Source organism: Hibiscus syriacus, unplaced genomic scaffold (assembly GCF_006381635.1).
Source record: "Hibiscus syriacus cultivar Baekdansim isolate YM2019G1 unplaced genomic scaffold, ASM638163v2 tig00116971_pilon, whole genome shotgun sequence".
Taxonomy (NCBI): Eukaryota; Viridiplantae; Streptophyta; class Magnoliopsida; order Malvales; family Malvaceae; genus Hibiscus; species Hibiscus syriacus.
Window position 1 is genome coordinate 5824722 of NW_024063495.1, and position 63552 is coordinate 5888273.

The 63552-nt window shown below is 36.1% G+C and overlaps 1 protein-coding gene and 1 pseudogene across 1 annotated transcript; one reads left to right on the forward strand and one right to left on the reverse strand.

Moving 5' to 3' along the window:
• Positions 1-47654: 47654 nt before the first annotated feature.
• LOC120191808 lies at positions 47655-49580 on the reverse strand. Its single transcript, XM_039194719.1, has 4 exons — positions 49298-49580; positions 48894-49211; positions 47949-48007; positions 47655-47862 (listed from the first exon to the last, which is right to left on the reverse strand). Exons 1-3 carry the CDS (start codon positions 49467-49469, stop codon positions 47979-47981), a joined length of 519 nt encoding a protein of 172 aa, XP_039050650.1. The 5' UTR covers positions 49470-49580; the 3' UTR covers positions 47655-47862; positions 47949-47978.
• A 1074-nt stretch (positions 49581-50654) lies between these two features.
• On the forward strand, positions 50655-59680 carry LOC120191861 (annotated as a pseudogene).
• The last annotated feature ends 3872 nt before the right edge of the window (positions 59681-63552 follow it).

The window sequence follows — 63552 nt, forward strand, 5'->3', positions numbered from 1 at the left end:
ATCAACAGAACGTGGCCAAAGAAGTAGTCACAAACATGATAGATCAAAGTCGAGAAGTAAAAAGAATTTAAAGTGCTACAACTGTGGAAAGAATGGTCACTTGAAGAATGATTGTTGGAGTCTAAATAAAAACTCCAATCCACAAGGCAATACCGTAAACACTTCAGATGATGGAGATGCTCTATGTTGTGAAGCGTCATCTACCGTGGAAGGCAGAAAGAGATTTGTAGATATATGGCTCATTGATTCAGGAGCAACATATCACATGACCTCAAGAAGAGAATGATTACATTATGAACCTGTCTCCAAGAGGATCTGTGTATAGTTGAAATGATGCCTGCCTTAGAGATCATTGGCGTGGGAACCATCAAATTGAAGATGTATGATGGAACAATTAAAGTTGTTCTAGAGTGCGGCACGTGAAAGACCTGAAGAAAAATTTATTATCCTATGATTGTTGGATAATATGTAAGCAAGATTGAAACATGGAAAGAAATCATGAAGGGTTCCGTGGAGCGCTTGTGGTGCTGAAAGGCAAAAAGATAGCTGCAAACTTGTACATACTGAAGGGAGAGGCTTTGCTAGAAGCAGAAGCCTCTGTTGCCTCTGTAGTTCAGATTCTGCAATGCTATGACATCAAAAACTTGGACACATGTTAGAACAAGGAATGAAAGTTCTTGTGGAGCAAAGCTACTTCCAGGCTTAACAAATGTATTACTTACTTTGTGAGCATGCATAACAAGTAAGCAACACCGGTTGAAATTCAACACGTCAAATTCTAGAGGAAAAAGTGTTCTAAAATTGATTCATTCTGACCTATAGCAAGCACTAGTTACTTCCCTAGCGAAGCAAAAAATTTTCTCATTTATTGATGACTACTCCAGGAGATATTGGGTGTACCCTATTAAGAAAAGTCAGTGTGTTTTCCACTTTCAAAATCTTCAAGCACGAGTGAAACTTGATTCTAGAAATAAAATCAAGTGTTTCAGATGGAATGGAGGAATACACAAGAAGGTTGATAACTTTTACAGGAAAGAAGGCATCAAAAGACAGTTCACAGTGACGAACACTCCTCAACAAAATGAGTGGCAGAGCGGATGAACAGAACCTTATAGAAAAAACAAGAGCAATATTGATGGATACAGGCCTAGAAAAATCATTCTAGGCAGAAGCAGTCAATACCGACTGTTATTTAGTGAATCGAGTTCCATCAATTGCAATAGAGCTGAAGACACCAATGAAGATGTGGGCTGGTAAACCAGCTGATTATTCAAACCTCCATGTATTTGGAAGTATTGTATACGTGATGTACAACTCCCAAGAAATTTCAAAGCTGGATCCAAAATCCAGGAAATGTAAATTCTTGGGGTATGCTGATGGTGTAAAGGGGTATCGCTTGTGGGATCCCACTGCCCGCAAAGTGATCATCAGCAGAGATGTTATCTTTGTAGAAGATAAGCTACAAAGAAAAGAAGAAGATGATAGCACTAAAAAGTCAGAGACTACACATATGCATGTTGAAAAGGAGGTTGAACAAGGAGATTCTTCTGAAGTAGAACCAACACATGATGAACAAGAACCAGAGAGTTCTGAAGCTCCAACAACTCGTCAATCATATCATGTGAGAAGACGTCCCAATTGGCACTTATTATGTTATAGAAGGAATATTACATACTGTCTTTTAACAGAGGACGGTGAGCCATTAACATACCAGGAGGCATAAACAGCTTAAATGCTTCACTGTGGATGATGGCGATGCAGAAGAAATTGAAGCCCCTCATAAAATAATACATGAGACCTTGTGCCACTACCACAAGGAAGGCACCAATTGCTAACAAATGGGTGTTAACTTCATAAAAAGGTTACTTTTAAGGCCTTTTCACTAAAGTTATTGTTTGTTTAAAGTCATTTTAGGCATTTAAGATGTAGTGCATATAATTGCATTTGTGGTGGTAGTGCTATTTATTTCTTAATGATGTTGCTTAGGGAAAGGTGCAGTTTGTCTATGATGTGCAAGAATATCAAGCAAAAAGGATTTGTTGGGAAGTAATGTCGCGGCATCACACGTTGCTGAAGCAGATTGAAATGCCTTGGCATTTCAGGTACAAAAAATAATAAAAAGATATAGTTGTATAGGACAGCTGGCACTGCATGTGGAATGATTGTTGTAGCCACCTTCTAGAGGACTAAGGCCACCTGGAGAATTAAGTTCTGCTTATGGTGTGATTCTAGGGTTATGAGGGTATTTCGCACCACAATCTAATCATTACCCTAGATTCTTTTATAATGACACCTAAGGGAAAAGGAGGGGACGTGAAGAGGCACACACATAGAGCATAAAAATCAGATTTATTTCCTTTTCCTTTTCTTTTTCCTTGGGTTTTCCTCCATTGATTAAGCTCCAAGGAGTGGCGAGCTAGGTGCCGAGAGGAGCTAGTGAGCTAAGGTGATTCGTGGTGGTCGAGGAGACCTCCGGTGACGCGTCGAAGGCTTCTTCTCACTTCCCTTTTTGCTACTATTTTTCGATTTATTTATGGGTTTGTTGGAACGAATATTTGCATGACTTTGTGTTTGGATATTTCGAATCCCACCATGAACTAACTTATTTGGTGGTGGTTGGTTTAATGATGTTTAGACTTTATCTTGATGATATATTTGAGTTTATTTGGTTTTTTATTTGCTTTGCTTATGAATGCTTCACCATCTATGCTTGTAAGAGACATGTAAATGTCCATTTCTTAGATGAAGTTTAGGTATTCGGGAGAAACCTAAGCTAGAAATACTTGTAAGTATTCGAGAGAACCGTAAAATAAGATCCTCATAAGCAATGGGTTATAGTATTTCTAAGGGGCTTTGAATCGGCCAAGGGATATTACAACCTAATCCCTTAGATCTCGGGATAGACTAGGATAGGATTTCAGCGACTAAAAATGGTGTTTTTATCAATAGGGTAGGCTGGCCAGAGTGAGAGATGCCTTGGCATCCTATTCTGTTAGGTTCCTTTGAGAACATTTTAGGAAAGACCTGTCGAGCAAGTAAAGACTAGATAACTTAGATATACCTGATAAATAAGTTTAGCATCCTTAGATCAATCCCTACCATTCATTCCATTGGAAGCTTGTCACGTGAGGATTATCTTCTTTTCATTTTATTTACTGTTATTTACCATCTTTCATTGCCTCGATATTATATCATTTTCAACACTAAACATCTTATCTTGCCATTACATTTCCATCTGCTACACCATCAGACCATTCATCTACATCCACCTTCATACACTTTTTCATTTTGCCGTGACATTTGTATATATAAAGACTAGCTATACATATATAGATTAGTGCTTAGCTTTGGTTAGACTTTCGTAATTTCACCCAATCCCTGTGGAGACGATACTCACTCATCACTATATTACTTGAGCGATTGTGTATACTTGCACATTATTTACGTATATTTATAGTACTCACAACACGCAAAAGTTTTTGGCGCCGTTGCCGGGGATTGGCAGCCTAAAGTTATTTAGTTTGCCAAAGCATTTTATTTTGTTTTGCTTTTATTTATGTATAGTTTACTTGATATTTTGTTTAATTTTTTAGGTTTCTAGTGTATGCCTAGAAGAAATTCTGAAGAGCCTTTAGAACCGATAGAACCTGAGATTGAAAGACTCTTTAGACAAAGGAGACGAGCACAACGCTAGAGGAAATATGTATCAGATTGGAACCAAGGCATTGGTCAGGATGACGGAAATCAGAATGTCGCGGCATTAGGCAATGTTGAACCTGCTGGTAGGCTGTGTTATTCATGATCACTTAAATATGATGCTGGATGATCTGAATCCGGGATTGTGGCACCCGACATTCAAGCTGCACATTCAAGCTGAAATCAGTCATGTTCAACATGTTGAATTCTATTGGGCAGTTTGGGGGTATGCCAAATAAAGATGCCAGACAACATATTTGTAATTTTCTAGAAGTTTGTGATTCTTTTCGCTAAGAGGGAGTACATGAGATTTTCTGAAGTTAAAGTTGTTCCCGTATTCATTGCGTGACCGAGCAAGGGCTTGGTTGAGTGGTGTACCAGCCGTTCGATGGAATTGTGGGATGATCTTTGCAAGAGTTTCTTATTGAGTTACAACTCACCGAACATGAATACGTAGCTAAGGAATGACATATCATCTTTCGCCAGGGCGACGACGAATCCATGTACGAGTGTTGGGATCGTTACAGAGTTTGCTTCGAAAGTGTTCAAATCATAGTTTTCACGATTGGACTCAAGTAGTCATGTTCTATAATGGAGTCATGCCCCATAAGGATATTATTAGATGCCTCGAAAATGGGACATTGCTGGATAAATCACCTACTGAGGCATTTGCTATCTTGGACAGAATTGCTAATAACGATTATCAGTTTCCTTCCTCAAGACTTGGGAGTGGGAGGAGAGCACCTGGAGCATTTGAGTTAGATACCAAGGATTCGGTGTCCGCTCAACTCTCAACTATCACCAATATGCTGAAAAACTTACAACGTTCTGCTGTGAACGAAGTGAAAGCAACTAGATTGGCTGTTTGTTATGCCAAGGCATCATCATGAGAGCGAATTCCCAAGAAATTATGAGTTCATCAACTTGTAGGCAATTACAATCGAGGCAACAACAATCCTTACTCTAACACTTATAATGCTGGATGGCATCAACACCCAATTTCTCATGGGGAAATCAAGGAGCCCACAATGCTAGTCAACCTACTCGGCAGCAGACCCACAATGAGCCTCAAGGTTACCAAAATGATATGCCATGGTATAATGTTAACAGAAGAGCTTCAACTTCAACAAACATGAGTTCCTTAAAGCTACAATTCAAGAGTTTATCTACTACACAAGACAATGTTTTAAGATCATTCTACTTCAATTAAAAATCAAGGAGCTTTACTTCATAGTCAAGGCGCCTTACTTCAAAGCCATAGCTCATCTTTGAGAGCTTTGGAAGGTCAAGTTGGTCAGATTGCTACGGCATTACAAGAGTGTCAGCAAGGGCGATTGCCAAGTGATACTGAAGTCACTAAAGGGCCTGGAAAAGAGCATTGCAATGTGTTAACTTAGGAGTGAAACAAATCAATCAACAAGTCAAGGCTAGTGCCACAACATGATGACTCTACTCCCACTACTAAAAGTGGTGAAGTTGAACTGCATGCCGATACCATTACTGAGAAGGTAAGGAGGAGGGTTCTACTGATGATTCAACTAAGGCACCAGATTCTGATGCCAAGGCAAAAGCAATTCCTACTACTGCAGTTAAGGAAGCGAGACCTCCACCACCCTTCCCGCAAAGATTGAAGAAGCATAGTGATGAAGTTCAGTTCAAGAAGTTCGTGGACATTATTGATCAACTCCATATCAATGTACCTCTCTTGGAAGCTATTGAACAGATGCCGATATGCCAAATTTCTAAAGGAAATCTGTACCAAGAAGAGGAAAATAGAGACTGTTGCCACGACAACAAAATTTTGTTCTTCATTGAGTAAGTTGTCGCCAAAACGAAATGATCTGGGCAGCTTCATAATTCCTTATTCTATTGGAGCTAATTTTGTTGGAAAGGCACTATGTGATCGTGGCTCAAGTGTCAAATTAATGCCAAAATCGATATTCTTGAAGCTTGGCATAGGAGATGCAATACCCACCTCGGTTATTTTTCAACTTGCCGACAGATCCCATGTTAAACCTGAAGGGAAAGTCGAAGATGTTATAATACGGGTGGATAAGTTTGTGTTTCCAGTCGACTTCTTAATTTTGGACTGCGAAGTTGATGCCAAGGCACCTATTATTCTGGGAAGACCTTTCCTAGCCACTAGACGTATATTGATAGACTGTGAAAGAGGTGAACTCACCATGAGGTGGTCGATCAGTGTGTGACTGTCAATGTGTTTCAAACGCTCAAATATGTCGATGACACTGAAGAATGCCAAGGTATTTCTGAATCGAACTCAGTGATTGAAGAAGAGACTGAATATCTTTGCCAGAACAATTTCATTCAGCTAGCAGAAAATGATTATTTAGTGGATGATGAAAGCTTAGTGGAGTCCGACAACTTTTCAATTTTGGAGGAGCAATCTAGTACTACAAGCTAGATCAGGTATGAATTTTGAACCTCTGAATTTTGATGAATTCATTCCTCCTAAGCCTTCATTATTGCATGCACCTACTCTAGAGCTTAAGACTTTGCCAGGGCATCTTAAATATGTTTATTTAGGTAGCGATGAGACTTTACCGGTGATCATTTTCGCTAACCTTACTACTAATCAAGAGCAACGTTTGTTAAGTGTGTTGATGCAGCAAAAGAAAGCAATTGGTTGGACTATGGCCGACTTGAAGGTCATTAGTCCCACAATTGCATGCACAAGATTCTGCTGGAAGATTGCCACGGTAATTCAAAACGAATACTTAACCCTGTTATGAAGCAAGTGATGAAAGAAATTCTGAAATGGCTTGATGCTGGAGTGATTTACCTTATCTCCAACAGCTCATGGGTGAGCCCTATCCAATATGTTCCAAAGAAATGAGGCACGACGGTGGTTACTAATAAGGAGAATGAGCTATTACCCACTCGCACTGTTACTTGATTGAGGATATGCATGGACTATAGAAAACCTAACAAAGCTACAAAGAAGGACCATTTTCCTCTACCTTTCATCAGCCAAATATTGGATCGATTGGCCGGCAAAGCATTCTATTGCTTTTTGGATGGATACTCGGGGTACAATCAAATCGCCATCGCACCAAAGGACCAAGAGAAGACTACATTCACTTGTCCCTATGGCACTTTTACCTTTAGGAGGATGCCTTTTGGACTCTGCATTGCCCCAATAACGTTTCAGCGATGTATGCAAGCTATATTTTCAGACATGGTTGAGTATTTTCTGGAGATCTTCATGGACGACTTTTCTGTTTGTGGGGGCGATTTTGAACGATGCCTCGGCAATTTAGCAAAAGTTCTTAAAAGATGCGAAGAGGCTGAGTTGGTCTTAATTGGGAAAAATGTCACTTCATGGTGACTGAAGGCATTGTATTAGGCCACAAAATTTCACACAATGATATTGAGGTGGATAAGACGAAGATTGAAGTGATTGAAAAGTTGCCACCACCAACTTCGGTCAATGGGATAAGAAGTTTTCTTGGACATGTTGGATTGTATAGAAGGTTTATCAAAGACTTCTCCAAGATTTCTAAGCCCTTGTGCACATTGCTTCAACAAAACCAACCCTTGTGTGTTTGACGAGTTATGCCTCCGCGCATTTACTGAGTTGAAACGACAACTGATCTCGGCACCCATTATAATTCCTCCCGATTGGACATCACCATTTGAGCTGATGTGTGATGCAAGCAATTATACCGTAGGAGCTTTTTTGGGGTAACGTCGAGGTAAAATCTTTCATGTTATTTATTATTCTAGCCGCACTTTAAATGAAGAACAATTGAACTACACTACCACTGAGAAAGAATTACTTGTCGTGGTATTTTCTTTTGATAAATTTAGACCTTACCTAATAGGCACTAAAGTTATTGTTCACACTGATCATTCGGCTATAAAATATTTAGTGAACAAAAAGGATGTCAAGCCTAGACTTATTAGGTGGATCTTACTTTTGCAAGAATTCGACTTAAAGGTGGTAGATAGAAAAGGAACTGAGAATCAAGTTGTTGATCACTTATCTAGGCTAGAGAACAATTCTGAATGCCATGACACTGTAGATATTAAAGAGGAATTTCCTGATGAGAAACTTTTATATGTCGCGGCAATTCCGTGGTACGCTGACCTTGTTAATTTTCTTGTTAGTGGAATTCTGCCTTTTGATTTAGATAGTCAGGCTAAAAAGAAATTCAAGCACGATGTAAGACTCTATTTTTGGGATAAGCCATATTTGTTCAAGCATTGTGCCGATCAGCTCATTAGACGATGTGTACTCGAAGAGGAACAACGTGATATTTTGTACCATTGTCATTCGACCCCATATGGAGGCCATTTTGGTGGAGCAAGGACTGCTGCTAAGGCCCTGCAATCTGGCTTTTACTGGCCAACTTTTTTCAGAGATGCCCAAGCATTTTACAAAGCTTGTGATTGATGCCAGCGGACTAGGAACATCTCCAGACGACATGAAATGCCGCTGCAAAATATTCTGGAGATAGAGCTATTTGATGTGTGGGGCATTGATTTCATAGGAGCATTCCCATCTTCTGAAGGAAAATTATATATATTGCTTGCTGTGTATTATGTGTCAAAATGGGTGGAAGTAATAACGACAACAAGGAATGACTCCAAGACCGTGCTCAAGTTTCTGCACAAGTATATTTTCACTCGGTTTGGAGTACCCCGAGCTATTATAAGTGATGAGGGAACCCATTTTGATAACAAATTGATTGCCAAGGCACTGAAGAAATATGGAGTTCGACACAAGATTGCCACGGCATATCATCCACAGACAAATGGCCAAGCAGAAATTTCCAATCGCGAGATCAAGTAGATTTTGGAGAAAGTGGTGAACCCAAGGCGTAATGATTGGTCGCCAAAGTTGGATGAAGCACTTTGGGCGTACAGAACAATATTCAAGACTCCTTTGGGGATGTCACCCTTCAAGCTAGTATATGGGAAAGCTTGTCATCTCCCGGTTGAACTTGAACATAAGGCGTATTGGGCCATCAAGCGATTGAATTTTGATGCTCAACTAGCTGGGGAGCAGAGATTACTAGAACTTAATGAAATGGAAAAGTTTAGAGCACAAGCATATGAGAATGCTCGGATATACAAAGAGAAAACCAAGAAGTGGCATGACCAGAAACTGATGCCGCAATATTTTCATGAGGGGCAACAAGTCTTGCTTTACAACTCCAAACTTAAACTCTTTCCTGGGAAGCTCAAATCTCGATGGTCAGGACCATTTGAGGTGAATTATGTCTACCCCCATGGAGCTGTTGACATCAAGAGAATAGACAATGGGACGATCTTCAAGGCCAATGGCCAGCGTCTGAAAGCCTACAATGGAGTTCCACCACTGCACAACAAGGATGTGTTATGTCTGCACGATGCTGAAGCGTGCTAAGAGGAAAACCAAAATTCGATGCCATGGCATGGAATTTATGTCTGTGCATAAATAAAATTTAAAATTTAAGCTTTTGTTTCATTTTATTTTGTAATTAATTTTTGATATGATTTGTAGGGACCACAGTGCTGTAAAACCATACAGGAGCAGTTATCTAATTGGGTGAAAACCAAACTTTTCTCTCTCCATAGTTTTATGCCATCATCATCATTTCTTTTGACAGTTTTTTCCTTCCCCATACACACATAACCCCCACCCACTAATTTATCTCTTAACCGTCCTATCAACCCTTTTCCCTCCTAAATATTTAACTTTTTCTTTTCTCTTTCATCCTTAATATTTTATTTTTAACTTTTACTTTTTATCTCTCATATTCTTCATCTTTTTTCCTCTTTTCTCCATAGCCGAAACTCTACAAAGCTTTTGAAAGCTATTTTCTTTTCCATTTTTTTCTTACTTCACAACTGTTGAATATGGTGCACACAAGACCGGCTGCACCCGAAGGTTCCAAGTTCCAACAGTTTGAGAATGAGGAGGCTAAGGCTCGGTTTCAAAACTTCAAGAACCGCAAACTCTTCTTCGAGTTAGGTTTCATTTTTACCGAGGAGACTGATGGTAGTTTTGGACCCGATGTAATGGATATATTTACACCGCTCAAGTGGAAGAAATTCGTACTCCATCCGGGTTCAGTGAATGCCTCGTTGGTTAAGGAATTTTACGCAAATATTTCAAAGCTAAACCAATATGCCATTTTCGTGCGAGGTAAGCAGATTCCTTTTACGTCCACTGCGATTAATTGTTATTTCCACTTGCAGGATATAGTGGATGGGCATGCCGCATTCAAAAATGAAGCTGATAACCACACTTATGATGATATTCTTGAGGATTTATGCTTTGCAAACACTTAGTGGAATGGGCGTCAAACAAGTAGATACTCGGTCAACAGAGAGCGTCTTCAGCCGCGTGCTAAATTATGGAATCACTTCCTTAAGTACAAACTCATGCCCACTTCTCACAATACAACGGTATCACTTTCACGCTTTCTGCTTTTACATTCGATAATGGTGTCCCGTCCTATTGATGTTGGGCGTATTATTATTCAGTAAGTTCATGATTACTTAAGTAAAAAGGCAAGTGCTTTAGTGTTTCCTAACTTAATTACTTTCTTGTATCGTAAGAAAAAGGTTGAGGAAAATGCTTTTGATGAAATTTTACCTGGATTATCGGGCATTAATAGGGTTAGACTTCCACTGCTATTGGGAATTGAAAGTCCCAAGTCTAGAGACTCTATTCATGAGAAACCTGCAGGTACTACACAATCCGATGCCGAGGCAAGATTGCTTGCTCTCGAGGAAGAAGTGATGCAGATTCAGACTCACCTGCATGCTTTGCACGGTGACATCCGTAACTTCTTTGGATATGTGAAGCATAGAGATACTATGGTGGAATCAATGTTTCAAGAAATTATTCCCCAAGGTCAACAGAATTTCCCTGGCTTCCCAGACGAAATTCTGCCGCCATTCAATGCCGAGGCATCTCCAGAGCCCGAACAAGGTGAAGACGATCCTCCAGTTGATGACCCAACATCTGATTCGCACCGATCTGACACCCCTGAATATCCGCCCACTGTCTCTGTAGAAGAAACACCTAGTCCTGTCCCTGCACCCGATCCTTCGCCTGTACCCCGTAGTGGTCGACGCACCAAGACCACGGCTGGATGTAAGAAGCTGCTAGCACCCCTTCGAAAGCGCACTAGGCGAGGAGCTGCTAGCACCTCCAAGGACACGCTACCACACAATCATTGAGGTACCTCTTTTGCATTCATTTTTCATTTAGTTGCATTTCATTGCATGGCATTTAGTTTATATTTAGTTTAGTTCTCTTTAAGCATTGAGGACAATGCTTCCCTTAAGTTTGGGGGAGGTAGTGTGCTTAGTTGGACATATGCATGATAGTATTAGCATAGTATTATGTCATGACATCAGTAAATGGTAGGACAGTTAGATAGAATGTTCTGAGGATACCCGATGATGATGATTTTGTTAGGCTAGAATCTAAATGTAAATGACTGTTGAGAATGATAGAACTCACTCTAGGGCTTGATGCTTTGTGAAATTTTTTTACACGATTTGTATGTTCTCTATACTTAGAAAATTTGGAAAATTTTTATGAAGAAATTCTAGTTAGTTTTGGCATTGAAATATGGTATTGTGCTTAAAAAAACAACTCTCTTATAAATGAAACTGTGAATAAATGCTTAGGCATAGATGTAGAGGGATACTCCTCTTTGCCGTGGCATTGCCTGGAATTCTCTTCAATAAATGGCAGCCTTGTGCATATGAGTGAATGAAAGAAGTCACTGGATGACTCTACTTAACTAGCTCAGGGGTGGAAGGTATGCTTCCTTTCACCTAGAGTGTGGGAGAGTAGGTGTGATGAGCTGACTCCCTTCGTAACAGCAAGTTAAAAAAATCAGAAAAGAAAAAGGGAGTAAAGAAAATGTGCTTAATGAATAAGTAAATGCCTTGACAAAAACTAGGGAACTTGATTAGAAATTGTCTAAGTTTGCTAAGTATAGATTGGATACAATCATGCACACACACGACCACAAAGAATCTTGACCTAGGGAAAAGTACTTGATTTCTTGATATGTCTAGCATGTTGAAGCCTATTGTTCTGAGGGTTGAAATTCGATTTTGTCCTACTGACTTATTGTTGAAAATTGCCATGAAATTCTGCTTGTGTAACTGTTATCCATTGCTTGAGGACAATCAATAACTTAAATTTGGGGGTGTGTTAACTTCATAAAAAGGCTATTTTTAAGGCCTTTTTCACTTAAGTTATTGTTTGTTTAAAAGTTCATTTTAGTCATTTTAAGATCATGTAGTTGCATTTGTGGTGGTAGTGCTATTTTATTTCTTAATGATGCTACTTGAGGGAAATGTGAAGTTTGTCTATGATGTGCAGAAATAGCAAGCAAAAAGGATTCGTTAGGAAGTAATGATGTGGCATCACACATTGCTGAAGCAGATTGAAATGCCTTGGCATTTCTGGCGCAGAAAATGACAAAAAGATACAGTTATATGAGGACAACTGGCACTGCACGTGGAATGATTGTTGTAGCCACCTTCTAGAGGACTAAGGCCACCTGGAGAATTAATTTCATGCTTATGGTGTGATTCTAGGGGTATGAGGGGTATTTCGCACCTAACAACCTAATCATTACCCCTAGATTCTTTTATTATAATGACACATAAAGGGAGAGAAATGAGGGGACGTGAAGAGGCACACGCATAGAGCAGAAAAAAATCAGATTTTTATTTCCTTTTCCTTTTCTTTTTCCTTGGGTTTTCCTCCATTTATTAAGCTCCAAGGAGTGACGAGCTAGGTGCCGAGAGAAGCTAGCAAGCTAGGGTGATTCGTGGTGGCCGAGGAGACATCCGGTGGCGCGTCGAAGGCTTCTTCTCACTTCCCTTTTTGTTACTATTTTTGATTTATTGTGGGTTGTTGGAATGATATTGCATGACTTTGTGTTTGGATATTTCGAACCCCACCATAAACTAACTTATTTTGTGGTGGTTGGTTTAATGGATGTTTATACTTTATCTTGATGATATATTTGAGTTTATTTTGGTTCTTTATTTTCTTTTCTTATGAATGCTTCACCATCTAGGCTTGTAAAAGACATGGAAATGTCCATTTCTTAGATGAAGTTTAGGTATTCGGGAGAAACCTAAGCTAGAAATACTTGTAAGTATTCGAGAGAACTCAAGATAAGATCCTCATAAGCAATGGGTTATAGTATTTCTAAGGGGCTTTGAACCGGCCTAGGGATATTACAACCTATTCCCTTAGATCTCAGGAGAGACTAGGATAGGATTTTAACGACTAAAAAGGGTATTTTTATCAATAGGGTAGGTTGGCCAACATCGTTGAGTGAGAGAAGATGCCTTAGCATCCTATTCTGTTAGGTTCATTTGAGAACATTTTAGGAAAGCCCTGTCGAGCAAGTAAAGACTAGATAACTTAGATATACCTGATAAATAAGTTTAGCATCCTTAGATCAATCCCTACCATTCATTCCATTGGAAGCTTGTCACGTGAGGATTATCTTCTTTTCATTTTATTTACTGTTATTTACCATCTTTCTTTGACTCGATATTACATCATTTTCAACACTAAACATCTTATCTTGCCATTACATTTCCATTTTCTCCACCATCAGACCATTCATCTACATCCACCTTCATACACATTTTTATTTTGCCAATACATTTGTATATATAAAGACTAACTATACATAGATAGATTAGTGCTTATCTTTGGTTAGACTTTCGTAATTTCACCCAATCCATGTGGAGATGATACTCACTCATCATTGTATTACTTGAGCGATTGTGTATACTTGCACATTATTGCGTATATTTATAGTACTCACAACACACAACAATGGGTCTTCAAAATCAAGAGAAATGGTGACGATCAAGTTGAGGTATCGTGCAAGACTTGTGATCAAAGGATATGCTCAAAAAGAATGTACAGATTTCAATGAAATTTTTTCTCCTGTGGTTCGGCTAACAACAGTTCGAGTAGTTTTTGAAATGTGTGCTACATTGAACTTACATCTAGAGCAGCTAGATGTGAAAACAACTTTTCTTCATGGAAATCTTGAAGAAGAGATTTACATGCTCCAACCTGAAGGTTTTGAAGAATACGAAAAGAAGAACTCGGTTTGCAGGTTGAACAAATCTATGTACTGTCTAAAATAGGCGTCGAGGTGTTGGTATAAGAGATTTGATTCCTTCATTATATGCCTTAGATACAACAGACTTAATGCATACCCTTGTGTTTATTTTAAGAGGTTTGGTGATAATGATTTTATTATATTCCTGTTGTATGTAGATGACATGTTGGTTGCAGGACCCAACAAATATCATATTGAAGAATTGAAGGCACAACTGACTAGGGAATTTGAAATGAATGACTTGGGATCAACAAACAAGATTCTAGGGATGCAAATTCACCGAGACAGAAGTAATAGGAAGATTTGGCTTTCACAAAAGAATTACTTGAAGAAGATCTTGTCATGATTCATCATGAAAGATTGTAAGCCAATTTCTACCCTTCTTCCTATTAACTTCAAATTATCCTCCAGATGAGTCCTAGCAGTGAAGAAGAGAGGATGAAGATATCTCGAGTGTCGTATGCATCGGCAGTGGGAAGTTTAATGTTCGGTATGATATGCACAAGACCAGACATTGCACAAGCAGTGGGAGTGGTTAGTCGGTACATGGCGAATCCAGGCAATGAGTATTAGAATACAATAAAGAGGATCGTGAGATACATCAAAGGGACCTCAAATGTTGCATTATGTTACGGAAGATCAAACTTACTTATCAATGAGTACGTTGATTCTGATTATGTAGGGGATTTGGATAAAAACAAATCTACTACAGGATATGTGTTCAAAGTTGTTGGTGGAGCTGTAAGCTGGGTTTTAAAATTGCAGTCAGTTGTGGCTACATCCACAATAGAGGCAGAATATGTAGCAGCTACACAAGCCAGTAAAGAAGCAATTTGGTTGAAGATGCTATTAGAGGAGCTTGGGCACAATCAAGAGTATGTCTCTCTGTTTTGTGATAGTCAAAACGCCTTACATCTATCAAGGAATCCAACATTTCATTTAAGGACAAAGTACATACGAGTTCAGTACCATTTCATTCGTGAAAAGGTGGAAGAAAGAACGATAGATATGCAGAAAATACATACCAAAGATAACATAGTAGATTTCATGACGAAGACGATCAATGCTGATAAATTTACTTGGTGTCGATCCTCTTGTGGCTTGCTAGAAACATAAGCAACATTATGGTACAAGGTAGAAAGAATGGTGTGAAGATATGATTGTTCCAATCAAATCTTCAAGTGGAAGATTGTTGAAAAGCACCAAAAGTGCATTAATTTTGTAAAAAAAAATGGTAGGCACCGAATATACAATGTCAAAATTAGGTGCAACAATGGTTGAAAATTAAATGGGCAAATTACAAACTTTAGTCATTAAACTTTAGGATATTTACAAGATTAGTCCTTAAGCTTCAACTATAAATACCCCAACCCATTTAGCTTCAAAACCATCCCAAATCATTCTAGCTTTCTCCTAATACTAGAGAATTTAGAGAGTTTCTTGAGAGTTGTTTTCTCCTTGTTAGATAGAGAGAAGTTGTAATTCCTATTTTCTCATAGTGAAATTCTTCTACCGTTGCATGTGGTTTTTACCCTATATTATTTAGGGGTTTCCACGTTAAATTTGTGTATATTTTATCTTTATTTTTATTTTCTCAAATTATCAATTGCGATTTTGCTCTATTGGATAGCCGTATTCCGCAACAGGTTGAACAGCGTACCTGCCACCGGATAGGGGATCAGCGGATCCCAGACGTAGTCGTGCATGAGCTAGAGCAAGGAGGCTGCCATATTGGAAGCCCGAGAATGGTGTAAAGGGAAGAATGCTTTGTTTATTATGGTGGGAAGAGAAGTGAGGAAATGGGTGAGAGATTGGAGGGTGGAATTTGGGAGGTTGAATGAGAGGGAAATGGAAGGAAATGGGAGTTTAGAATAGAAAATGAGAGGGGAAAGAGAGGAAATAAATGGTTTGAAAGAGAAGAGAGAAGATGAGAGATGAGGGAAAGAGAAAAGTGTTGTGGAAGAAGAAATGAGGGTTTTGAGGTAAGGATTTAGGTCTTGGAGATGGAGAAGTGGGTTTAAGTCTATTAGGAAGATAATGTGTTGGGTTCTGATGTAGTTTGGGGATGGGTATATGGCTTCTGCCTTCATCGATGAAGAATAAACTATGAAACAATCAAAGCAACAATTTGATTACACACATAGGAAAATGGTAAGAATCTGTAAAAAGAAAAAAGAGTTTCAAGTTGGAACAAGATGATAACCTGCAGGATCAAAAGAAAAATACGACTTCGTTCAACCTTTACCTTTCGTGTTTGTTGGCGAGAGCTGGCGGCAAAAAAAAAGATAAAAAAAATACTTTAGTAATCCTTTGGCTTTTGACCCGATTCTATTTGGTCGGGACAATTTTTTATTTTAAAATTTAGGTGTAACTTAGATTAGATAGGATCCTTTTAGAGTATAATTGGATCAAACCGAATTTGAGTTTAAAATAAAAAAAAATTGACTCGATTTCATCTAACATAATATTATAATTATCCTCGTATATTTTGAGATAATTATAATAATTATTTTATTTATTTTATTTTTTCAATTAGATTATTACTTTACCTAATAAAAGTAAATTATAAATATATTTATGCCAGGTAAGGTGAAGGAATTCAATTTTCAATTCGAATTCGAGTAGGTCAAAAATCCAATCCGTCTCGACTCGTTTCCATCCCTAGTTTCGAATGACAATATATGTGAAGAAAATTAAATTTGAATGGTTATCCCCATAAATAAATTTATGTAATATCTTAATCTGATTAATAAGTTAATAGATTGAATATTAATAATTAAAACAAAAAGAATTAAGGATAAAATAATTATTTTAGCATGTTTACTATTTATTGTTTGGTGTAAAGTCAAAAATCATTCCAACGTTTATTAAAATGAGCATTTTAGACTCTATTTTTTAGAGTATTTTAGTTCTCATATTTGACTGAATAATCACTTTGACATTTATTCTTTTTTTTCAAGAGCATTTTAGCTTCCAATATTTTATTTTAAGGTCAAAAGGCTCCTATTCTGAAGTATTAACAATTTGTTAACTAACGATTTTCATATACTAATAGGTCTTTTTACTCCAAAATAAAACTTTAGGAGTCAAAATGCTAAAAAAATAAAAAATAAGAACAAAATGATCATTTTAATAAATCTAATGACTATTTTTTGCATTAATAATTTACCATTCAAGTAGTGACTACCATTTCTTGGTCGGATAACCCAGGTGTAATTGCTCGTAGTAACTATAGAACCAAAACTTATTCTCCAACCAATACCCTACTCAAGCAAACCGTTGGCACGCCAAACGCTTTTCCAGGTATACGAAGGGTAAGACTACTCTTAAATCCAAAAAAATGCTATTCAATAATAGTTTTTAAGAATAAGGAAAAGCAAGAAATTGTTAAGATATTACAACCGGCTTCATTGAGTCTAGTGGATTTCTTTCTTTGAACTAATGTTACGCCACCAAAACTTTGCAAATTATATGTACCTAGCTCACGATATAAAAAGAATACGGAAATAAAAGGCATTCTTGCAATCCTCTTCCAAAACCCAATTCATGTTGAACCTAAATAAAGAGGGTCGATGATAACTCCTTAATAAGAGTTATATTTACATCTTTAGGTCGAAGGTTTTGTACGAACTAGGATAATTTATTGCATCTTAGTTGTTAAATTGTATTGTATTTCATCATATTTAGTTTATGCACTAAATAAAGGGAGTTTAAGTCTGTTTTCTGCACTTCTGTCTCCACATTTTCGATACTTGCATTTCAACTATATTGCTCGTACATTTGATCGTGTTTCGAGTTTTAGATACATCACAATGAGTTGGATGCTTGCATTGGACTGAAAAATAAAGTGCACTAGAAAGTACAAATCTTTTAAAAAGACTCATTCAGTTGTTATGGAGGGGCCTAACAGTTAGATGGATAACTGAATTTGCTATTGTTGGATGGTAAATCCATATGACGCATGAGCTGATATGGAGTACTATAAAATACGACCTGAATATCTTCTCGACAGCTTCTTCTTCCCACATTCTATCTCCCCGTGTTTTCTCTGTAAATTTCAGTTTCTTTTCTGTAATTTTCTTTTGGCAATAGAACTCTAAAAGCTTAAGACTTTTTATGCCCACGGTTTATAACTTGACCTGAGAGGCCACCGTAAACTTCTACTAGCTTCACCAATATTGTTATGCCACGACGTATCTGAGAGGAACTCTTGCGCAATGACTTACGGATTGTTTATGTTTTAATTTGAATAAAAAATAATGTTATTTCTTTATTTCTTTATTTCTTTTCCTTTGAAGTTCTGCAGATATTTTTATTGTTGAGTTGAGGGCTTGCACCTTATGTTGATGAAGTATTCGCTAAGAGATTATGTTTGCTTTAAACTTTATTATATTGAGAGATCATAGGGTACTTTATAACACTACACGACAAAACAGGTTTTTAACGGCGTTTTTTAATCATATAGTGGAGTTTTTAAGCACCGCTAAAAACCCTTCTGTTGCAAAATCAAAAACCGCAAAAACCGCCACTAAAACAAACGGTGCTAAAGGTTATGATCTTTAGCAGCGTTTTCTTAAACTCCACTATTTATCTTTTCTTTAGTGGCGTTTGTTCCCAAAAATGTCGTTAATTGTTATGACATATAGTGGCGTTTGTGAATGTAAAACGCTGCTATTGACTACATATATAGTGACGTTTTCTATATAAACGCCGCAAAAGATCTTGAACTTTAGTGGCGTTTTATTTTACAAACGCCGATATTGACTCTATATTTAGTGGCACTTTATTATACAAACATCGCTAATTAACACTGATTTTTATCTTAAACGCCGCTAAACCAACCTGATTTATTACCCAAATTTAATATCATGTAGCAATATCCAATAACAACCACCTTAAAATTTAATTACGACTCGAATTAAGTAAAAATAGTTGACATAAATAAATTAAAGTTTACAAACATTCAAGTGAAATGTAATGTACTTCAACATCATTTACTAGAAAGTAGTTTGAGAAAATTTAAAAAAATCACATTTACAAGATTAATTGCAGTGCTTTCTCTTTTCAACTCCTCCTCGATAGAGCTATATCATAGATAATCGTACCCAAGAGATCAAAAGTTCCAGGCTGCATCAAAATTTTAGATGTGTAAATTTCAATGCAAGACTGCTTCTCATTGAAAAATAATTTATATACAATTTAAGGGCATAAAACTCCAAGAGTATTCATTTACCTGTAAGTACTTGCTAACAACAAATATGCAAGGGAAAGTAGTTTGCACTGAAGGGGTACAATTGTATTGTTGAAGGCCTACATTAAAACACAGACATATTCAGTTACAAAAACTAGAAATGTCACAAGGCAGCTTATGTGCAACAACATATGCTGGAACATTCCAAAATAATAGGGTGCATGATCAACTTTGTGAGTCTGCAACCAATATCATGAATTTAATTTGAAGCCTATAAAAAGCACAGCTTGAACTTAGTGATCAATTCATTACAAAATTCTAGCAATCGACAAAATTGCAAAACGTATGAACTCAAAAAACAATTCAACAAAACTAACAGCACCACTAAAACGAACAGTGGTGTATCAAATCAGTAGTAAGCAATTAGCAACACCTTAAAACTACAAAGAGAATGCATTCATTACAAAGAGAATGCAAACCTGGGTTCGCATTTCCTTTTTCCTGAATGAAGTTTGGTTTTAAATTAATTCATTATAAATATAAGATCCAGGTGAGTAAATTATCAAGAAAATTAGCAGCTACAACTGCAAACATACATATTCGGACATGTTTATCAAAATCTACGTGATCTGCCAATAAAATAAATTTTCAACTTTCCAGAGGTTAACCAATATCTTGCTTATTACTATTTAAAATTATAAATATATTCTTTAGTATTCGAAAACCATGGAAGAAGTTAGACTTTTAAGATTTCATGACAATTAATAAAAGGTCAAAAGAGATAGACAAATCCTTACCAATCGAAAATGAAGGCAGAAAGGAAAACTGTACAGGCAACGATAAACGATGGTAGCATTCGAACCCAACAGTGATGCCTCAAGTGACGACGGACGATCATACAAATCAGCAGCAGGGAGATGGTAGCATATAACCCAGGCAACGATGCTAGCTTCTAAAACTTAAGGTTTGTTTTTCTCTTTTGCAAACTCTCGCAACAACTAAAGAATATTTCCCCTTTTTCTGATTACAGACGCGCATGAAAACTGCATATGAAGACTGTTCAACTATGTATTTATTTATTTATTTCTTTATTTATACATGCATTGTATTTTATCTTTATTTTTAAATTTTTCTGACTACCGGAGGTCTCCCACGGAAGCTGCTCTTAACCTGGCGTTGGGGACAACCTACTACCCTACCTCTCCTAACCCCATTACATATGGGAGTAGGGTTTTGTTGTTGTTGTTGTGTTGTAATTGACTGCGAGCTTCAGGCTTAACCTCCAAATACCCTTAGGGTTTATTTTTATTAGCATTAAATTATTCCCTTAATTCACCATGTTAAACGCCATTTATACAAAAGACTGACAGGAGTAGAAAAGTGAGCAATGATACTTAAGAAATTCTGAACATTAAAGAACATGCCTTTAAGACACATTAGTGAGCATAGTGAACATTAAAGAACATTAAAGAACCTGCTCTTTATGATTTTCTCCACATACTTGTCAAGCCTCCAATCACCAAAAAAGCCACCCTCAAGATGTCACTGAGGCTCCTGGATAATTGCACCGACTTTGGACTGAAGAATCTCCATACGAAACAAAATCTGCAATTCATATCTTAGTCTTATTAAGGAAATGTGTGGAGCCTAGAGCAAGGAGTTCACTTTCTATGAGCAAACGAAGAATCATTGCCAAGCACTGAACAGAGAACTTATTGTCATAAGTGATATAAAGAAATAGTGATTCTTAAGGATATGAAGGGGAATAAAAAAGGATACTCTCTAACTACACTAACTGAAGCAGATTTAGTAGACCTTGAATCCGACGCCTGCGATGGTGGATCCTTCCTTTTATGCATTGCAGTCAAGTCCTTCGGTTCCCTCAATAGAAGTTCGATTACTTCAACAGCAGCTTTGCTGGCACAAGCATCACTACTTTTCACCGGAGAGGTTTGACTGTCCGTAACTGCTTCCATCTCATTCTTTTGACATAACCAATAAATAGATGAACGAAACTTCTCCAGATTCTAGCCCTTGTTTAATTTTATTAGGAAGACTACTGAAGAAATTTTCCAGAAGTTCCCGAACAAAAATCGTTACCAGCTTCATCTAAAACTCTTGAGAAACCTTCCCCAGCTGATGCAGAATAAGATGCCAGTTGTTTTCTATCTTCAGGCAACTCAGTTGGTCTATGATTGATTTCTTTTGTAGCATCCTGACCCAGCTTGGCACTCTCTGGTATCTTAATGGTCGAAGGACTGCATTTTTTAACCTGCTTCATCTAGCATTTCAGAAATTTGAACTTCTTTGAGTTACGGTCCCTAGAAAAGAACTTGCTTCTAAATCCATTTCCAAATGTTCAGCTGCTGCTTCGCAGAAGGCACTCCACGTGAGGTCGTGAGGCAAGGGCGACTTTTTTTTTTGTCCTTCCTTTTTGCAGGAAACTCATGGGAAGGTGAGGACTGAGATTGAGAATCTGAAAACCCACGAGCATTCTTTGAATGGAGCTTGCAAGTTCCATCATCTCTTTCGTAACATATGCATCCGAATCCACCTTACCATAATCTAGAAACTCGTTGTTAGGGCAGAATCCATCGGCAATTATAGAAAGCATAGCTGAGAAAACAGTGAATGGCTTCAGGATTCCTGTATGCAAACCGTAATTGCAATCTGAAAGAGATACCAATGCCCAGTAGCCTTCCCTATAAAGAAACTCAAGAAGATTTGCCAAATCCCAACAGGTTTTCTCACCAACGAATCACCCATATCCCTTGCAAGTATTTGAAGAACTCTATCAGCAAAAAACTCTGCCGAATTACCTTTTCGATCTTTCCTGGACTTTCCAGAGGATTCACAAACGATGATTGGATTCGTGAAGCGCCCCTCAAACTGCTCATCATACCTCCTCACCGCCCTAACATGTACTTTCATTACTCCATCCAAATATTGATCCAACAAGGAGCTATTCTTCTGGTTATCATCTCTCATTTGTCGATTACTCGAACACATTTTGGAATTAACAAACTCGAGCTCACAGCACTAACATTCTAACGGATTGTCTTTGACATCTAATATCTCAAGACATAATTGCATGTTTCTCCTTCTACCAGAATCATCAGTGAAATCAAAACCATGAAAAATGTTTGGTGAAACAGCAATGTTAGGATAAATCAAACCGAAAGGAAAAACCGCAGAACCTAGAACAATAGAATCAGAAGAAAGAAATCCCCAACCTAAACTCCGAATTCCAATCCCCAATAGTTTGGACCCCAGATTTTCTAAATCTCCATTTCACATGGCTGAAACTTTAAATCAACCCAGCAAAAATGAATATCCCTACTAACAAATGCATCATTGACACTCTCAAAAACCCCACAAAACTCTTTGACAAAAGCACCCAGATCATTCAAACATTCATTATTCATTTCCACATCAAGGAATTCACGTATCCAATTCGAGTCCCTATAAACCAGAGATAACAGAATCACCAAATTTGACCTAATTAAAACGGAGTCATCAGGGTCGAACAGCGTACCGGCCACCGGATAGGGGATCAGCGGATCCCAGGCGTAGTCGTGCACGAGTTGGAGCAAGGAGGCGGCGAGATTGGAAGCCCGAAAGGGTGTAAAAGGAAGGATGCTTTGTTTATTGTGGTGGGGAGAGAAGTGAGAAAATGGGTGAGGGATTGGAGGGTGGAATCTGGGTGGTTGAATGAGAGGAAAAGGGAAGGAAAGGGGAGTTAGGAAGAGAAAAGGAGAGGGGAAAGAGAGGAAAGAAAGGGTTTGAAAGAGAAGAGAGAAGAGGAGAGAGGAGGGAAAGAGAGGAGTGTTGTGGAAGAAGAAAGGAGGGTTTTGAGGTAAGGATTTGGGTCTTGGAGATGGAGAAGTGGGTTTAAGTCTATTAGGAAGACAATGCTTTGGGTTCTGCTGTAGTTTGGGCATGGGTCTATGGCTTCTGCCGCCATCGATGAAGAATGAACTATGAAACAATCAAAGCAACAGTTTGATTACACAGACACAGGAAAAAGGTAAGAATCTGTAAAAGGAAAAAAGAGTTTCAAGTTGGAACAAGATGATAACCTGCAGGATCAAAAGAAAAATACGACTTCGTTCAACCTATACCTTTCGTGTTTGTTGGCGGGAACTGGCGGCAAAACAAAAAAGATAAAGAAAAAAATACTTTAGTAATCCTTTGGCTTTTGACCCGATTCTATTTGGTCGGGACAGTTTTTTATTTTAAAATTTAGGTGTAACATAGATTAGATAGGATCCTTTTAGAGTATGATTGGATCAAACCGAATTTGAGTTTAAAATAAAAAAATTTGACTCGATTTCATCTAACATAATATTATAATCATCCTAGTATATTTAGAAATAATTATAATAATACTTCTATTTATTTTATATTTTCAATTAGATTATTACTTTACCTTATAAAAGTAAATTATAAATATATTTATGTCAGGTAAAGTGAAGGAATTCAATTTTCAATTCGAATTCGAGTAGGTCAAAAATCCAATCCGTCCCGATTCGTTTCCATCCTTAGTTTTGAATGACAATAAATGTGAAGAAAATTAAATTTGAATGGTTATCCACATAAATAAATTTATGTAATGTCTTAATCATATTAATAGGTTAATAGATTGAATATTAATAATTAAAACAAAAAGAATTAAGGATAAAATAATTATTTTAGTATGTTTACTATTTATTGTTTGATGTAAAGTTAAAGTCAATCCAACGTTTATTAAAATTGTCAGACTCTATTTTTTTAGAGTATTTTAGTCTTTATATTTGACTGAATAATCACTTTGATATTTATTCTTTTTTTCTAGAGCAGTTTAGCTCCCAATATTTTATTTTAAGATCAACCTATTTTGAAGGGTTAACAGCTTGTTAACTAATAATTTTCATCTATTAATAGGTATTTTTACTCCAAAATGAAATTTTAGGAGTCAAAAAGCTAAAAAAAATAATAAGAACAAAATGATCATTTTAATAAATGTAATGACTATTTTTTGCATTAATAATTTACCATATAAGTAGTGACTCTACCTAGGGCTGTAAATGAGACGAGCTACTCGATATTCGACTCGAAAAGCTTGTGAGCAGTTCGAAAATATAACATATTAAGATTTTATTTAAAAAAATAAATTAATAATAATATTAATATTTATGTTTGATTTTTTTTTAAATACAGTAAGATTTCATGTATTTAAGGTTCATGTTCGAGTTTGAGGCTTCAATCGAGTTAAGTTTAATTTTTTTTTCATTTCGAGCTGCTCACGAGCTTCAGTTCAGGATTTCGAGTTCGAGTCGAGCTTAAAAATTTTAAACTCGTGAGTTTTCGAGTCGAGTCGAGCTCCATTTCAGAGTTTCCGAGTCGAGCTCAACAATACTCGAACTCGACTCGACTCGTTTACACCCCTAACTCTACCATTTCTTGGTCGGATAACCCAGGTGTAATTGCGCGTAGTAACTATAGAACCAAAACTTATTCTCCAACCAATACCAAACTCAAGCAAACCGTTTGCACGCCAAACGCTTTTCCAGGTATACTAAGGGTAAGACTACTCTTAAATCCAAAAAAATGCTATTCAATAATAGCTTTTAAGGATAAGGAAAAGCATGAAATTGTTAACATATTACAACCGGCTTCATTGAGTCTAGTGGATTTCTTTCTTTGAACTAATGTTACGCCACCAAAACTTTGCAAATTATATGTTCTAGCTCACGATATATAAAGAATATGGAAATAAAAGAGATTATTATCTTTAAACTTCGCTAAGAGATTATGTTTGCTTTAAACTTTATTATATTGAGAGATCATAGGGTACTTTATAACATTATACGACAAAACATGTTTTTAGCGGCATTTTTTAGTCATATAATGGAGTTTTTAAGCGCCGCTAAAAATCCGTCTGTTGCAAAATCAATACCGCAAATAGCGCCACTAAAACAAACGGCGCTAAAGGTTATTATCTTTAGCGGCGTTTTTTTAAACACCGCTATTTATCTTTTCTTTAGTGGCGTTTGTTCCCAAAAATGCCGCTAAATGTTATGACATATAGTGGTGTTTGTGAATGTAAAATGCTGCTATTGACTACGTATATAGTGACGTTTTCTATATAAACGCCGCAAAAGATATTGAACTTTAGTGGCGTTTTGTTTTACAAACAGTATTTACTCTTATTTAGTGGCATTTTATTATACAAACGTCGCTAATTAAAACTGATTTTTATCTTAAACGCCGCTAAACCAACCTATTTATTACCCAAATTTAATATCATGTAACAATATCCAATAACAACCACCTTAAAATTTAATTACGACTCGGATTAAGTATAAATAGTAGACATAAATAAATCAAAGTTTACAAACATTCAAGTGAAATGTAATGTACTTCAACATCATTAACTAGAAAGTAGTTTGAGAAAATTTAAAAAAATCACATTTACAAGATTAATGGTGGTGCTTTCTCTTTTCAACTCCTCCTCGATAGAGCTATATCATAGATAATCGTAGGCAAGAGATCAAAAGTTCCAGGCTACATCAAAATTTTAGATGTGTAAGTTTCACTGCAAGATTGCTTCTCATTGAAATAATTTATATACAATTTAAGGGCATAAAACTCCAAGAGTATTCATTTACCTGTAAGTACTTGCTAACAACAAATATTCAAGGGAAAGTAGTTTGCACTGAAGGGGGTACAAATGTATTGTTGAAGGCCTACATTAAAACACAGACATATTCAGTTACAAAAACTAGAAATGTCACAAGGCAGCTTATGTGCAACAACATATGCTGGAACATTCCAAAATAATAGGGTGCATGATCAACTTTGTAAGTCTGCAACCAATATCATGAATTTAATTTGAAGCCTATAAAAAGCACAGCTTGAACTTAGTGATCAATTCACTACAAAATTCTAGCAATCGACAAAATTGCAAAACGTATGAACTCAAAAAACAATTCAACAAAACTAACAGCACCACTAAAACGAACAGTGGTGTATCAAATCAGTAGTAAGCAATTAGCAACACCTTAAAACTACAAAAAGAATGCATTCATTACAAAGAGAATGCAAACCTGGGTTCGCATTTCCTTTTTCCTGAATGTAGTTTGGTTTTAAATCAATTCTGTTATGTATGGCTCATAAAAAGTCTCGTTGTGGGGTTACGAATTATGTGGGTTGGGGGTGTGGGGGCGCAGCCCCCGCGGTACGGTACAGGGTTGATTTTGTAATTATGTACCAGGTTTTCTATTATAAATAGAGATGTAACCTAGACCTAAAATATCATTGAATAAAACTTCTAGCGCCGCCTAGGCACCGAGGACGTAAGCACATTGCCGAACCTCGTAAAATTCTCGTGTTCTTTCATTTTCTTTACCCGTTTTCGTCAACAATTGGTATCAGATGTCAGGAGCAAAATTCGAAGTCGCGAAATTCGATGGTCAGGGTAACTTCGGATTATGGCAAACGAGGGTGAAGGATCTATTGGCGCAGCAAGGGATCTTGAAGGCTTTGCGACCTACAAAGCCGGCGTCGATGGATGAGGAAGATTGGGAAGAATTGCAGCAGCGAGCGGCAGGAACCATACGATTATGCTTGGCGGACGAGGTCATGTATCACGTCATGCATCTATCGTCTCCAGACGAAATTTGGAGGAAGTTGGAAAGTCAGTTTATGTCCAAATCCTTAACGACAAAACTGTATCTGAAGCAGCGGCTGTATGGGCTGAAGATGCAGGACGATCACGATTTGGCGCAACACGTGAATGTCTTCAATCAAATCGTTTCTGATCTGGCTCGGCTTGATGTGAAAATTGAGGATGAAGACAGAGCGATGATTCTGTTGTGTTCGTTGCTTCCTCTTACGAACACATGGTGACTACTCTTACATATGGAAAAGAGACTATCAACGTTGAGGAGATTACTGCAGCCTTGTTGGCTCACAACCAGCGGAAGCAGAATGCAGGGGAAAGCTCTCAAGCCGATAGCTTATATGTCAAGGGTAATCGAGATCGTGGACGGAAGCCAGAGAAGGCAGGGTCCGGGAAGCGGAATTCCAGATCCAAATCCAGGGATAAGAAGACGATTCACTGTTACAAGTGCAAGGAGGCGGGACATATGAAGCGAGACTGTCCGAAGTTGAAAAGCAGACCGATGAGAAGCGTGATGGCTTATCCAAGTCTGTGAACGTGGTCAAGGATGATACTTCTGATTGCAGTGAGGGTGATATGCTTTCTATTTCAACGACAATTGACGGATGCTTGGATTCTTGATTCTGGATGTTCTTATCACATCACGCCAAATAGGGAATGGTTTTTGACATACAGGCCGGTTAATTCTGGTTCGGTTTATTTGGGTGATGATCGATGTTGCAATATTGTTGGTATTGGTGATGTCAGAATTAAGATGCACGATGGCTCCGTTCGGACGTTGAGTGGTGTTCGACATATCCCAGACTTGAAGAAGAATTTGATTTCCTTGGGCACTTTGCACAAGAATGGTTTATCCCTAAGGCTGACGAGGATAGGGAAACCATTCGGATTGTTAAAGGAGCATTGACTGTGATGAAAGGCAAGATGACTGCAGGGAATATCTACAGATTGTTAGGGAGTACCGTTGCAGGTGGAGTTCACTCTGTTGAGTCCTGTGATGATACGACAAAATTGTGGCATATGCGCCTTGCTCATCTTAGTGAACGTGGTATGGCAGAATTACACAAGAGAAACTTGTTGCATGGTGTCAAAAGCTGTAAGCTCGATTTTTGCAAGTATTGTGTTCTTGGTAAACAGACTAAAGTCCGTTTCAAGACTGCGAAGCACAAAACTCAAGGGATTCTTGATTATGTGCATTCTGATGTATGGGGGCCTTCAACGACATCGTCTTTGGGTGGATCTAGGTACTATGTTACTTTATTGATGATTTTTCACGGAAAGTTTGGGTGTATTTTTTGAAACAGAAATCTGAAGTTTTGAGAAGTTCAAGCTGTGGAAAGCTGAGGTAGAAAACCAAACAGGACGAAAAATCAAGTGTTTGCGGTCTGATAATGGTACGGAGTACACAGATTCACAGTTCCTACAATTCTGTAAGGAGCATGGGATTCAGAGGCATTTACAGTGCGCAAGACACCACAACAGAATGGTGTTGCGGAACGAATGAACAGGTCGTTGAATGAAAGAGCCAGATGTTTGCGGTTGAATGCGGGGCTTCCCAAACACTTCTGGGCTGAGGCTGTTAACATGGCGTGTTACCTTATCAACAGATCGCCAAGGGCATCGCTGGCTGGGAAAGTTGCAGAAGAGGTATGGACTGGTCATGATGTTAGTTTTGATAACTTACGGATTTTTGGTTGTCCTGCTTATGTGCATGTACCTGCTGATGAGAGATCCAAACTTGATGCAAAATCGAAGGAGTGCATTTTTCTGGGTTACAAGAAAGGTGTCAAAGGATTCAAGTTCTGGGATCCAGTTGCGAAGAAAGTTGTGATTAGTAGAGATGTCGTTTTTGATGAACAGTCTATGTTGCAGCAGAAGCAAGACACGACAGTGGTAGATTTCGAGCAGTTTCCAGTTGAGAAACCAGAAACTTCTCAACCGACTTCTGGTGGTTCCACTACGGATGATTTGCAGGATTATAGTCTCGCCAGAGACAGGGTGAGACGGACGAATATAAAGCCTCCGAACAGATTGGGTTTTGAAGACTTGGTATCTTTTGCACTTATTGTTAGCAGTGATGATCCGATTACTTTTCATGATGCCGTTACTAGTCAGGAAAACGACAAGTGGATGGCAGCCATGGTTGAGGAGATGGAGTCTTTGAATCACAATCGCACATGGGAGTTAGTTCCCCTTCCTGAGGGTAAGAAGCCGATTGGTTGCAAATGGGTGTATAAGAAAAAACCAGTAGTAACAGAAAAAGAGGGGAGAAGTTCAAGGCTCGTTTGGTAGCGAAGGGTTTTTCACAGCAGAAAGGGGTGATTATGATGAAATCTTTTCTCCTGTGGTCAGGCACACTTCAATCCGAGCAGTACTTGCATTGGTGGCTAGTTGGGATTTGCATTTAGAGCAGATGGATGTTAAAACTGCTTTTTTGCATGGTGATTTAGAGGAGCAGATCTACATGCGGCAACCTGAAGGTTTCACTCAACCTGGAAACGAGCATTTAGTTTGCAGATTGAAGAAATCTTTGTACGGGTTAAAACAGTCTCCGAGACAGTGGTATAAACGGTTTGACTCCTATATGATCAAGATTGGCTACAACCGATGTGAGTATGATTGTTGTGTCTATGTTAAGAGCCTTGATGATGGTTCTTTTATTTTTCTATTACTGTATGTTGATGATATGTGATTGCTGCGAAGAACATGGATGATGTTATCGGTTTGAAAACTTTATTGAGTCAGGAATTTGATATGAAAGATTTAGGTGCTGCAAAGAAAATTCTTGGAATGGAAATTTGCAGGGACAGAGACTCAAGGAAACTGCGGCTATCTCAACGGGGTTATGTTGAGAAAATGCTAGAAAGGTTTGCGATGAGCAGCGCGAAACCAGTTAGCACTCCATTGGCGAATCACTTTAAGCTCTCATCAGAACAGTGCCCTAAGACAGATAAGGAAGCTGAAAATATGGCAAAGGTTCCGTATTCTAATGCTGTTGGCTGCTTGATGTATGCGATGGTATGTACTCGTCCTGATTTAGCTCATGCTGTTAGTCAAGTTTGTAAGTACATGTCTAAACCTGGTAAGCAACATTGGGATGCAGTCAAGTGGATCTTTCGGTACTTAAAGGGTACTGTGGGACATGGAATTGTTTTTGGGAGTCAGCGGGATAATCCTTTGGTTGTAGGATATGTGGATTCAGATTATGCAGGTGACTTGGATAATAGAAGATCTACGACAGGGTATGTGTTTACTCTTGGTGGAGGGCCTATTTGCTGGAAGTCTACTGTTCAATCTGTCGTGGCACTATCTACAACTGAAGCTGAATACATGGCAGCGGCTGAAGCTGCAAAAGAAGCTTATGGCTTACTGGTTTAGTGAAGGAGTTGGGTGTTCAACAAGGTGGAGTTCAGTTGCTTTGTGATAATCAAAGTGCTATTCACTTGGCTAAGAATCAGGTGTATCGTGCTAGAACTAAACATATTGATGTAAGGTTCCACAAGATCAGAGAGTTGGTTGCATCTGGAGAGGTTTTGTTTCAGAAGGTACATACTGATGAGAATGCCGCTGATATGTTCACCAAGCCAGTTACGACAGACAAGTTCAAGCATTGCTTGGACTTGTTGAATGTTTCGAGTTGTTAAAGAAGCAAGGTAACCCAACCCACATTGAAGTTTCCAAGGGGCAGGATATTCGCCAAGGTGGAGATTTGTTATGTATGGCTCATAAAAAGTCTCGTTGTGGGGTTACGAATTATGTGGGTTGGGGGTGTGGGGGCGCAGCCCCCGCGGTACGGTACAGGGTTGATTTTGTAATTATGTACCAGGTTTTCTATTATAAATAGAGATGTAACCTAGACCTAAAATATCATTGAATAAAACTTCTAGCGCCGCCTAGGCACCGAGGACGTAAGCACATTGCCGAACCTCGTAAAATTCTCGTGTTCTTTCGTTTTCTTTACCCGTTTTCGTCAACAAATTCATTATAAATATAAGATCCATGTGAGTAAATTATCAAGAAAATTAGCAGCTGCAACTGCAAACATACATATTCAGACATGTTTATCAAAATCTACGTGATCTGCCGATGCTTTCCCAGCATGGACTGATTATACTAGTCTTGAGCCATAAGCTCTTCCTTTAAAGATTGGCAGATAGGATGGTCTTTCCCCCTTTCGTTACCACACTACATTTTATCAAAAGATTTGATCAACCAAATCAACATGACCTAAATAAATTATTAGTACAAAAAGAACAATATACTGATGATTGGGACTCGGGTGAGATGAGATCAAAAGAATAAACCTACAACACTCCATCTTATACAAATATATTATTATTATTAAAAACTACAAAAGTAATTACTATATTTTTAAAGAAATCATACGAAATTCAAGACCCCAATAAAATAAATTTTCAACTTTCCAGAGGTTAACCAATATCTTGCTTATTACTATTTAAAATAATAATATATTTTCCTTTAGTATTTGAAAACCATGGAAGAAGTTAGACTTTTAAGATTTCATAACTTCAACAATCAGTCGACAATTAATAAAGGGTCGAAAGAGATAGACAAATCCTTACCAATCGAAAATGAAGGCACAAAGGAAAACTAGATAGGCAACGATAAACGATGGTATCATTCGAACCCAACAGTGATGCCTCAAGTGACGACGGACGATCATACAAATCAGTAGCAGGGAGATGGTAGCATATAACCCAGACAACGACGCTAGCTTCTAAAACTTAAGGTTTGTTTTTCTCTTTTGTAAACTCATGCAACAACTAAAGAGTATTGCCCTTTTTTAGATTTGAGAGACTGTAATCGACTGCAAGCTTCAGGCTTAACCTCCAAATACCCTTAGGGTGCGTTTGGTTCACGGAATGTAAGATTACCAGTTTACCAGTGAGAATAAAAGATTACCAGGAAATAGGATTACTGAGAATGTTGTATTTTGTGTTTGGTTGGTTTAAAAGAAATGTAAGATTACCGTGTTTGGTTAAAGAAATAAAAGATTATTGGAATGTATATTAGACCAAATTGTCCTTATTATATATTTTTTAACAAGTTAGAAAATATTTATATATTTTCTTTAAAAAATTTAAATTCATAAAATTTATATAATTTTTTTACAAAATTGAAAATATAAAAAAGTTTAATGAAAGAGTAAAATTTTATTTTAACTCCTGAACTTCATATAAAATTTTAATTATAGATTTTTTTTGTAAATCTAAAAGAGTTTAAGGATAAATTTGTAATTTAACCTTCGTATAATTTTTATTATTCAATGACAGAATAATGATATTTAAAAAAAATTAAGGACATTTTAGTCCAAAATGTCGGTAATCCAACAATACCTAAGGAAAGGGAGGTAATGACATTCCCGATAATATACCCCAAAAAAATCAATTATTGGTAATGTAAGATTACCGGGAATGACATTCTCGGCCAGCCAAACGGAGGAATGTGGATTCCATTCCCATGGGAATCTCACATTCCCCCAACCAAACACACTTGGGTTTTTTTTTATTAGCATTAAATTATTCTCTTAATTCACCATGTTAAACTCCATTTATACAAAAGACTGACTTGAGTAGAACAGTGAGCTATGATACTTACGAAATTTTGAACATTAAAGAAAAACAAACAAACAGAAGTCTGTAATTCTAAAAATACTAACAAAAGTGACGTAGACAGTAGCAAACAACAACTAAGGAAATAAAAGTACCTGATTTTTAGCCTTGAAGAGTGATGTAGGTGCGATAGTGGTGATTGATGGCACGATGGTGGTGAACGGCGACGTGACTGGTGGCTACTATTACCCCGATTTGATGAAGATGCAAAGCTAAGGATAGAGGAAGAACTTAGGTTAAAGAAGATGATAAAAAAAATTAGAGATCGGGCAGGAGAAATTGGGGATATATGCATCCTATGAAGGCGTTTGTAAGAAAAATGTCACTAATGTACTAGCCTATTGCGGCGTTTGTGAGAAAAACGCCACTAATATACTAGTCTATTGCGACGTTTGCAAGAAAAATGCCATAATGTACTGTCTATTGTGGCGTTTGTAAGAAAAACACCAATAAAAAGTACTAGGTTTTAGTGGTGTTTGTCTAAAAACACCATGATATTTGTACCCTGTTGCGGCGTTTATAAAAAAACGCCACTAAAGTACTAGGTTTTAGCGGCATTTGTCTAAAAATGCCACGATATATGTACCCTATTACGGCGTTTGTTAAAAAACGCCACTAAAGAGCGAATTTTATGGTGGCGTTTGTTTGAAACGCCACTAAAGTATTTATCTGTAGCGGCTTTTGTCAAATAAACGCCACTAAAGTACGAGTTTTAGCGGCGTTTGTTGAAAAATGCCATTAATGTTACCATTTAGTGGCGTTTTGGATATAAACGCTACGATATGTATAAATTTAGTGGTGTTCGCTTTGAAAATGCCGCTATATAAATGTTTTGATGTAGTGTAAGAGCATAAGTGTAACGAGAGTTACTTGATAGTGTAGAGAGATTTAGCTATGACTGAGTGTCACAACATTTGTTATGTAAGGCATACTTTGGTCAGGTGTGTTTAGTGGAGTGGCAACGAAAGGGTCACTTTCCTAAGAAATTTGTCGAGGCCATTGCTTCAGTAGTATCAATACATAGTAGATAGTTTTGGGTAGGATTAGATCATTTATGTTCTCAAGTCTGTGCAGTTGTGAGATACAAATCAGGTGCAAAAGCCCTTCATATATTAATTGATATTCTTTATTTTCCTTATACTTTGAATCTTCGCACAATTATCAATTTTGTTTTTGTAAGAATTGATTGGAGTATTAACACAACTATTTTCTGTGGGATCGATATTCAACACACGAAAATTTGTCCACTTTATTACTTGAAACGATAGTGTATGTAGAACTTGTTGATATATTTTCATCACATCAAATTTTTAACGTCATTATGAGAAAAATATATTTGTGTTATTTTTAGTTATTTTTGCATTATATTACTTTAGCTTAATACTTTGTTTTATTATTCTTCTTTATAGGTACTTGTGTTGGTGCGTGGCTTGAAATAATTTAGAGGAATTACTAACTGTAACCCCTCAGACCGATACGGGTGACCCGATCCAATCTGAGGTATCATATTAGGGCCACCGGAGCGACCCACCGTAAAAATCTCAAAAAATTTAAAATTTCTTTTAAAACATGTAAAATCATAAAACAATTTACAAACACAAAAGTAAAATTTAACAAAATCCAGAAATAAAACAGATTCCAAACTCAGATATAAAAACAAAATACAAGTTACATGCCCCCTAATCACAAGCACCATACTCCGCAAGCAACGCCGGTGAAACTCCTTTACTGACGTCGATAGTTGCACTGGTTCAATTCTCTTAACCTCGATTTTTGTTCCCCATCGATCGAACATTTAAACTCTATTCGAACGCCCTCGATCTTTAATTCAATGTTCAATAATTCCTCAGATACACAACAATAGAAATTTCATCAGAAACGAAGCTTAACTGCAAAAAAGGATCGAATCGGGTGGTTAATCAGTGAAAAATAGCTTATCGGGTTCGAATTTGGCGAAACATACCTAAAAAAACAGACTCAAGACGTCGAAAAACATTAGAATATGTGTACTCAGAAAAAGTCAACGGTCGGTCAACGGTCAACGCGGGTCGGCTCGGTCAACTCGCTCGGTCGGCTCGGTCAGACGGCTCCCCTGGATGATAGACGATGCCCAAGCACAGGAACGGCACGTGCGGCGGATCCGGGGGCTGTTTCGATCGGCCGATTCTTCCCCAATCTTCTACACACTTCAATTTAACAAAAATAATTCCCAATTCGCAACAATAATATGCCAAAGTTTCCAAAATTAAATCGGGAACTTACCTCGATGATGAACGGCGATAGAGGCGACGACAGCGCGTCGCACTACGCGGGTTTTATGCGCATAATGACGATGAGGCTGATGAGCATGACGGTGAGGCAAGACGGTCGTCAGATCGGTCAGAATCCACAGAAAACAAGCGGCGGTCGAGTTAAAAACGATGAAGCTTCTCGTTGAGTTTTACGGCGAACGGTGTCGATTCACGACGAGATAGAGGTCGAGTTTTTTTCACCATTCGACAGTGAATTTATTGATGGTGTTGGAGAGACAAACTGTGGCCGGACGATGGATAATCAGGGCGACAAAAAGGGGCCGACAGGGTTAGGAATTTGGGGATTTTGAATTAGGGAAAATCAGATTGCTCGGGGGAGGGATTAAATTTTCAACATTAACTGAAAAGGGATAAATTTAGGACTAAGTCCTTAAATTTCCTGCACTTTCTAAAATTGTCCATAAATTTCAAAAACTCATAATTTGACCCCTAATTTGGGGTGTTACACTAACTTTTGATCCTGAACTAGAAAACATTGTCAGAAAGTTCGAGTCATGGTAAAAAATGATCAAGATGGTGGTCTTTTCCACCACAAGACAATCAAAATGTAGTGAATCCAACTTTACATCAAGTTCTCCAGTACATAGATGATTGAACAAGATCGATTAATGAGCATATTGTACTAAAACTCAATGGTCTCAGTCCCCGAGATTGTTTATCTGGTTATCAATGTTGTTTATTTCAAGCTAAATCTCGTAATGTCTCAAATGTTAAAATCCATTTGGCATTATAGTGGTATGTCTACTAAAGAATCAAGAGCCCACTTAACATCATTTATATAGATATATGATTTGTTCATTCAATAATGAGTTCCACTGTATGCAATAAGATTGAAGTTGTTTCCCTATTCACTATGCAATAAAGTCAGGGCATGACTTAATTCTTTATCACCAGATTGTGTCAACATGGAATGACTTATCACAAAAGTTTTTACTACGTTTTTATCCTCGTATACTCAACATAAAGCTTTAAAATGATATAACATCATTCAAGCAAATGGATGATGAAAGCTTATATGAGGCATAAGAGTGATATAAAGAATTATTGCGCAGAAACTCAAGGTATGGCCTTTATCATTGGCCACAAATAGAGATCTTCTACAATGGAATGAACACACATGAAGATGGTTGTCAATTCATGTAACCCCTAAGATCCAGCCTAGACATTACGACCGAATCTTGAAAGCCACATTAAACACCAAAGTGATCCAGAATTTAATTCAAAACAATCTATCATATATTAAATCAGAATTACGAATAATTTATACAATTATTATCACTTTATCAAAAAATATTTTTATCAAAATATAATTTAAATCTGAGACTCCGATCCTCGAGATGTTGATTCGATCCTAACATCCTAAAATATATGAAATGGAGAAATAAAGAGGGTGAGCTATAAAGCTCAGTGCAGTTAGGGATGGGCATGGGTCGGGTTTCGACCAACCCGAAAATTGTACATCCTTTACCCGACTCAACCCGAAAAATATATACCCTCTACCCAAACCCGACCCGACTTTTTGAGATAAAATCCAAACCAGATCCGACTCGACCCGAAATAATAAAAATATTATTTTTATTCAATAAAAACAATGATTTAATTGAAAACATAATATATAAAGAGGTATTGTTGTAATTATTCCTAAATATATAAGGTAAAATTATTTTTTTGGGTCGGTTCGAGTCGAGTATTTTTCACTCTAAACCCGAATCCGAACATCACCTTTAAAAAAATTCGACCCGACCTGGTCGGGTTGGGGTCCCATGCCCATCCCTAAGTGCAATCAAAAAGTGCGAATAAACAAAATATTTAGAAAAACAATCAACAAGCATAATCACAATCCGAATCATAATGTTCATGGTACGAATAAATATACAAATATAATGCACCCATACACCGTACACCATCCGAAGAGTATGTTCCCCAGAACCACTCTAACTACAACACACCATCCGAAGTGGAGTCCGTCACAAAGACAGAGGCCACTGAATCCGAAGTGAAATTCATCTCGTCGAGTGAACATATTGAACTTCCACTATCAATCCCATCCCAATGTATCATGACATCAAAATATACATATCCGAATGTAAAAATATTTACATAATATCAAAGTACGAATACATAACATAAATTTTGAAGCTGGGATATAACATGTGTCACATAACATATTTATCCTAATTGAATTTAATACAATAATATCACACAACAGTCATGCTTCAAACCAATTTTAACTAGTCAAACAATTATCACAAAATAGATTTAGCACCAGATAGAGACACACAGAGATTCAAATACATCATCACAACATCGATTAAAATGTAATTATTCCAAATTAAACAGAAAAACTATTAAACAGAATTAAAACAATTGTAGCACTGTAAAACAACACCTTAAATCATATAGAGATAAATATCCTATCGTGCAAAGACTTTTTTGGTTGAAATCTTGAGTCGAAGGTTTAGTGGAGATGGGTCACGTAATTTTAGAAAAGCTAACTAAATTTAATAGTTGCAAAATTTGAAACGAAACAATAAGAGAAAAGATTAATTTGTTCTCACTTTATTCGTGGTAATATATAAAGTTTATGGAAAAAAAATTAAAAAATACTTATAAATTGATAAGATCAAATTCAACTAAAATAGAAGTAGAGATGAAGATGAATATAGAAGTACTATTTAAAGATCAACTCTAAAATAGATAGTTTATGGGATATATTTTAGAATTAAAATAAATACATAATATAATAGACAAAGTAATTGATAAATATAATAGACAAAGTAATTGATAAATAAAATAAACAAATAACTATAAATTAAAATTTTATCTAACGTTTAATTCTAAATCAAATATTTTAATGGATATAATTAGAAATCAAAATAAAGTAAAATTCTTTTTAAAACAAATACTAAATCAAGCAGTTTGAAGAATATGAAATTGTTAGCTTTTGGTGGCTAAATTACAAGGTAAGCCCCTAGTCCTTTTAAGATTATTTAAAAAGTATCTTGAATTCCACATTTATTCAATTTGGCACCAAATAAAAAAATGAAACCAACATAATTTTGAATTATCAAAACAAAATTATAACCTCAATTTTGGGTATGACAACTCTCCCCTCCTTAATGAAATTTCATCTTCAATTTTTTTTTCGACTTGATGGTATATTGATATCATAGATTTAACAAAAAATATTACTCAAACACAGATAACCTCGATTTTGGGTATGACAACTCTCCCCACCTTAATGAAATTTCGTCCTTAAATTTTTTTTCTACTTGATGGTAGATTGATATCATAGATTTAACAAAAAAAAAATTACTCAAACACAGAGAAAAACAAAGTAACTAGAGTTAGAATTGACATCAAAATCTCGGAACCTATCAAAAAAAATTAATTTTGAAACATACATGAGATAAAACTAGTTTAAAATTCTCTTTTTCAAATTTCCAAATTATTTTTATTTATCAGTTTTAAAACTTATTATTCTAGTGGGATCCATAGTGTGAGGTTGATAAACCAGTAGCTCTAATACCACTAAATATAAACCCCCAAGACTCGACCTAGATGTTTTGGTTGAATCTTGAAAGTCACATTGATCAACGAAGTGATCCAGAATTTAATTCAAAATAATCTCTTAGATATTAAATCAGAATTACAAATAATTTATATAGTTATTATCACTTTATCAAAAAATATTTTATCAAAATATAATTTAAATCCGAGACTTCAATTCTCAAGACTTTGATTCGATCTTAACATCCTGAAATATCTGAAATTGAGAAATAAAATGAGTGAGATATAAAGCTCAATGCGGTAAAAAAGTGCGAATAAACAGAATATTCATAAAAACAATCAACAAGTATAATCACAATCTGAGTCATAATATTCATGGTATGAATAAACATGCAAATGTAATGCACCCATATATCGCACATCGTCCGAAGAGTAGATTCCCTAAAATCACTCTAACTACAACACACCATCCGAAGTGGAGTCCGTCACAAGGGCAGAGGCCACTGACTCCGAAGTGAAATTCACTCCGTCATGTGAACACACTGAACTTCCCCTATCAATCCCATCCCAATGTGTCATGACATCAAAATATACATATCTGAATTTCGATCCGATCTAAATGTAAAAATATTTACATAATATCAAAGTTCGAATACATAGCATAAATTCCAAAGTTGATATATAACATGTGTCACATTACATATTTATCTAAATTGAATTTAATACAATAATAACACACAACAGTTATGCTTCAAACCAAATTTTAACCAGTCAAACGATTATTACAAAATAGATTTAGCACTAGATAGAGACACACATAGATTCAAATACATCATCTTGACATCTATCAGAATTTAATTATTTCATATTAAACAAAAAAACTATTAAACAAAATTAAAACAGTTGTAGCACGGTAAGACACACACCTTAAATCATATAGAGATAAATATACTAACGAGCAAAGATTTTTATGGTTGAAATCTTGAGTCGAAAGTTTAGCAGAGAGGGGCCACACGATTTTAGAAAAGCTAACTAAATTAATAGTCGTAACATTTGAAACGAAACAATAAGAGAAAAGATTAATTTGTTCTCTCTTTATTTTGTGGCAATATATAAAATTTATGAAAAATAAAAAAATACTTATAAAATGATAAGATCAAATTCAACTAAAATAGAGATAGAGATGAAGATGAAGATAAAAGTACTATTTAAAAATCAACTCTAAAATATATAATTTATGGGATATATTTTAGAATTAAAATAAATAAACAATATACTAGATAAATTAATTGATAAATAAAATACTCAAATAAATATAAATTAAATATCTTATCTAAAGTTCAATTTTAAATCAAATATTTTAATGGATATAATTAGAAATCAAAATAAAGTAAAACTTTTTTAAAAAACAAATACTAAATCACTGAGTTTGAAGAATATGAAATTGTTAGGTTTTGTTGGCTAAAATACAAAGTAAGCCCCAGTCTGTTTAAGGTTATTTAGAAAGTATCTCAAATTCGACATTTATTCAATTTGGCGTCAAAAAAATGAAACCAACATAATTTTGAATTATCAAAACAAAAATATTAACCTCGATTTTGGGATTTGACAATTCATCAACAAATGACACCTTGATAGACAAATCTTATGACGAGACATATGAAATCCTTTGGAGGATAACAACAAATGACTATCAAAATCGTAAGACATGGATATGGATAATATCGAGAAGAAAAGTAGTCAGTACAAGCGAAGTTGATACTTTATCCACATTAGTTATTCATGTATTGACATTGACTAACATGGTTAAGTCAATGAATCGACCTAGTCAGGTTCATGAAGTATAAACTTTTATTGTTGTCTATGTTTATTGTGGCGACAAGCATGAGTACAACGAGTGCCCACAAAATATTGAATATATTTTTTATATAGGGAATTTCAATCGTCTCAACACAAATGTCTATAATAGTGCATATAGTTGAAGGACGCATCCAAATTTATCTTATGTAAATGCCAATACAAATGTCAATCTCAGCAACAATTCAATTCTAATGCTTTTTAGAATCAAGCTATGCAGGCTCAGCAACCTATGTATCAGAACAACAAAAATCACAACAAAGAATCCAATACTAAGGGAAAAACTCTATGTTCCAATCAAGTCAATTATACTTCATCTCTTGAGTCGCTACTGAGGGAGTACATCATAAGAAATGAAGTTATGGTTTAGAGTCATACAACTTCCTTGTGCGCACTGAAAACATAAATGTGTCAGTCGGTAGGTACGTTCAACTCGAGACCACAAGAAACTTTGTCGAGCGACACTAAAGTTGTAAAGGCTAATAGAAATCGATACATCAAAGAACATTAGAAGGATGTCACAGTGCGCAATGTTGTCCAATTTGAAGACAAAACTGGAGACACAAAGAATGAAAATATGGAAGAAAAGGGGAAGCCTTCAGAGAATAAATTTGAGGACAAAGTACAACATTAGCACAAAAGGGAAGGTTGTTTTGGGATGGGTACAATCGAAAATATTTATAAATGGTCTGCATTAATCATTGTTAGGTTCGAGAATCAATTATAAGTAGGGAAGGTTGTAGCACCCCATTGCAAAAATATGATCAAACTCTAAATTGTAAATAATATAATAATTAAACATTAAACTTTATCCAATACATCAATTTAGGACCAGATTGAAACATAAAAATAAATTAGTCTAATTCATTGGTTAATCTCAATTTAAGACCAAATTGAGGTCATTTAAGCAAATTAAAATCAAATTATTAATCAAAGGAAATTTAAGGATCAATTTGAATTCAATTGTAAATCATGCCTATTTAATAATTCAATTCAAAAGTCGTGAGAATCAATTAAATCGAATTTTAAAAGCATAAGGCAATTCACTAATTAAGTTCTTAATTAAAGGCCCAAACTGAATTAATCAAGGGATTATCAAATTATTGAATCCTAATTCAAATTATGGATCAATGGGGAATTAAATTAACGCATGGATAAGTGAATTAAGCCCAATTAATAGTTAAGAAATTATACTCGTTCATGCTCTTTCCTTGCGTTGTGCATGGCGGGGTAATCATATGGCTGAAGTGAATCGTAACATTGTGAGGCAGCCACTTAGTACTGGTTGGTATAAACTGAATACAGATGATGCATGACAGTCAGTTTCGAGGGAGTGATTCGAGACGCGCTTGGTGATTGGATTGTTGGTTTCACCAAAGCCATTATGGTTTGTTCAGTATTGTATGCGGAGTTGTGGGTGTGTTGAAGGTATGTCGATGGCTTAGAATTGGGGAGTAAGGGATGTGATAATTGAAACAGATAGCAAGGATGTTCTTTCGCTCCATCTCCAAGGTGAGGATATGGAAGGTGTTTCTTCGATGATTACGCACATTATTGGATTCATCAAGCGTGAGTGAAGATTATTGTTTCGTTTCGTGCCTCGCGAGGGGAACATGATCGCTGATGGTCTAGCAAAGATTGCATGGAGTTTACCTTTGACTTTCATTTGTTGCAGCAGCCGCCTGAACCGGTAGCACATGTTCTATCTGTGGAGAAGAGACATGTCGAGGAGGAAGCGTCTGTCATCTAGCTATTTACAGCTCAGTGATTCTTGTTAGTATATAGGTTGTTTTAATTCATTTCCACTCAAATAAAAATAATAATTAGACTTGAGGACTATTTTTATCCTTGTAGTAGATCCAATTTATCATTTTCTCCCTTATGATATTTTTCACATCAATTTAGGTTTCGAAGTTGTTTAGGCGTCATCCTAGCCTTCGAAGTCCGTTTTGACTAACAGAATTGTTAGTCTTCTACATCTGTGGACGTCAATCAATATTATTAACATGGCTTGATGATGACGTGACATTTATTAAAAATATATTTACTATAAATACAATGGTTAGAAAAAAATCCTGAAATTTTAACCTAATCTCTTAATCTCAATGAAATAAATAATAAAATTTAGAGAATTTTTTCTAATTGTTGTTTTTAGTAAATATTTTAACATAATCTCTTAATCCACAAGACGAATAAATCTAATAGCTCTGTTAGTTAAAACAGAGCAATTTCGAGGGCTAGAATGATACCCCTAAATAACTACGATGACTAACTTGATGTGAAAATGCCATAAAGACGAAAATAATAAATTGAATAATTATAAGGTTACTTAAACCTAATAATCACAAGATTTATGATTGTGTCACGCCCCTAGAGATTAGGCTCGAGACATGTGCGCTTGAGACCGGGACAGATGTTCTCAAAAAGGTGTTGGGCGTGACTAATCCATTTGACTTGGCATAATCCATGGAGAAAGCTAAGGAGCTCATTCACATTGAACCTGCAAATATGGGAAGTGATATCATATCAGAAGATGATCACAAGGGTTTGAAAAATATGGCAGGGGATAAAATCATATCAAAGAGGATTATGGAGGAATCTTTCCATATCCAAGGAGATCTTCAATCAAAGAAAAGAATGGAACTAATTGATTTGTGTAGATGCTAATTTGATTGAGTTTCCTTATATATGAAGATTTATAATTAATAAGTCTCATGATTGATCTTAATCGTCCATTGTAAGGGGATTCAACTATAAATAGAGGTCTTTCCCACCTCATTTGTACTCACTTCACTTTTCATTTCATTTGGTGGAATACAAATAGCATTCACCCAACTTTCTCTCTTGTTTGTGTGAAATTTCTCCTTCTCAAGTTCTTTTGTGCTTTCGTATTTAGTGTTTTTCAAGCTAACTTAGGTGTAAAATGCCCAAGAGTGGTTTCAAAGCATCTAAGGCCGTATATTCTCGAGTTTAAGGCTCCAAGGGTGTGACAAATGGTATCAGAGCGAGTTCGTTGTGGTAAATGACAAGTTTTCAAGCTGATTTTAAGAGAGATATCATCACAAAACCAATAAGAGGTCCCATTTTCTAATGTGGGAGTCAAGACTCGTGCTGCTGCTGAGAAAAAGCAAGGAAAATCTAAGGATTCTCTTTCATCCTTGGAGAAAATGGTCACCAGGTTGGAGGAACTGGAAAGACATACCCAAAGGGAGGTGTAAGAGCTTCTCGAGTTTAGTGACAAGATGGTTTGTGAATGTGATTCGATTAGGGCCAAGGAGGAGGCTCTAAGGCAAGAGATAAGTGAAGTCAAGAGCACCATGGAGGATATGTCTCAACACATCCTAAGGTTGAAGGCTCAAGGTGTCATCAATGACATGGTCGAGAAAGTTAATGAGTGGACCAAGTTTCTCGAGATCATGTTCTTGGCCATGAAAGCGAACATGATACGAGAGATGAATGAGCTCCAGAGTGTGGTGTTGGTTTACAAGGTTGTCGTGATGAATGGGGAGCTAGGAGAAACACCAACATTAAAACACATGATCGATGTTCTGAAGCCGAAGAAGTTCAGGGGAACCCGCTCGGAACATGAAGTGGAGAATTTCATTTGGAGTATAGAGCAATACTTTCGGGGTATGGGTGTCGATGACGAAGCCACTAAGGTAAATGTGGCCTCCAATTACTTAACTGATGTTGCTATGTTATGGTGGTGACGCAAATACTCAGAGGGGACGAACCAAGAGATCCCAATGAAAAAATATGAAGAGTTCAATGAACAATTCTACCCCAAGTATGTCGAACTTGAGGTGAGGAAAAAGCTACAACAACTAAAGCATGATAGTTCTATCAAAAAATATGTGAAATGATTCATAGAACTCAAACTGTAAATCCTGACCATGAGCGAAAATGTGGGATTCTACGCCTTCATGATCGGACTACAATGATGGGTCGAGATGAAGATCCAACGGAGGGATGTTCATAACCTTTCTAAAGTGATAATTGTAGTCGAGGCCATAGCACAGTTCAAGATTGTGAAGAGTGAGCCAAAGTTGAGATACAAGGAAATGGTGGGGGGATAGAGAGAAATCATCCAAAGATGAAGCCGAAGAGTATCAAAAGGGCGAGGGAATGCCAAGGAATAGAGGATTTGAACTACTCCGTATAAAAGGCAAGTTTATGTCATCTGATAACTGAGACAGAGACCAAGAGAATAACAGAGAGCATCTCACGTGCTACCTTTGTGGGGGCAAGAACATGTTAAGGGATTGCCCGAAGAGGGATAAATTGGCTATATCTTGATTCAGGAGGACGAGCCAGAGGTAAGCCACACTTGGCACAATTAAAAGCATCAAGGCAACTAAGCTAAAAGGAGAAGTGGAGCAACTGAGGTACCACCAAGGTGAGGGGTCACATGGTTGTGGGGATCGAGCCAAGATGTCCAAGGAGGTAGACTAGCCTACAAGTGATGAGGCTTGGAACAATGATAAGTTATGTCAAGGTGAATGGGAGCCAGAAGTAAAAAGGGTTGATGTATGTGGACATCAACATTGCGGGACGGTCGAAGAGTGCTCTGGCGGACACTAGGGCAACCGATCTATTTATGTCCAAGAGAGCTGCTGAGAATCTTGATCTTCGAGTGGAGAAGACAAATGGGATGATCGAGACTGTCAATTTCGATGGAGTACCAGTTGCTGAAGAGGTACAGAAGATTGAACTACAAATTGGAGAATAGAAGGACAATGTGGACTTCAAGGTAGTCACATAGGATGATTTTGATTTTGTGATCGGTCTAAGTTTTCTTGATCGTGTTAAAGCTTTCATTTTCCCCTACGCTGATACTTTAACCATCTTTGATCCCAAACAACAATGCATTGTGCCTTTGAAATGAGATAAGGGGAAAGGGATTAAGGGATTTACAATCATCCAGTTTGTTGAAGATGTTCCAAATGAGGCGAATATCCAGGAAGGGATGATGGGACCCAAGCTCTCGAGGGATATGGACACACCACCAATGGGTAAGGTGGTAGAGGCATCAGACTTTAAGGTGGAAGAGTCGATGCAACAAGGGGCACCAAACTTAAGGGAGAAGTGTCGATGCATGGAGCATCAAACTCCAAGGAGAAAAGAAGGCTGATGCATTTTTGGGTGAATGCAACCGAAAAGGACAAGGTACATCTCGAACACAACTCTTGTATTGTTAAGTCTAATTTTCCATCTTCAGTGAGTCTAGGTCGAGGAGGACCTAATCACAAAAGGGGAGCAGCTAAAGGTTAGAAGGGACTAGGGGAGTCATCCAATCCTTTACCAAAGGATCGAGGCAGTTCATTCGGAGGCAAGTGCAGACGGGTAAGAATGGGTTCCTACAACTGAGGTGTACACAATGGGACAAAAAAGTACAAGCTTACATGGCGGAAAAAGCCAAGGAAAGCAGTCCATATGGGGGGACAGCAACAAGCCAAGGCAGCGGAAGAAACTGATATGAAAAAGTCTAAGTACATTCCAATGGTGCGACGAGGGCGTCACTAGGTTCGGTGGGGGAGAATTTCACTCCCCTAGAGATTAGGCTCGAGACATGTGCACTTAAGACCGGGATAGAGGTTCTCAAGAAGATGTTGGGCGTGACTAATCCATCAGGACTTGGCCCAATCCATAGAGAAAGCTGAAGAGCTCATTCACATCGAACCTGCAAATATGGGAAGTGATATTATATCAAAAGATTATCACAAGGGCTTGGCAAGTATGGCAGGGGATAAAATCATATCAAAGAGGATTATGGAGGAATCTTTCCATATCCAAGGAGATCTTCAATCAAATGAAAGAATGGAACTAATTGATTTGTGTAGATGCTAATTTGATTAAGTTTCCTTAGATAGGAAGATTTGTAATTAATAGGGCTCATATTAGTCGTTGATATAGATTGATCTTAGTCGTCCAGTGTAAGGGGATTCAACAATAAATAGACGTCTTCCCCACCTCATTTGTACTCACTTCACTTTTCATTTCATTTGGTGGAATACAAAGAGCATTCACCCAACTCTCTCTTGTTTGTGTCAGTTATCTCCTTCCCAAGTTCTTTTGTGTTTCCGTCTTGTACTAAGCATTCTAGCTTAGTGTTTTTCAGGCTGACTTAGGTACAAAACGCCCAAGAGTGGTTCTGAAGCATCTAAGGTTGCACGTTCTCGAGTTTAAGGCTCCAAAGGCGTGACAATTGAAATAAATCTAATTGTAAAGTCATGCATTAAATTAATTGTTCAAATCCTTAATTAAAAGTCTGGAGATGAATTAATCACATAACTATCAAATTGTCACCTTAAAGTTCAATCATGAAGGTGAGAATAATTTTTGAAACTAGCTAGATGTCAAAATCGAGGCCAATTAAAACCATTTAATGAATAACTAGAATTTAAGGACACTAATTATCCAAATTAAAGCCCAAATGAATCAATTAACAAATCATTTAAAATTTACTAACCGGTTATGCAAATTAAAATCCTAATTAAAACAAACCATATAATAATAATCATGTCAATTAAAGCACCCGTTAAATCAATTAACACCATAAATAAATAAATAAAAATCAATTATGTCAATTAGTACCTCAATTAAACTAATTTAAACCAAAAGTCAAAGTAGATTATTAATCAAATTATGTCAATTAATGCCTCAATAACTAGCTCAAATTCGGCGCTAGTATCTTCAAAAACTCGATAGATTTGAACATATCTAAAAGAAAAAGTTTTAGTTACTTTATGATTTTACTTTTCGAGTTTTGTGATTCCAGCGTTGGATAGATATATATATTTGAATTAATCCAATATAAATACAAGGTAGTACATGTTCAAAGATAATTTTTAATCATTTGATATTAAACGTTTACATCCTCAGCATTCTTGATACACGAACCTATAATTTTAAAGAATAACAACAATTTTTTTACTATCTAGATCACTTAGTTCGTGTAAATAAAGTATAAATATTAAATATATTATTACATCAATTTTATTAGCATTCCCGTATTCTTTCATTATCAGATGATATTTTAAAGAAAAATATAAATACACTTATCATCTTAAGATCGCTTGTAGAATTATTTTTTACATAAACAATGTAGCAAATAATAACCCTTACTTCTTTTCAATTCAAATGATTATTTTGAAAATATTTTATAATAACAAACCTAACATAAAAATACTATAATAAAGAACTATTCATCTATTTTACCCTCATTTATATTTCGGGTTATGTTCTATCTAAAATGTGATCACTCTGCCAAGTAATAACGTCGAATCCAAAATGCTACTACCAACAGGGACCACGCAATATTTTAAGAGGTGAAAGTTTAAAATTTTAGAAGGAGCGAATTTATAAAATTTTAAGGAATGAAAATAGAATATAGGTAAAAATATAAAAACATCTTAAAATATATAATAATTTTAAAAAATAAGGTGCGATTACTCCCAACCGTAGCGCCTTCGATCCATCCGTGACTACCAAGAGCAATGATAACATAAAAAATCTCACAAAACTAGGCCAAAAGACTCGTTGTCATCTAATGGAAAAACTCGCATTACTGCCATAAACAAATACTTATTCTATTCCTAAAAAGGAACTCATCATCCTCTTAGCTCGAACTTCGATTGCTTTCCTAAAGAGAGTAAGAAAAACCAAAGAAATCAGCTCCAGAGCTTTAGTGTTCAACAATATATTAATGTGTAAAAATGAATAAGGTTACATGTTTTCAGGGTTAGTCTCCAAGCTAAGCAGAACCTTACTCAAAAAGACCGACCAAGAGTGCGTATTCACCCGCCGATAAAAATTTTGAGTTCTGCAACTCACGCCTTTTTTGTCACAATTCTTGTTCTAACACCCCCTGTAATTTACATAACTAATCATGTTCCGGCGACATACATAAAAAACTTGTATAACACAGGTGGTTAAGTACATTCACTCGCATACCTTCAACTTCCTCGAACAGAACTTCCTTGATCATATCAGCAGTAGCGTTATATTCGAAACTGGGAAACGAGAGAAAAGATAAATCGATACAAAGATTATATAAACTGAATCCTATCAGTAGCGTGATTAAAGATACATATTGTAATCCTTCTAGCAACCAAACTAAACTATCCTAGAAATGCCATCTATAAGCAAAACTATAGCGATATATAATGAACTCTTATGTCAAGGTGGATACCCGTGTTGAACATTCACATACGAGTTCAGGGAACAAGGTTTGTTGGTGCACGATCCCCTTAACAATCAAGATCAAGTGTTTTAAACATCACACACACACACACATATGAAACATTTGCGTATGAATTCACATATTTTCTTTTAAAAAAAGAAACAACTAATAAAAGAATCCAAGATGTTAACATCTTCAACCGCATTGTTAAGATTGTTTGTCGATGTTTATCGGGAGTCCAGTTAGTGTCAAATACAAGAATGTCATAATCCTATGCTCGAATTTTCTAAAGTTTTCGTCTATGTTTTCCGGGAGTCCAGTGAGTGTCAAATACAAGAGTATGTCGCAATACCATGCTCGAATTTTCTAAGTTTTCGTCTATGTTTTCCAGGAGTCCAGTGGTGTCGAATATGAGTATGTCGCAATCCTATTCTCAAATTTTCTAAACATTTCGTCTATGTTTTCCGAGAGTCCAGTGAGTGCCGAATACAAGAATATGTCGCAATCCTATGATCGAATTTTCTAACTTTTAGTCTGTTTTTGGGAGTCCAGTGAGTGCTGAATATGGGACTATGTCGAAATCCATTATCCAATGCTCAAATTTGCTGAACTTTTTTAATAAATCTAGTGAATCATACCTACACCAATTTAACAATTCCTATCAAAGCAATGAAACAGACATGAAAATAAAAATGACAGTTGAAAATATAAATTACCAATTGGAAAAGAAACCTCGAGTTCATATTGAGCACTGGCTTTGATAGCTTCATATAAAAGGGTAGCAATTTCAGCTTTGCGAGTGCTAGCCATTAGTAAATCATACTCGGTAGGGATGACAACGGAGAAGAAGTTATCGTGTAATTCGCTCAAACACAGCTTATCCACGGCGGCCAAAGCGATCCGCCGTTTAAGCCCACCGGTTAAAGGATCAATAAGATAAACCGCAAAATCAGTGATTATTAGAATCCGTCGTTTCATCTTGCCTGACGTTGTGAATTTCAAAACTTTATCCGCAAACAATACTTGGCTGTCACCTGCACGTCGAAATCCGCAACTATAATAGCCAAAAAGTAATCAAAGGAATTGACATTTGTTGATGAAATGGTTGCCAATGGGTTACCTTGTTTCCGCAAGATCTTCATTAAGAAGGGGCGGGAACGGACATCCAAGTAATCTCCTTTGTGTTCTTCTTCTTCTCGTTGTTGTTCTTCGTTAGGTACGTCGTCTTCTTTCTGAGGGGTCTTCTCCGGTTCGTCGTTTGGGACTTGCTGTAGTGCGCTGACTCGGTTCATCGTCGAACGGGAATAGCCTCGGAATCGACGGGGCTGTTTGGCTTTTGCGGGAAAGTGGAAAAGATTGAGAGAAAAGAGAGCCAGGTGGCGCTAGATGCACATTAACTTCTAATCATTTTTCATTAAGCTAAATTTAAAATGTGAGTTAAGTTTATTAAATATTTGTTTAATAAAAAATACTCTCTTTTTTCATTTATCTCAATTTTTTTTTGTCAATGCAGTATTCTACATTATAAACCTTATTATTTTAAATGCTTTGGCCTCTACCATCGTTAAATGATGTGTTATGTTTAAAAAATTTTGACAAAATATTTAAAATAAAAAATTATAGTTATAATTTTTTAAAAAGACTCAAAATTTTCTCAAATCTAAAAAAACATTATTTTCAATCGGCTAAATCCACGAGATAATGTGCTTGGAAAAAATAATTCACGAGATAACCCGTTCCAACAATTAATTGATGATATAGGGTGAATTCTACAGTGCGAATGTAGGTCGCCAGGTGCTCCCAGCGACCAAGGAGGTCGCCATGCCGTCCCTGCGATCTCTGGTGAGCTGGTGTAGGTCGCCTTGCACGCACAACGTCATGCTGAAGCTGTACATGGGCCTTATAGATCGCCATGTGATCCCGTCGACCAAACTGGCGAGATTCCTGGCAGCAGCTGAATTCACGCTGCAATAATGCAGCTATGATAGCTGTATGGGAGCAGAGGTGCAGCGGCAGGGGACAGTGGGAGCAGGCGAGCAGGAGCAGGTGTGAAGGCTTGGTCGCCGGGCATGCATGGCGACCTACCATGTCGCGAAGCTTGCATGGCGACCTATAGGTCGCTGGACAGTAGGTATGTTGTTTTGGCTAATAGAATATATATGGTTTTGTTTTTATAGATGTTCGGACATGGTAGTTCTAAAAGTGAAGTGGGAGATGATAAACCCGCTGAAAGCAGTAATTCACCTGCCCTGGCCAGGCAGAGTGAAGAACAGGCACCCTCTGGAGTGCCTATAGCTGATCAAGACATATTCTTTAGTACTTTGGACGCGGTATTGGTGCATTTCCAACCTTCTGTAACTTCAACTCCGAGAATAAATGTTGCAAAGGAGTTGAAGGGATTGAGAGCACCAGAGTTTAGAGGTGAAGCCGAAAATGGTCCTGTTACTGCGGACCTTTGGCTTAATGACGTGAAAATCATGCTTGAGGGACTTCATTGTTCCGAGGCTGAGAAACTCGATGGAGTAATTTCTTTGCTTAGAGGGCAAGCAAGGATTTGGTGGACCAACGTTACATTGAGAATGCCTGGTGATCAAATAACTTGGTCTTTGTTCTTAGAAGAGTTCAAGCATAAATATATCAGAGATCAGTTTATCCGACAGATGAAGCAAGAGTTCATGAATTTGAAGTAATGGAATCGTATAGTGTACTTGTACGAATGTGAATTCAACAAGTTGAGTCGTTTTGCTGCCGAGCTTATTCCTACAGAGAAGGATGCTTGTGAGTGGTTCGTGGAAGGTTTACGTCCAAGATTGAAGGAAATGTTAATTGTGTTAAATCTATCCTCGTTCCAAAAGGTTGTGAACCGTGCTAAAGCTCTGGAAAGGGCTCAAAATGGAATATTTGGAGATTTTAAAGCTCAGACATAAAAAAGAACAGGTGCATCGTCTAGTTTGACACCAGAAAAAAGGGGTCGAGATGCTGGTCTTCGACCTCAGCCTAGATCAGAGTCAGTGGCATCCTCTGCTATGGGATCAAATCCAATGAGGGGATGGCAAACTCAGTCAGCAGGATCCAGAGTTGGGAGATCTAACCCGAGCCAAGTCAGACAATGTCCACATTGTGGAATGAATCATTCGGGGATATGTAGAATGATTTTTGGAGCCTTCTTTAAATGTGGGGACACCAGATATTTTGTTCAGGATTGTCCTATGATAGCTGGTGAATCGGTACAGCCAGAGAGGTTTGCCTCGACTATTCAAAGGGGAAGAGGGATTAGGATTGAGTCAAGCAAGCAAGGCTAAGGTGAGTGCATATCCTAGATAGAATTATATTGATATAAGACTTGTGATGAGTCTATCTCTTATAGTTGAAATTATGATTCCATATTCAAGCACATGAATACATATATATGTATTAACATTATAGTGATTTCATGCATACTTCATTCATGCGTTAACATGATATTATAGGAATGAATGTCATTATAAGATAATCCTTTCAGGTATATGAAATAATGGGAATGATCATATGAAGTGACTTATGTGTTTACATGGACAGTGATGAAAGAGATATGAAATGAGAAATGTATTTATAATTAAGCCCGTGTTATTTAATATGAGAGTTGTAGGTATAATTGGCATGCCAAGAGTTGAGGGATTATTAGTGGTCTTTCGGGACATAGTGGTCCTTCGGGACATAGTGGTCTTTCGGGACAAATATTCAGTGCCCCTATTGGGATTTTATTTGAGTTGTGGTGACAGTATTGTGCACAACCTCAGTGTACTCGCTAAATAATGTACATGGGCAATCCAAAGATAAATTAAAGTGAAACTGGTATAAGAATATAAGCTTCATATGTGCATGGCATAATCATATGTTATAGTGTAATATATGCATGCAAGTTGAAATATTATGATCAAATGCCTCACTAAGTCTATGACTTAGCGTGTAAGTGATTTACACGTAGGTACCAAGGAACAAGAAGAACATAAATAGGAGTGGCAAGGACAGCGTCACTACTAGAAGATCAAATCAGAAGTAACTGATAAAGTATGTATTTTGTTATGTATAGTGTGTTGGCATGTAATAAAAGTGTCAGTTATGAATGCTCTGATCGATTTTGTTTAATTTGGTCAACTTATGTAAATAAACTACTTTTATTTTAATGAAAGTTTTAAATTTCCTTGAATTTCGTCAAGAGTCAAAGTTTGAAAAGTCAATGTGACACCTCAAATTCGTATCTGGGTCGGTTACGGGTTGGGGGTGTTACACCAATAGTGTCATAATACTGTTCAGAAACCTATATGTCGGGTCCTCAAATTCACTATCGAAAGCCATTTTAGATGGATTTCGAGCCACATCTCTTGATGACCCAAGAACATCACATATGTTATGTAATACCCCAAATTTTGACCAGTGACTAAAATGTAAGTTTTGAAAGTTAATGGCTAAAGTATAGAATTTGAAAAGTATAGAAACCGAAGTTGTAATTTTAAAAGTTATATAGTTTAGCCTGTAAATGAATAATTTGAATTAAAACATATATTTTAGTGGAATTTTATAAAGCAGAAAAGTTTGGTATTGAAATACAATATCCGGTCGAATCATAAGTTTATTAAAATCTCAAGGGAGGTATATTGGGGTTGGAAAAATTATAAGGATATTTTTAAATAGTGAGAATTTAAGTTGGATTTGTGGAATTTGGTGAGAATTGCAAGATAAAGTGAGATAGTGTAATTTAGTGGTTAAAATGAAATTTTGGAAAATTTGAGGGTCAAAAGTGAAAATTTAGAGATGATATTTGATGGCTATTTGATAATATTAAAGTATAGATAATGGAGTGACATGTGTGAAATTTTTGGAAGTCATTAATGGCAATTTAGTCTTTTGATCCCAAATGAATAAAAAATTAGTTTTAAATTGTTTTTAAAGGCCAGAGTATGAGATATTTTGTGAGAATTTTCGTGAAACTCCTCTTATCTCCCCCAGCAAGCTGCCGAAACCATAGCCAAGGTGAGCCAATTTGTTTTCTTCCATTTTTGATCAAATTTAGTGAGTTTTTGGACTAAAGGGTGAAATAAGAAAATAATCCCCATTAAATTCTCTACAAGTTGGTATAATCATTTCATTGTTTCATGGCTTAAATTATTAAATTGGTGATTATGGTGGATGAATGGAAAATTAGAATTAAATGAAATAAAGTTGAATTAAGATGTTAGGGGTGTTGTGGAGTCATAATTAAGCAAGAAGGTGGAATAAAAAATATTTAAAAATTTCATATGGTCTAGAAATTATATTAGAAGTATTCTATGTGATTTGGGAGTTCATTTGGATCAATTTGGAAGCATAGATAAGAAAAAGAGCTAGTTTCCAAGTTTTGAAAATTTTGAAACTTTATTGCAAGAATGTAATTTTGAAAGATTTAATACTGATTTTTGGTACTTGAGATGCTGAAATTTAATTTAGAAAGTTGATTTGAGTTAAATTGCAAAATTTTGGAATTTTTAGGTTGGAATTCGGAAAGCCTTGATAATGGTGGAACTTGGGTGTTAATTTTTAAAGGTAAAAGTACCATTTGGGTGAGTTAGAATAATTCTGAAAATTTAGGGAAAATGTGCTGATTTTGGAGTTTAAGTATTAAGTTGGGATTGAATTTCAAGTTTATCAAGTTGTAAGGTTGAAATTGAAAAGCCTAAGAAAGTTTAGGATGAAATTGTAAGCTTTTGAGTGTTGAATTATTGATTTGAACTTTTATTTTAGTTGCTGGAAATTTTATATTTGATGGGAAATAATCATAATATTGAAGAGCTATTATGAAATTAAAGGAAAAGTTGAGTTGAATTCTAGAAAGAATTTAAAATATGTGGTTAGATTTTATAATTTGTAAAAGTTCAAAAATATTGCTGAAAATAATTATTTATGGAATTGAATAAGTGTTTCGATAAGTTTGAAGTTATAATGGAGTTATGAGTTTGGTTGTTATCGATTTTACTATATAGATTTTCAAATGTTAAAACGAGCTTATATTAGTACGATACTAATATGTAGTTCGAACAATTTTGTTTTATAATTTGGTATTGTCAGACTACGTTAAATCTAGCAATCCGAACAATTCAAAAGGAAATGACAAAGCTCGTGACTAGGATTATTATATACAAGTTCTGTAGTGAGGCAATGGTGAATGCAATTTATTTATTTATTTATTTTTGATCGAGGACAACTTGCGATGAGTCAACCTCATTCAAATTTACAATATGATTTATAAAGTTTATAAAGAATATTTTTATAATATTCTATATCAGTTTATGAATGATTTAGGGTATGAACTGCACAAACTTGATATTTTTTATTATAGATTTAATTATGGTATATGAGCCCATTGCATGTATAATGAGAATTACTGGTACACTTGGCATGCCATTAGTTGAGTAGTATCAGCTTTGGTACATTCGTGTATCAATGTTATCATATCAGCTTTGGTACATTCGTGTATCAATGTTATCCTATCAGCTTTGGTACATTCGTGTATCAATGTCCAGCATCGTTGGTACTTATTCAGGTTATGATGGCACTGAAGTGCATCATATCTCAATATCAGTTACGATTTGCACCGTGTTGTACATAGTGCGCACATTACTCATGTATCTTATGTTCTTATAAATATGCATTGGGCTATGAAAATGAATATGCAAGTTGTGAATGATTTTCAGTTAACAGAAAGCACGATGTGCTTATTTTATTAGATATGATTTATCTGAATTTTCATGAGTTCATGATTTAAAAAGAAATTTCAGGTCTCAGTGAAGAAATCGACTTGGATAAGTTGGTTTGCCAGTTTAATGTTTTAAGTTGAATTATTTTATTTATGTTTATGATATTTTCAGATTTTACTCACCCTAGATTATTACTGCCTCACTAAGTTATACTTAGCGTGTGATGATTTTCATGCGTAGGTTCTAATAAGGATAAGTACGATCAATAAGGAGCTATCGAAGCATCTTTCTGGAAAGACATACATATCATCAGTATCAGTAAGACATCTATGATGTTTCTTTTGACTTATAGTGGCATGTATAATTATGTCAATAGTTTCTAATTATCGTAGTTATTTTAAATAATTTGTAATAATAAACTAGAACTATTTAGTTTAGTTTACTTAGTTTAGTTTTATCGGTATCTATGCATGACAAGAATTTATTACATCATTATGTTTTTAAAAGATTTTACGAAAAGACATGGTTTAGTAAAATTACTGAATAAATAATGAATTTATTTTCCTGTAATAAGAAATAAATTATAAGTTGAAATATACTTTAAAATATTTTTTAAAGTTAGAACAAGAGTGTTTTCAAAAGAAACAAATTTTTACGGAAATTTTAGTTCAATAAATGTTTTCAAGTTGATGTGACATCTTTGACTAGTATATTGAGACATATACGGGTTAAGGGTGTTACATTTATTGGTATCAGAGCTACAGATTTAGTCGATTCTCAGCCTAAACCGAGCTTATAATATGTCAGAAATATGTACATGCCACTAGGATGTCGAAATTACTGATATGGTATGGTTTGATGATTTTATTTATGATGTTGCTCCTTACTAATGTAAATTTGTGCTTTTGTTTAGATGTCGGGTTCGGAAGGCATAATACGGGCCACCGAACAAGAGGTTCATGAGGGAACCGGTAGTGGGAGTAGTAACTAGGTAGAGTGCATACCCCAACGTCAGGGAGAACAGGTACCTCAGAAAGTAACCGCTCCAGATCATGGAACGTTCTTACAAGCTCTAGAGGCTATCATAGCTCGATATCAGCCAACAACAGCACCTTCCCTTCCTCCGCCTCCACCCCCTTATCCAGTTCCAAGAATATCGGTTCCGAAAGAATTAAAAAGTTTAGGAGCTGCAGAATTTAAAGGTGAAGCAAATGAAGGCCCAGTAGTGGCAGACATGTGCCTGAATGATGTAAAAATAATATTGGACAGTCTTCATTGTTCGGAGGATGAGAGATTGGGGGAGTAGTTTCATTGTTACGAGGTCAGGCTCGTATATGGTGGACGAACGTGACGACACGTGTTTCTTCAGATCAGATCACATGGCAGTTTTTCTTAGAAGCATTTCAGAAGAAATATATCGGAGAGCAATTTATTACTCAGATGAATCATGATTTCTTTAATCTGATCCAGGGTGGTAAATCTGTTTACGAGTATGAATGTGAGTTTAATAAACTTGCTCGATATGCCTCAGAGATGGTTCCCACCGAGAGAGATATATGTCAGAAATTTATTCGAGGTCTCCGTCCCAGACTCAGAGAACTTTTGTTGGCTGCGAACTTAACCACTTCTCAGGAAGTGGTAAACAAAGCAAAAGATTTGGAAATGGCGCAAAATGAGAATTTTCTTATAGAGCGGAGACGACAATCTAAAAGATCAGGAGCATCATTTTCATCTCAATCTAAAAGAGGTCGAGGTTCAGGTTATCAGCACCAGAGTAAATCCGAAGTTGGTGCACCTAGTCGTAGAGGATCCGAGGCTAAGGAAAAAGGGCATCAGGTACAGACAATGACTACAGGAGCTGGCAGATCAGCTCAGTCTCAGGGACAACACCCATTATGTCCACGGTGTGGAAAGTATCATTCTGATGAATATAGAGCGGGATCAGGAGTTTGTTTTCGTTGTGGAGACCCAGATCATTATATCAGAGACTGTCCAATGGCAGGAGAGAGATCTATTCAAACAGAGCGATCAGTGGCAATGCCTCAGAGAGGTGGTCGAGGCAGAGGTAGAGGGAGGGGATATTCAGAGACAGCCTCTCAGTCTGATGTTCGTGCTCCAACGAGAATTTACAACATCAAGACTAATGAGGATCGTGACGATCTAGAGATCATAGCATGTACTTTCTATCTTTATGATGAGTCTGTATTTGTTTTGATTGATCCGGGTTCTACGCATTCCTATGTTTGTTCGGAATTAGTTAAAAATAAGAATATTCCGTTAGAACCCATCAATAGTGATATGATAACTATAAATCCATTGGGTCATAGTGCTAGAGTCACGCGGATTAGTAGAAATTGTCCGATAAAGATTCAAGGGGTTGTATTCCTGGCGAATCTTTTGGAGTTATCGTTTGATGAGTTTGAAATTATATTGGGCATGGATTGGTTATCTAGGCATTATGGTTGGGTAGATTGTCGTATGAAGCGATTATTTATAAAGAATGTAGAGGGTAATGAGATAATAGTAATTGGAGAAAAAGCGAGATCTTTGCCTAATGTAATATCAGCAGTGACGGCAACGAAAATGATGGAAAAAGGTTATACAGCTTTCTTAGCAAATGTAATTGATACCCGTACATCTGAAATTCGATAGGAGGATATTCTAACGGTACAAGAATTTCCAGATGTATTTCCTGATGAATTACCTGGATTACCTCCTGATCGAGAAGTGGAGTTTAAAATTGATATTTTTCCGGGCACTACACCTATTTCAATGGCTCCATACAAGATGGCTCCAACGGAACTCAGAGAATTAAAGGTACAATTACAGGAGCTATTAGATCGAGGTTTTATTAGACTGAGTGTGTCTCCTTGGGGTGCACCAGTACTTTTTGTTAAAAAGAAAGATGGCTCGATGTGATTATGTATAGATTATCGTAAATTGAATAAGGTGATGGTGAAGAATAAATACCCTCTTCCGAGGATCGATGATCTGTTTGATCAGCTCAAGGGTGCTTCAGTATTTTCAAAAATTGATCTTCGATCAGGGTATCATCAGCTAAAGATAAAAGAGGAAGATATTCCAAAGACGGCTTTCAGAACTCGATATGGTAATTATGAGTTTGTTGTGATGCCGTTTGGACTAACCAATGCTCCAGCAGCATTTATGGATTTGATGAATCGAGTCTTTCAGTCGTATTTTGATCAATTTGTGGTTGTGCTGATTGATGATATTTTGGTGTATTCTAAGACTATGGAAGAGCACGCCACACATCTCCGTATCGTACTACAGACGTTGCGAGATAAAAAGTTATATGTTAAATTGTTAAAATGTGAATTTTGGCTGTCAGAGGTTGTCTTTCTGGTCACGTGATTTCAGCAGAAGGAATCAGAGTAGATCCCAAGAAGGTGCAAGCTATAGTGGAGTGGAAACCTCCGTAAAATGTTTCAGAAGTCCAAAGTTTCTTGGGGTTAGCTGGATATTATAGGAGATTTGTGAAGAATTTTTCAATAATTGCATCTCCACTTACCAAACTACTTCGAAAGAATGTACCATTCGTTTGGAATGAAAAGTGTCAAGAAAGTTTTGAGAAGCTTAAAGAGATTCTGACTAAGGCACCGGTATTAGTACAGCCAGAGTTAGGAAAAGATTATGTAATATACAGTTATGCGTCCCATAATAGTTTGGGATGTGCTTTAATGAAAGAAGGTAAAGTGGTAGCCTATGCTTCAAGGCAGTTAAAGACGCACGAACGAAATTATCCGACACATGATTTGGAGCTAGCAGTTGTAGTGTTTGCTCTGAAGATATGGCGCCACTATTTATATGGTGAGCGATGCTATATTTATACAGATCATAAGAGTTTAAAATATTTACTCACTCAGAAAGAGTTAAATCTAAGACAAAGGAGATGGGTTGAGCTTCTCAAAGACTATGATGTGATTATTGATTATCATCCTGGGAAGGCTAATGTGGTAGCTGACGCACTTAGCCGAAAAACCTTTGCTGCTATGAGAGCGTTAGATGGACAACTATCAATGGAAGATGATAGTGCATTAATTGCAGAATTGAGATTGAGACCTACCCTATTGGATCGTATCAAGGATCTTCAGATTAAAGATAAGAAGTGTTTAGGCAGAATGGAGCAAGCAAAGAAAGGAGAAATGACAGATTTTGAAATTAAGCCTGATGGATGTTTGTATTATCAGAATCGAATTTGCATACCTGATGATGAAGAACTGAAGAAATATCTTCTTTCTAAAGCTCATTATAGTCCTTTGACTATGCATCCAGGAGGAAACAAAATGTATCAAGATTTAAAGAGTCGGTATTGGTGGGCAGGTATGAAAAGAGCTATCACTGAGTTTGTTTCTAAATGTCTAACCTGTCAGCAGGTAAAAGTAGAACACCAAGTACCTTCGGGGTTGTTGCAACCTATCTCAATTCCTCGATGGAAATGGGAACGAGTTACTATGGATTTTGTGACAGGTTTACCTTTGACACCCAGTAAGAAAGATTCGATCTGGGTGATAGTGGATAGATTGACAAAGACAACACACTTTATCCCAGTTCGAGAAGATTGTTCTATGAACAAGTATGCTGAGTTATATATTAGAGAAATAGTACGACTTCATGGAGTACCCATTTCGATAGTTTTCGATAGAGATCTGAGATTCACTTTGAGATTTTGGAAGTCTTTGCATGAGGCATTGGGAACCAGACTAAATTTCAGCACATCTTATCATCCTCAGACATATGGTCAATTTGAAAGAACTATTCAGATACTTGAAGATATGTTAAGGGCGTGTGTTATTGATTTCAAAGGATCATGGGAAAAGTATTTGCCTTTAGCAGAGTTTGCTTATAATAGCAGTTATCAATCAAGTATCAAAATGGCTCCTTTTGAAGCATTGTATGGAAGAAAATGTCGAACGCCACTGAATTGGTACGAATTAAAGGATCGAGATGTAGTTGGTCCAGATCTAATTAAGGAGGTGGAAGACAAAGTGAAAGTAATCCAAGATAATCTCAAAATAGAAGCAGATAGACAGAAATCTTATGCTGATTTAAAAAGAAAAGAGATTGAATATCAAGTAGGTGGTAAGGTATTTCTTAAGGTGTCACCTTGGAAAAAGATTTTAAGATTTGGACGAAAAGGGAAATTGAGTCCAAGATTTATCGGGGCATACGAGATTGTAAAGAGAGTTAGACCAGTAGCTTATCAGTTGGCGTTACCTCCAGAGATGGACAAGATTCATAATGTATTTCATGTATCGATGCTTCGAAGATATCGATCAGATCCTTCACATGTAGTTACACGAGAGGAAATTGAGGTTCAGCCAGATTTATCATACGAAGAGGATCTAGTAAAGATTTTAGCACATGAAGTGAAAGAACTAAGAAATAAAACGATTCCATTAGTAAAAGTTCTTTAGCAGAACCATAAAGTTGAGAAAGCAACTTGGGAACGAGAAGAAGACATAAAGAAAATGTTTCCTCATCTATTTAATTCAGGTATGTAAATACATATGGAAAATTCGAGGACGAATTTTATTTAAGGGGGAGGAATTGTAATACCCCAAATTTTGACTAGTGACTAAAATGTAAGTTTTAAAATTTAATGGCTAAAGTATAGAATTTGAAAAGTATAGAAACCGAAGTTGTAATTTTAAAAGTTATATAGTTTAGCCTGTAAATGAATAGTTTGGATTAAAACATATATTTTAGTGGAATTTTATAAAGCAGTAAAGTTTGGTATTGAAATACAATATCCGGATCGAATCATAAGTTTATAAAAATCTCAAGGGAAGTATATTGGGGTTGGAAAAATTATAAGGATATTTTTAAATAGTGAGAATTTAAGTTGGATTTGTGGAATTTGGTGAGAATTGCACGATAAAGTGAGATAGTGCAATTTAGTGGTTAAAATGAAATTTTGGAAAATTTGAGGGTCAAAAGTGAAAATTTAGAGATGATATTTGATGGCTATTTGATAATATTAAAGTATAGATAATGGAGTGACATGTGTGTAATTTTTGGAAGTCATTAATGGCAATTTAGTCTTTTGACCCCAAATAAATAAAAAATTAGTTTTAAATTGTTTTTAAAGGCCCAAGTAGGAGATATTTTGTGAGAATTTTCGTGAAACTCCTCTTATCTCCTCTAGCAAGCTGCCGAAACCATAGCCAAGGTGAGCCAATTTGTTTTCTTCCATTTTTGATCAAATTTAGTGAGTTTTTGGACTAAAGGGTGAAATAAGATAATAATCCCCATTAAATTCTCTACAAGTTGGTATAATTATTTCATTGTTTCATGGCTTAAATTATTAAAGTGGTGATTATGGTGGATGAAGGGAAAATTAGAATTAAATGAAATACAGTTGAATTAAGATGTTAGGGGTGTTGTGGAGTTATAATTAAGCAAGAAGGTGGAATAAAAAAATATTTAAAATTTCATATGGTCTAGAAATTATATTAGAAGTATTCTATGTGTTTTGGGAGTTCATTTGGATCAATTTGGAAGCATAGATAAGAAAAAGAGCTAGTTTTCAAGTTTTGAAAATTTTGAGACTTTATTGCAAGAATGTAATTTTTGAAAGATTTAATACTGATTTTTGGTACTTCAGATGCTGAAATTTAATTTAGAAAGTTGATTTGAGTTAAATTGCAAAATTTTGGAATTTTTAGGTTGGAATTCAGAAAGCCTTGATAATGGTGGGACTTGGGTGTTAATTTTTAAAGGTAAAAGTACCAATTGGGTGAGTTAGAATAATTCTGAAAATTTTGGAAAAATGTGCTGATTTTGGAGTTTAAGTATTAAGTTGGGATTGAATTTCAAGTTTATCAAGTTGTAAGGTGGAAATTGAAAAGCCTAAGAAAGTTTAGGATGAAATTGTAAGCTTTTGAGTGTTGAATTATTGATTTGAACTTTTATTTTAGTTGCTGGAAATTTTATATATTTGATGGGAAATAATCATAATAGTGAAGAGCTATTATGAAATTAAAGGAAAAGTTGAGTTGAATTCTAGAAAGAATTTAAAATATTTGGTTAGATTTTATAATTTGTAAAAGTTGAAGAATCATGCTGAAAATAATTATTTATGGAATTGAATAAGTGTTTCGATAAGTTTGAAGTTATAATGGAGTTATGAGTTTGGTTGTTATCGATTTTACTATATAGAATTTCAAATGTTAAAACGAGCTTATATTATTACGATACTAATATGTAGTTCGAACAATTTTTGTTTTATAATTTGGTATTGTCAGACTACGTTAAATCTAGCAATCCGAACGATTCAAAAGGAAAAGACAAAGCTCGTGACTAGGATTATTATATACAAGTTCTGTAGTGAGGCAAAGGTGAGTGCAATTTATTTATTTATTTATTTTTGATCGAGGACGACTTGCGATGAGTCAACCTCATTCAAATTTACAATATGATTTATAAAGTTTATAAAGAATATTTTTATAATATTCTATATCGGTTTATGAATGATTTAGGGTATGAACTGCCCAAAGATGATATTTTTTATTATGGATTTAATTATGGTATATGAGCCCATTGCATGTATAATGAGAATTACTGGTACACTTGGCATGCCATTAGTTGAGTATTATCAGCTTTGATATATTCGTGTATCAATGTCCAGCACCGTTGGTGCTTATTCAGGTTATGATGGCACTGAAGTGCATCATATCTCAATATCAGTTACGATTTGCACCGTGTTATGCATAGTGCGCACCTTACTCACGTATCTTATGTTCTTATAAATATGCATTGGGCTATGAAAATGAATATGCAAGTTGTGAATGATTTTCAGTTAACAGAAAGCATGATGTGCTTATTTTATTAGATATAATTTATTAGAATTTTCATGAGTTCATGATTTAAAAAGAAATTTCAGGTTTCAGTGAAGAAATCGACTTGGATAAGTTGGTTTGCTTGTTTAATGTTTTAAGTTGAATTATTTTATTTATGTTTATGATATTTTCAGATTTTACTTACCCTAGATTATTTCTGCCTCACTAAGTTATACTTAGCGCGTGAAGATTTTCATGCGTAGGTTCTAATAAGGATAAGTACGATCAGTAAGGAGCTATCGAAGCATCTTTCTGGAAAGACATACATATCATCAGTATCAGTAAGACATCTATGATGTTTCTTTTGACTTATAGTGGCATGTATAATTATGTCAATAGTTTCTAATTATCGTAGTTATTTTAAATAATTTGTAATAATAAACTAGAACTATTTAGTTTATTTAACTTAGTTTAGTTTTATCGGTATCTATGCATGACAAGAATTTATTGATTATTATGTTTTTAAAAGATTTTACGAAAAGACATGGTTTAGTAAAATTACTGAATAAATAATGAATTTATTTTCATGTAATAAAGAAATAAATTATAAGTTGAAATATACTTTAAAATATATTTTTAAAGTTAGAATAAGAGTGTTTTCAAAATAAACAAATTTTTACGGAAATTTTAGTTCAGTAAATGTTTTCAAGTTAATGTGACATCTTTGACTAGTATATTGAGATATATACGGGTTAAGGGTGTTACATGTTATGCACATCAACAAATAACTCAATAATTGCTATATTGGTTAACTCATGTAATCCAATCATGGTTCCAATATCATCATCATCATCATCTTCAAG

What these genes read in the sequence shown, in the direction of transcription:
- LOC120191808 (XM_039194719.1), bottom strand. Translation starts at nt 49,469, where the DNA reads ATGAACCGAGTCAGCGCACTACAGCAAGTCCCAAACGACGAACCGGAG. An exon ending in GAAGATCTTGCGGAAACAAG is followed by an intron (nt 49,212 to 49,297) that starts GTAACCCATTGG and finishes TTCGACGTGCAG; the next exon opens with GTGACAGCCAAGTATTGTTT. An exon ending in CGAGGTTTCTTTTCCAATTG is followed by an intron (nt 48,008 to 48,893) that starts GTAATTTATATT and finishes CTCGTTTCCCAG; the next exon opens with TTTCGAATATAACGCTACTG.